The 71,984-nt window shown below is 41.0% G+C and overlaps 1 long non-coding RNA gene and 1 pseudogene across 1 annotated transcript; both read right to left on the bottom strand.

Moving 5' to 3' along the window:
- Positions 1-34,889: 34,889 nt before the first annotated feature.
- On the bottom strand, positions 34,890-62,464 carry LOC122560389 (uncharacterized). Its single transcript, XR_006314730.2, has 3 exons — positions 62,356-62,464; positions 35,933-36,045; positions 34,890-35,143 (listed from the first exon to the last, which is right to left on the bottom strand). It is a non-coding gene; the product is annotated as an uncharacterized LOC122560389 (long non-coding RNA).
- On the bottom strand, positions 38,057-38,610 carry LOC148146599 (high mobility group protein B3 pseudogene; annotated as a pseudogene).
- Positions 62,465-71,984: the final 9,520 nt, after the last annotated feature.

The following is a 71,984-nucleotide window of genomic DNA, read 5'->3' as shown; positions in this document are numbered from 1 at the left end:
TGGGAAACCATTTAATGTCTGGATTTTCTGATTAACATTGGTAAACCTTTTAATTCACTTATGACACACAAGTAGCAATTTGCATGTTGGTGGTCTGTACTTTATTTTAAACAAAATGAATGCTTTTGCCAAGAATTGCTTCTACAGTAGGTAAAATGGGCAATGCACTAGGGCCAAACAATGTGGGTACAAAAAATGGTGGAGAGAAATGGAGATGTCACTGGATTCATTGCAATATGCAACGATGAGCAGATATGGTAACTGGGCTGAGGTCCTGTCCTTTAAGAATAAGAGTTTGTTGTTTAGGAATCAATCCCAAACTTCATCTTCAGTATCCTCTCTTACTCCCAACTCTTGGTTATTCTTAGTTTATCAAAAATTTTCAAACCATATGCCAGTGGATCACTGATCCCAAAACCATCCCTGATGTTCTCGAACCTTCTAAGTCTGAAAGGACCCTCTCCCAATCATTCTAACACACCCTCCCTCAACACACTTAGCCTTGTACTCTTGCGATGGGTTTAAACTAGTTTTGCATGGAACTGGAAAACATACAGTCAAACAGTCACCGAATCATACAGCTAAAAAAAACAGACCCTTCAGTCCAACTGCCCATATGGAATGAGCTGCCAGAGGAGGTGGTGGAGATGGGTACAGCTACAACATTTAAAAGGCATCTGGGTGGGTACTTGAATGGGAAGGGTTTAAAGAGATATGGGCCAAATGTGATTAGATCAGTTTGGGATATTTGGTCACCACACACTGCATGAAAAAGTTGCCCCCAAGACCCCTCTTAAATCTTTAGTAGATTAACACAAGAGAAAAGGAAATGCAATGCAAAAACAAAACTTTATGGAATGCAGATGAACCAAAGATTAGACAAGAGTCTGGAAGTAATAAATGTACACACTTCAATACAAGAAGTGCAGGATACAAGGCTGTTGAGCTGAGGACATAGATTGATGTACAGAGGATGATATTCAGCTATTACTTAAACATGGCGGAAACGAGGAAAGGAATGACAGGTTAGCATTTCCTTTTACAGGATTTTCTCACAAGAAAGAGCTGCTAAAAAAAATTGCAATATTGATTTTAAAAAATCTATAGCTTAGAGGGGGGATACTATGATAGAAGGACCAAACAGGGCATATAGATTGGACTGAAAAGAACAAAAAAAGTATACTGTACACCTTTGAATAGTAAGAGGGAACTAAAGAGAAATATGTAGACAAAAATCTCTGAAGAATTCAAAAAAAAATCAGGCATTATTAATAGGGGATTGCAACGATCCCAATTTTTACTGAGATAGAATTAGTGTGCAAAACATAGAAGGAACAGGATTCTTAAAACATACTCAGGTGAACATTTTTAGTCAGTATGTAAAAAGCCCAAGAGACTGGGTAGCTCAGGACTTAGTTTTGGAAATTGAAGCTGTTAGGTGGCAGGAGTACCAACAGGGGAGTAGTTTAGCAGAAGGGTTTATAATTCAATTAAATTTGGCATTGTTGCAGAAGAGGACAAAGATAAACCAGGAACAAAAGTTTTCAATTGGGGAAAAAGACCAATTTTATGAAGTGAAGACGCGATTCAGCAAAAGTATTTGTTTCCAGTCAGCTTTAGCGTAAATCCGTGCCAGATCAATGGATGAGAAAGTGAGAGTTCAGAATAGGTTTGCAGAAGTCCAAATGAAATTAAGAGTGAGAGCCTGGGTATCTTTCAAAATGGATACATTACTGAGCAGTTAACAGAAGCAAGAACAAATTACTGAACCTTTGCATATAATTTTCCAAACCCAGCTACAAATTATGGTGCCCCAGGAGTGTTAAGATTTCTTAAAAGGACAGAAGGGGATTGACCAAATAAATATATAGGCCTTAGGGTGGAAAATTATTGGAAACATTTCTGAGAGTTAGGATACATTTTAATTCAGTAAGACATGAATTAATCCGACAGTCACACAAATTTAATATGTTTGAATTTTGAGGAATTAATAAGAAAGGCTGATGAGAATACTGCATATGACCTAATCTATGGGGATTTGGGGACAAGATCCCAGATGGCAAACTGTTTATAGGGATGAAAACCCAGAAGATCTGATGCAAAATGGAAATTTGGAACCAAAATCAGATCAGAGGCAGGAAATCAAGGGTTAATGGTCAATGGATGTTTTCATGGCTAGAAGGTTGTTTCCACCAGAGTTCTCCAGCCCTTAGTACTTGTTCCTTGTTTAAGGAACCTTGTTTCAAAGGTAGCACATGTTCACTTAAATGTAAGGATTTGATTAGGTTGTGTGCAGTTAACAAATTTTGTCTGTATGCTTGATAATGTGTAAGAATGCTGTCAACAGTGGAAAGCTTTCAATGAATTAGTCAATGATAAATGGGAGTTCAATTCAGAGAATTGGTCTGAACTCCACTGGTCAGAGGCCTCCAGTCTGAAAAACAACCCTCAACAAAGGTCTTCTACCTTTGAGCCAGTCCAGTATCCAAATGGCTAGTTCTCCCTTTATTCCATGAGATCTAACCTTGCTAATCAGCCTCCCATGGGGAGCCTTGTCGCACGCCTCACTGAAGTCCAAATAGATCACATCTACTGCTCTGCCCTCATCAAACCTCTTGTTACTTCTTCAAAACACTCAATCAAGTTTGTGAGACATGATTTCCCATGCACAAAGCCATGTTGACTATCCCTAATCAGCCCTTGCCTTTCCAAATACATGTACATCCTGTCCTTCAGGATTCCCTCCAACAACTTGCCCACCACCGAGATCAGGCTCACTGGTCTATAGTTCCCTGGCTTGTCTTTACCGCTTTTCTTATACAGTGCCACCACATTTGCCAACCTCCAGTCTTCCGGCACCTCACCTGTCACTATCGATGATACAAATATCTCAGCAAGAGGCCCAGCAGTCACTTCTCTAGCTTCCCACAGAGTTCTCGGATACACCTGATCAGGTCCTGGGGATTTATCTACCTTTACTCGTTTCAAGACATCTAGCACTTCCTCCTCTGTAATCTGGACATTTTGCAAGATGTCTATTTCCCTCCAGTCTCTATCTTCCATATCCTTTCCACAGTAAATATTGATGCAAAATATTCATTTAGTATCTCCCCCAGTTTCTGCGGCTCCACACAAAGGCCGCCTTGCTGATCTTTGAGGGGCCCTATTCTCCCCCTAGTTACCCTTTTGTCCTTAATATATTTGTAAAAACCCTTTGGATTCTCCTTAATTCTATTTGCCAAAGCTATCTCATGTCCCCCTTTTGCCCTCCTGATTTCCCTCTTAAGTATACTCCTATTTCCTTTATATTCTTCGAAGGATTCACTCGATCTATCCTGTCTATACCTGACATATGCTTCCTTCTTTTTCTTAACCAAACTCTCAATTTCTTTAGTCATCCAGCATTCCTTATACCTACCAGCCTTTCCTTTCACCCTAACAGGAATATACTTTCTCTGGATTCTTGTTACCTCATTTCTGAAGGCTTCCCATTTTCCAGCCATCCCTTTACCTGTGAACATCTGCCTCCAATCAGCTTTCGAAAGTTCTTGCCTAATACCGTCAAAATTGGCCTTTCTCCAATTTAGAACTTCAACTTTTAGATCTGGTCTATCCTTTTCCATCACTGTTTTAAAACTAATAGAATTATGGTCGCTGGCCCCAAAGCGCTCCCCCACTGACACCTCAGTCACCTGCCCTGGTTTATTTCCCAAGAGTAGGTCAAGTTTTGCACTTTCTCTAGTAGGTACATCCACATACTGAATCAGAAAGTTGTCTTGTACACACTTAAGAAATTCCTCTCCATCTAAACCTTTAACACTAAGGCAGTCCCAGTCGATGTTTGGAAAGTTAAAATCCCCTACCATAACTACCCTATTATTCTTACAGATAGCTGAGATCTCCTTACAAGTTTGTTTTTCAATTTCCCTCTGACTATTAGGGGTCTATAATACAATCCCAATAAGGTGATCATCCATTTCTTATTTCTCAGTTCCACCCAAATAACTTCCCTGGATGTATTTCTGGGAATATCCTCCCTCAGCACAGCTGTAATGCTATCCCTTATCAAAAATGCCACTCCCCCTCCTCTCTTGCCTCCCTTTCTATCCTTCCTGTAGCATTTGTATCCTGGAACATTAAGCTGCCAGTCCTGCCCATCCTTGAGCCAGGTTTCTGTAATCTATGATATCCCAGTCCCACGTTCCTAACCATGCCCTGAGTTCATCTGCCTTCCCTGTTAGGCCCCTTGCATTGAAATAAATGCAGTTTAATGTATTAGTCCTACCTTGTCCCTGCCTGCCCTGACTGTTGACTCACTTCTGTTCTCAACTGTACCAGTCTCAGACTGACCTCTTTCCTCACTATCTCCCTGGGTCCCTCCCCCCCACCTTACTGGTTTAAATCCTCCCGCGCAGTTCTCGCAAATTTCCCTGCCAGTATATTAGTCTCCTTCTAATTTAGGTGCAATCCATCCTTCTTGTACAGGTCACTTCTACCCCAAAAGAGATTCCAATGATCCAAAAATGTGAATCCTTCTCCCATACACCAGCTCCTCAGCCATGCATTCATCTGCTCTATCCTGCTATTCCTGCCCTTACTAGCTCGTAGCACTGGGAGTAAGCCAGATATTACTACCCTTGAGGACCTCCTTTTTAAATTTCTGCCTAACTCTCTGTAATCTCCCTTCAGAATCTCAATCTTTTCCCTTCCTATATTGTTGGTTCCAATGTGGACAATGACCTCTTGCTAGTCCCTCTCCCCCGTGAGAACATTCTGCACCCTCTCTGAGACATCCTTGATCCTGGCACCAGGGAAACAATACACCATTCTAGTTTTTCTCTGCTGGCCACAGAAATGTCTGTCTGTACCTCGAACTACAGAATCCCCTAACACAATTGATCTCTTGGAAACTGATGTACCCCTCGTTGCGTTAGAGCCAGTCTCAATACCAGAAACTTGTGAATATACAATATATTGTAAGACATTGAATAGCATAGAGCAACAGTATTTCAACACTTTTCATGCAGTTTTGGATTCCCTCATCACTTAGCGCCAAGTTGGCAGATACTGGGCCTTCCAGTAGTTGTGCAGTCTACAGATGCCCATCTCAATCAGCTGAATTTGAGGTCATTTTTGAGATAAATGGCAGAGATAACACTATACCCAGCTCACGTCTCGCTCAACTGCATCGGTGACATTCTGCTGAATCTTATCTAAATGCCACAAGGAAGGTAGGAGTAGAATCGTACCTTTGATTTAAGGGATGAATGCAGTGTCAACCACAGCCCTATTAAACCAGATAGGGGTGGGTTCCCTCCTATGGTTGGTCTTCTGTTTAATTTCATCAACATTTACATTACTTTTCCTTGGCCCATATTAGATCTGAAATTGCAACTTAACCAGTTCTTCATTACTCCAAGATTGGTGGGCATTTGCAACTAGCAGACTGGGTTGTCATCCATAAATACTTCAAATTCTTCACCAGTCAGCTCTGAACTTTTAGGACATAGCCACCTCAAAGCAAACAGTACAAATTTCATACTAGAATAAATCTTCATATTCCTTTCATCCAACTACAACTGGCATAAGCAAAAAACAATCTTTTCTAGTTCGAACCTGTGACAACATCACTGCTATACCAAAGAAGCTGGTATCTGTATCCAGTATGAAAGCGAAGTAGAAATCAAAGTAGCCAAGGGTAGTTGATGAGGCAAGCTTTGGCTTGAAGTTGTACAAGGTGTGATCACATTTTGTGGCCCAACTCTCTGTCATGCTAAATGCCATGTACTCCATTTCCATCCAACATTCTCCAATAATCCTCAGCAAATCTCAGCTGGGGGAAAAACAACCTGTCATTAAAAGAAATGGCCTATCCCATCAAATTTCTTCAGAAATCCAATGAAGCCACCCCTCAATCTTCTAAATTCCAAACAGTATAGTCCTAATTTTCTCTCATCATAAATTAATACTCTTGTCCAAGATTCCAATCTCACGAACCTTGGCTGCACTGCCTAGAATGCTAGTCCTTAAATTTGGAATCCAAAGCTGCACATGTCTCCAGAGATAAAGTCTCACCAAAGCCTTATTGTTGCCAGATCTCCTTATTTCTGTCTTCCAATCCCTTGCAATAAAGTCCGACAAGCCATTCCTAATTGCCTTGCTTCCATGCTTCCATGCTTCTTGTGCAGGTATATACAAATCCCTCTAAACAGCAACATTTACAAGTTTCATGCTTTTAAAAAATATTCTTCTTTTCTATTCTTCCAAACAAAATAAATCCTCTCACTTGATATTTAACCTGTCATCTTGTTACCAACTCTCTTAACTTCTCCTCACCTGGCTCTGTACTGTAAACAAAATTAGATTAATCTTGATATATTTGTATAAGTCATTATACAAATTGCTCAATTGTAAATTGCTGAATCTGGCAGCACTCCACTCGTCTAGCAACCAAAAATGGCCCATTTCCGGTTATCGATTACTGGATAGGAAGCAATCATCCAACCATGTTAATATTTTGCCCCCAACTCAGTGAGCTCTTAATTTGTACAAGAGCCTATTGTGTGGTACTATATTAATTTTTTTTCTTGGATATTCAAGTGTACGACATCCCTGGTTCCCCTTTATCTAACCTAGGAGTTACATCCTCAAAATATTCAGATAAATTTGTCAAATATGATTTATCTTTCACATAACCATTGTTTGATTGTGACATGATTTTCTAAATAAGTCAAGAATTGCTTATCAACAAATTCCTATGTTTTCCTGATGATTGAGGTCAATTTAATTGACCTTTGGGTACCTGTTTACTTTCTCCCTCCTTTTAGTAATAGCACTACTTCTTTTGCCAACTTCCAGTCCACTGGAACCATTCTAAAATCTACAGAATTTTGGCAAGATCATATCCGCCACACCCATTAATTCTACAGCTACCTCTTTTAGAATACTAGGATTCAGGCCATCAGGCTCTGTGGATTTGTCAGTTTTTCTATTTTTCCAACACCGCTTCCTCTGCTTATATTGAATTACTCAACATTTTTAACCCATTTGTTATTCTATATGTTTGATATGTAATAAGTGTCTTTCACTGTTAGGGTTAACAAAATATTTGTTCCAATCTCACTGTTATTTCTTTATTCTCTGTGATAACTTCTTCTGTGTCTGCCTCAAAGGATGTCCCTGCTGGTGTTAGACTGGGATGGACAAAGTTAAAACGTTACATGGATTGACTGCCTGCAGATTGTGTGCTTCCTGAGCAAGATAGAATGTATCATCAACTCATCGATTGCCAGTTGTGACATGCCACAACGAGAAACTGTAATGACCTCCTCAGGAAACAGACACAGGATGCAACCGATAGGGTACCCTTCGTTGTCCAGTACTTCCCGGGAGCAGAAAAACTATGCCATGTTCTTCGCAGCCTGAAACACATTATCGATGATGATGAGCACTTCGCCAAGATCTTCCTGACACTTCCACTTCTCACCCTTAAACAACAGCCCAACAACAACAGTCCATTGTTCGCAGCAAACTGCCCAGCCTTCAGAACAACATCGGCCACAACACCGTACAAGCATTGCAAGACATGTCAGAGTGTTGACATAGATACCACAATTACACATGGGGACACCACCCACCATGTATATGGCAGGGACTCATGTGACTCGGCCAACGTTGTCTATCGCATACACTGTAGGCAAGGATGCCCTGAGGTATGGTACATTGGCGAGATCAAACAGACACTATGACAACACATGAATGGACACCACGCAACAATTGCCCAGACAGGGATGTTTCCTCCCAGTCAGGGAACACTTTAGCGATCAGGAACATTTGATCTCGGATCTGCGGGTGATCATCCTCCAAGGCGAACTTCGGGAAATGCAACAACACAGAATGGCCAAGCAGAGGCTGATAGCCAAGTTCGTACTCATGAGGATGGCCTCAACCGGGATCTTGGGCTCATGTCACACTACAGGTGACCCCACTACACTATACACTCTCTCATACAAACCCATGCACACACCCTCTCACAGGCTTATACTCCATCACACTCACGTACACACTATCAAGCATGAACACACTCACTCGCTCACACACACTCTCTCTCATATACACACACACATACACACAAGTCTATGAGATGAATTTGCATTTGCAGATACATTTTGTTTTGCTCAAAAAGCACACAGTCTGCAGGCAGTCAATCCATCTAACAGTTTATAAATTCCTACTTTGGAAATAGAACGAGTCTGACTCAAGATCGGGATACAAACAGACTCTAACCTCAAACCTTTAATGCATTGTCTGAGCTGAGCTGAGCTGTCACTTTTTTTTAATAAAACCTTAAGTTATCTTGAGAATGTGACTTAAAAGACGTTCTGTAACTTACATATTAATGAACTGAAACCTGCAAACCATTCTAAAAGATAAATAACTTAATAGCATACTAGGTTTGTCCAATATATTGTTTCAGTTGCATGACACTCTAATCTTTTGCTATAAATTCTGTGTCTTAAGATCCTGCTCCACAGCTACCTGATGAAGGAGCAGCACTCCGAAAACTAGTGCTTCCAAATAAACCTGTTGGACTATAACCTAGTGTTGTGGGATTTTTACATTTGCCTCAAAGGAATCTATTGTTGTTTATATATTTTTTGTATAAAACAGCAAGAACTCTTACAATTTGCATTTATATCCCTGGCTAGTTTACTCTCATGTCCTATTTTTTCCTTTACATGAAAATTTCCATAACTAAAATTTAGTACTAGTCTTTAAATGCACCCTTTATGTGGCAATGTAGGTGATTGGTGTTTTGTCAGCCAAATGGACAGCAGCCAAGAACTCCATGGGAAGGTGTACATTAACAGCCAATCAGACATATAACTGTGTAACTATGGGTTTTCTCAGGAATCAAGGACCCAGGGTCAGGAGTCCTGCCTCTTGAGACTGCCAGCAGATAGATGCTGATAACTCTACATAACGCAGCAACACCCCCAAAACAGTTAAGGGACCCAAGCCATAAGTAAGTAATGACAAGGACAGGTGAAATGAGGGTCAAGGGGAAGGGTGCATCAAGGGCACAGGGATAGTTCTTTGTGGTTATCCAGTTTCCTGGTGCCTTTGAACAAGAGACACCTTTGGAAATTCACAATACACCCTGAAAGGGTTAGCTTTTCAAGTTTCTCCATAGTAAATTTCTTGTCAGTCACTGGTGAATACCAACAAGTATCCAAGCTCTTCACCACCAATGTTCAGTGGCAGCAATGTCCAGTTACAATCAACTGAATGCACAGCAGTAACTCACTCAGCTTCCTGAGACAGTACCTTCCAAATCTGCAACCTAGAAGGACAAAGACAGCAGATGCACGAGAACACCACCAACTCCAAGTTCTCCTCCAAGAAAATGTTAAAATAGGGCAGAAAGAGTAAACTATGAATTCAAATTGTAGGAGTTTTTGCTAGAGTGACCAGAGAGTTGGGTGACCATCCACAAGGCCTGGCACACTGGAATTACATCAGGGCACAGATAGAAATGAAATGGTACCCCACTTACTATCCTCCATCTGATTACATGTCTTTATCATCAAACTCAACACGGGCGGAGATTTAAATTCTGCCCAATAAGTCTCATCTTTTAATCTAAGATAATTATTTAAATTCCTCAGTAAGTCAAGGATTGACTTTTATCACTGAGTTCTTATTTTTGTTAATGGAATGAAGTTTCGTTCAAATTTCTGAATTGGGAACATAGGATTCAGGATCAGGAGTAAGCTATTTAGCCGTTAGAGCTTGCTCTCCTACTCAATATGATCATAGCTGATCTGGTTGTGGTCTCAGATCCACTCTCCTATCTGTCCCCTGTACCACTCAATATCCTTATTCTACCAAAACTGTATGTAACTTAGTTTTGAATAAAATGACAAGCCGAGCCTTCACTATCTTCTAAGAAACAGAATTTCACTCTAAATAAAAACAATCTTATGCTCTCAAAAACCTCTTACACTTAAGCAATGTTTTCTAATTTTAGTCTCCTCCACAAGAGGAAACATCCTTTGAGTATCCACCCTGATCAGATTCCTCAAGGTCTCTTGTGTTTCAAAATGATCACCTGATTCTTCTAAACTCCATTGGGTACAAGCACAATTTGATCAACTGTTCTTTATAATTTACACGCTGTATCTCAGAATGAGCTAAGTGAACCTTTCCTGAACTGCTTTCAAAGCAATGATGTCTTTTTAAGTAAGACTTTGAAACTGTGCATTGTTCTCCAGCTGTGATCTCACAAATGACCTGTAGAGCTGCAGTAATGCTTCTCTATTTTTATATTTGACTCTCTTGCAATAAATGACAATATTCCATTTGTCTTCCTAATAATTTATTGTACCTACATACTCATTATATATGATCCACGTATCAGCACAATTGGATCTCTCTGCACCACTGACTTTTGCAAACACTTCTGCTTCTTGCTTCTTTCTGTGGATCACACTGACCCATATTACATTACATCACAACTGCAAATTTTTTGCCTCCTCACTTAACCTTTGCAGACTCTCTACCTCCTCCTGTCAACTTATTTGCCTATCTATTGTGGAGTCATCAGCAAACTTAACAACCAAGATCATTCCAATGGATTTCTAGATCTCCCTTTAAATGAACATGCCACCCATCCCATTAATTTAAAGCCTTATCTGCAACTTTAGTTACACAACTTGTCAGGACACTCATCCCATTTTAAATGAAGGTCATCCCAATGGAATAGCTGAAAGAAAAACAAATGTGCTAAATACCGAGCGGGTCTGTGAAGAGAAGACAGAAAAAGAGATGCTACCTCTTTCTAGCATTATCTTGCTTTACCCAAGGAAAGAGCTTCCATTGTTTCTCAGTATTAAAACCATTCCTGAAAAATTCAAAAACCTCGAGATATCCTTAGAACTAGCACCCAACAAGCACAAAACATTAGGAACCACCAGTCATTGATTTACATTCTTTGCAACCATACTATATAGTGTCCTACTCCACTGGCACATTGATTTTCACTATCCCAATTTGAACGGCATCCTGGTCAGTTTGCTCAACCATCCTGAAGCCTTGGCTCATTCATACAAATCACAAATACTTTGTAACCTCACACAGGTAACAACTACCTTGTTAAGGGTTGTTGCTTATCCATTACTGTATGCTGGATGCCCATACTTACCATGCTCACAGTCACGCCCTCCTGTCCCTGGCCATTGAGAACTCAACTTCTACTCCACCTAGAGGGTGTGAAAGGGTCAGAGTATCCTGTTAACTCTTCCAATCTCTGATGCCTTGGAACATCTGCAGTTGAAAATTTCAACTCAGCAACTCTAAAGTTGCTTCAGTATGGACACCTATTGTAGATTTGACTATAAGGGATCTAGATGCTTTTATAAACTTCCATGTGTTGCAGTTGTGTAGACCATCTGCCTATTCCTATATTATGCAAGTACGTTAGTAACTAGTAAGCTAAAGTAACAGCAAGTTACAGTCGTTTAGCTTGGAGCAACTTTTATTTAAGCAAATCCTGGAGATAACACAAAAGAATAAAAAGCAGCACATCTTTCAACTTGTACTAAATTTCACACTTCGTTCGCCCAATTATTCTGTACTTTCCCATTCCGTGGGTCAGCATGTATATCTATATATAATAAACTTATGATTCACACCCAAGTTACAAGACAAGATACTCACACTTATTCAGACAACCATTTTCAGTTGACTGACAGTTAATTGCCAATGTCAGGCAGTTTATGTAATTAAGTATAGGAACTTAGGCAGCTCGCAGTTTCTTTTGCTTTTTTCAGTTTTAATGTTCTACTCAAATTCTGTTACTCTAAATTAAATATTGAGAAATACTTAACAAAAAGATTCCACTTGCACCAAAATCCTAACTTACCCTATAAGTATGCTTCCCCACTGTAAAAGCAAATATGTGCAGATAGGTAGACATCATCTTCAACGTTCACATTCTTCATTATCAATGTTTAACAGCAGCAATGTGCATTACGAACCAACTGCAAACATTACAGTGACTCACTCAGATTCCTTAGACATCAACTTCCAAATCCATCATCTCTACCATCTAAAAGGACAAAGATGACAGATATATGAGAACACCAACTCCATGTTCCCATCCAAACAACACATCATCCTCACTTGGAACAATAATCACCACTCAATGGTCAAAATCCCAGAAATTCTTTCCTAACAGCATGAAATGTCCCAACCCTCCACAGACTTCAACCATTCAAGAAGGCAGATCACTACCATGTTTTCAAGGGCAATAATGGATGTGTAGTAAGTGCTGACCTAGCCAGTAACGTTCAGATTCCATGAACAAGTTAAAAGTGGCTTGGAATCATCGTCAGAATCAAAACATTTCACCAATTTCAGTTGGATAGAAACTTCATATTGTAATAGGTCATGAATCTCTTGTAGTTTCTTCGAACCAAATTCTGCAATACTGACAACAGCAGCATTGAGGTTGTAACATTGGATTGGGTTTCTCTCACAGTGTGACTTAAACACTGAACACTGCAGCTTGAAAGAAAATGCTTTCACTGACATACTAGCAAATTTGCCATATGAGGAATAAAGGATAGGCTATCATGATACCATCTTTCCTTTAAAGAGTAACAAATGATGACTTTCCAATTGCAGAAACTGGAACTCAGATTGACTCAATCCAGAAGATGGATTGTCTTTAAGTCTCAAATGGTATTAAGCATTAATTGAGCAGTGACCAGTGGCAAGCCTTCCACAGAATTAAGGACCCTGGTGTGGAAATCCCACCCTCACCAAGAGCAGTTGGCTAATCAGAAGCTCGCAGCTATCTTTTGCTATCAGTGTATGAGCAGTGCTGGCTGCCAGTAAAGCACCCTGAATCTGTGAGGGACCCAAGCCACAAGTAAATGAGGGTAGGATGGAAGCACAGAATAGGGATTATAACTTAAGGGAGATGACTCAGCAGCAAGTACAGGAGAATGTTTGAGCAACTCCCACATTCCTGATGATGAGATTCTTGATCAGACACTCAATGCCTATGCTCACGGTGAGCCTCTGAGCATATATGGCTTCAGGCTTTTTTGGTTTTCCATGCAGCAACTGTCTTGCCTGCTAGCCATTGGTTAAATGACTGGTGGCAAAACAAGAAGGCTGTCCATGAGCCTTCCTACCTGAAAATTAGTGGGATTCATGTGGAACAGTGGTAGGGTCCCCAAATCTGAGCCAGAAAGCCTAAGCTCATGTCATACCTGTTCCAGCGGTATGTCATAACATCTAAATGGATTGATTAAAAATGATTACCGCCGACTTAATCAGAAGACAGGTGAGAAGACAGTGACAAATCCGCTCAGCACCTTCCACGCTATTAAATCATGCCCTCTCTTCCAAATCTGCTGGTTAAATTTTAACCTCAATATTAAAAAGAGTCCAAGTCTAACTGGAGAATGATTGAAAATATTGGTCTATTTTGCTGCTGAATCAAATAAGCAACAATGGTCCTTCATCATCAGAAACATTCTGCACCTTCTCCAATGAATTCACATCCTGCCTAAAGTTTGGTGAGCAGATTACACTTCAACAGAAATGTAGCCTTATTGGGTTCCTCCTAATCTCCCTCTCTTTCAGCTAATGCCAGCTGATGGCCTACCTTGTTGAATGACAAAGGTTCTGTGTTGGCAAATCCTTTGCTCCAATACTCAGGGTTATAAAATACTTGATGTATGATGCCCATTGCGAATTCACAAAGTGAACTGTGTATTGGAGGAAATCAAAGAAAGAACATTTGCTTCCTTAGCCTTCACCCTACAGCAGCTGGAGTTGACCTATGGGAATGCATGACCCTCACAGGCCATGCCTAGAACTCCACCTATCCCACAATGGCCTCCGCCCGCAAGAGCCTGATCTCCTGAGAGGTAAAAGGTTTCCTGATGCTACAGCACCTGATTTCCAGGGAAGAGAAGCCATGTTGATGGGCACTAACACTGTGACCTTGTGACTGGAACTCATCTATTTCCACCTGATATCATCCTCATTTCCTCCATCTCCCTTAATCTATTCATTATCACCCTGCCTCTTTTTCCAATTATCCTGCAGCCTCTGACCATCACTGTTGATCCAGTCATTAATCCTGCACTTTCCATCACACTCAATGCTCACTCTTGATCTTTCTACAATCATTTAACCATCCATCTCCCAGTCTTCTCTTGTTTTCACTTTCTCTCCTCCATTCCTTAAGGACCAATGATCTCAAACACCCCTTTCCTGTTGTAACTACTGTTTTGATGTCGCTTTTCCAAATAGTGGCTGTCACCTATTGGGCCACTGCCTGCCTTAGGCATACAGGATAAGATGCTGGAAAGATAGACTTCACTCTAATGACTGAAGTCTGATTTTCTTTAGACACTTCCTCTCCACTAATCGACAAACATATTACAGCCTTACTGTGCTACCGCTCAAGAACCCAAGCATAAACACTTCTGTCATCAGTCGAATTACTGCACTTTTTGAAGACCAGACCACCATACCTTTTCTCCACAGTCCTCGCCTGCTCTACTGTAATGGGATGGTCGAGATTCTACTCCCTGACTTGTGTCACTAAGCTCAATAAAGTCAAAAAAACTTAACATCATAGCGAAAGATTAAACAACCACGCTCAGCACACAAATTGAAGCAGTCAGGAAACAGGAGACATAAGTTTCCCCTTTGTCTCTGACTTAATCTTGAAGGTACAACTTAACTCAGTGTGCTATCCAATTAATGAATATTAATTGTATTTAAATGATCAGTAAATAGAATCCTGTCTCACTAATTGGTTATTCCACCAGGCTGCACTTCATAAATTCAACCGGACTTCAGGAAACCAGAATTTTGGTTCCCGTTGAATTAAATCCCTTTGCTCTGATGTTTCCTGTTTTTGCATGTCCCATTAAATATTGTCCTGCCATTACAGAGTTACTTTAAGCTGCAGATGGTGCCACTATTTAAGAAAGGTGGTAATGAAAAGCCAGGGAACAATAAACTTGTGAGTCTGACATCAGTGGTGGGCAAGTTGTTGGAGGGAATCCTGAGGGACAGGATTTACATGTATTTGGATAGACAAGGACTGATTATGGACAGTCAGCATGGCTTTATGAATGGGAAATCATGTCTCATGAACTTGATTGGGTTTTCTGAAGTAACAAAGAGGTGTGATGAGAGCAGAGAGGTAGATGTGATCTATATGGACTTCAGTAAGGAGATCGACAAGGTTTGTCGTGGGAAACTGGTTGGCAAAGTTAGATCTCATGGAACACAGGGAGAACTAGCCATTTGGATACAGAATTGGCTTGAAGGTAGAAGACAGAGGGTGGTGGTGGAGGGCTGCTTTTCAGACTGGAAGCCTGTGACCAGTGGTGTGCCAAAAGGATTGGTGCTGGGTCCACTGCTTTTCGTCATTTATAGAAATGATTTGGATGTGAACATAGGTTAGTAAGTTTGTAGATGACACCAAAATTGGAGGGTAGTGGACAACGAAGGTTACCTCAGATTACAACAGGATCTTGATCAGATGAGCCAATGCACTGAGAAGTGGCAGATGGAGTTTAATTAGGTAAATGTGAGGTGCTGTATTTTGGAAAAGCCAGTCAAAGCAGTACTTACAAACTTAATGGTAAGGTCCTGAAGAGTGCTGCTGAACAAGGAGACCTTGGAGTGCAGGTTCATAGTTCCTTGAAAGTAGAGTCACAGGAACATAGGACAGTGAAGAAAGCATTTGGTATGCTTTCCTTTCTTGGTCAGAGCCTTGAGTATAGGAGTTGGGAGGTCATGTTGCAGCTATACAGGACATTGATTAGGCCACTTTTGGAATATTGCATGCAATTCTGGTCTCCTTCCGATTGGAAATTGTAAAACTTGAAAGGGTTTAGAAAAGATTTACAAGGATGTTGCCAGGGTTGGAGGATCTGAGCTATAGGGAGAGGCTGAATAGGCTGGGACTGTTTTCCCTGGAGCATCAGAGGCTGAGGGGTGACCTTGTAGAGGTTTATAAAGTCATGAGGGGCATGAATAGGATAAGTAGACAAAGTCATTTACCTTTGGTTGGGGAGTCCCGAACTAGAAGGCATAGGTTTAGGTGAGAGAAGTAAGATATACAAAGGACCTAAGGGCAACTTTTTTCACACAGAGTGGTGACTGCTGGAATGTGCTGGCACAGGAAGTGGTGGAGGCTGGTACAATTACAGCATTTAAAAGGCATCTGAATGGGTACATGAATGGGGAGGGTTTAGAGGGATATGGGCCAAGTGCTGGCAAATGGGACTAGATTAGATTAGTATATCTGGTCGGCATGGACAAATTAGACCGAAGGGTCTGTTCCGTGCTGTACATCTCTACGACTCTATAAGTGAATTAGTATCATGTGCAGTAGTGACTTAGGCCTCAGTGTTAGTACAATGTTGTGTGAATAACTGAGATTCCTGGATGCTTTCAGAAGGATTTTGGGAATGTCCATTGCAGAGAAACATTATCCAATGTGATTTACTGTTGTCCTGAAATCTGCCTTTGTTTCTCGAGTAAATGGTAAATGAAACTATGTTTTTTCTAAAGTAATCCACAGACCTGCTGATGACCAATCTTCTAGATAATCACAATCTCTACTCTGTCAGACTGTACATGGATTTATTGCCAGTTCCTGATGTGGTTCCCAAGGAATTGATACTAAATATTGTCAGTGTTCAGTAAACAGCAGAGCAACAGTCCTAGGCCCATTAGACTCCATCTCCTCTGCAAGAAGGGCAATGATTGGATATTGAGGGAACTGGTTTAAATCTTGCTAACCCTTGGAGTTGGATGGCCCTCTTGTGGACAAAGGCTGTCCAATAGGGACAGTCAACCACCAACAGCAGCTGGTGTCAGCCAAATAAGTTGATTTGCAATAACTGGTACCTGGAAGGCTCAGAAGATTACCAGTGTTAGGAAAGAATTTGCAGATGGGCAGCGTGGTCAGTGACTGGAATAGTCTGTGCAGGTAGTACTACTTCTCAGTGCACCAAGTTAACAAAACATTAATGTTAGCATCCTAATAAATATGACCCCTTGATAAATCCCACAATGATCTTGTGCTGTCAAAACCAGCACCAAATAATAAGGCAGCATAAACATTAAAGCACATGTAAATTTACAGCCCTGAGCCAAGATCCCAGCATCAGTTGGACCACAACTGTCTTGTTTTCCTTTTCTGTTTCTGCACAGTCTTTGCTCCATTCACAAACAAGATGATTCTGGGATGAACCTGTGGAGTATATTTATTTGGGGGAAAAAAAATTCTGTTCTTATGCACCATGATGCACATGGAGATGAGGGAGAGAAAAATTAACCACAATACCATATTCTGGAGTGCACTGTGAACCTACAGAAGGCCCTGTGATCCCAATAGTGTTCAACAGAACCTGAACTGTACATGGATTTACTGCCTTATGAACTTCCATTAATACCCAAGGCATCACCCTCATGGGCTACAATCATTACATTACCATTTCACTATTTTCAGAGAGCAAGGTCTCATTGCATGACATCAGGAGGCCTCGTATCAAAGGGCATTACCAACAAAGTCATACCCTAATTCCGACATCACAAGCTGAACATTCATCCTTTGAAGTCTGTCTTTGGCTCAATGACAGGTAAGTATGTTTAAGTACCTTTAAGTCACTTTAGATATTCACTTTGTTCAATTTTTAAATCTAAATCTCCTCCCCAACACCCCAGCTCCTACCTCCCGGTCCACCAAAGAATTTTTGAAAATACGCAGCAATGCATCTATTTTAAGACCCAAGAATGATGTCTGTCAGAATCCATGGACCTGTAATTCAGAGCTCCATTAGTTTGCTCATTATTATTTCCCTAATAATTGTAAATTCACCTCATTCCTTTAAGCCTTCTACCTCCTGTTTTACAACTATTATTGATTTTTCTTATCCTCCAAAATAAAGGATGAAGCAAAATATTTTTTCTTATGACGTTTTATTAACATCGACTCTTAGCTCCTCATCCTCACTCTAAAGAACATTCACCTAACTTGCTTTTACTTTAAGTATCTAAAGAAAATCTTGCTATATATTTTTTACATTTCTAGCTAGCTTCCTCGAATTCTAGTTTCTTTCCTGATTAATCTTTTAGTCATTCTCTACCATTCTTTATATTTTCACTTATCACCTGACCTTATGTATAATTGTTCTTTCAAGTCTTATACCTTCTCTAGCTACTTTAGTTATCATTGATGGTGGGTTCTTCTCTTGCAGTTTTTCTTCAAGTAGGAATATACTTGGAATATCTTGGTATAATCCCTTAATGTCTGCCACTGTCCCTGTTGATCTATTCCCTAGACTAGTATTCCTGTTCACTTCATCTAGCTCAGCTATCGTGCCGCTCTCCATTCCCTCGCCTCCAACGGAGACGTCAATAAACTTTACAATACCTTCGGGCTGCACCTTAATGGACCCTGTTCTCCTCACCACTCAGAAGGCAGAATGCTTCCCGCTCTTCGCCAGCCAACCGTTAATCACCACGTGCCCTTGGACCCGGATGACCCAGAGAAGCGCGTGCTGTCGGCTAATTCACGCCACGGTAAAATCCACCACTTTCTGGAAGTTTTCGTCATGGACGAAGAATTTATGTGGAAGATATTAACGAACTTAAGACTGGAACTCACTTAAGTTAACGTAAACAAGTAACTAGTATCAGAAAAAAAGGCGCCAAAGATTAACAAATTCCGAAAGACTTGATGATTTGCAGCCAAAAATTTTAAAAATAGAAAAATAAATCTATAACTAAAGACAAGTTTAAAGACAATGCTTAGGAGGGTTTAGCAAACAAGAATGCAGCAGATAAGTAACAAGTACTTGGACAACGCCAGGCCACTAGAGGGGAGCCAGCACAGCCATCAGAGGTAAATTGTAATTGCTTTGAGGTTTTTGATTAAGTCTCAGAAGGTGGATGAGGAGGTACTGTTGATGCAAATGCATTTTCAAATGACATTTGACAAATACAGTCATACAGATCTATAGCACAGAAAAAAAATCATAGAGATGTACAGCACGGAAATGGACCCTTCGGTCCAACTCGTCCATGCCGACCCTACGTCCTAAATTAATCTAGTACAATTTGCTAGCTCTTGGCCCATATCCCTCTAAACCTTCCTATTCATATACTCATCCAGATGCCATTCAAGTGTTGTAATCATTCCAGCCTCTGGCAACTCATTCCATACACTGCATGAAAAAGTTGCCCTTAGGTCCCTTTCAAATATTTCCACTCTCGCCTTAAACCTATGCCCTCTAGTTCTGGATTCCCTCACCCCAGGGAAAAGACATTGTTTATTTACCCTATCCATGCCCCTTTTGATTTAATAACCCATCAGCCTCCTTCAGCCAACTGGGTTTGCACAAGTCAAAAACAATTTCCTACCTCTTCTAATCCCATCTTCCAAAAATTGGCCCAAAGCCTTGCATGTCTTAGCATTCCAAGTGTACATCTAAGTTACGCAAGGATTTTTGCATCTACCATCCTTACAGGTAACGAATTCCAGATGCCCACCACCCTCTAAGTGAAAACAAAAGTCCTCCCATCCTCTAATAACCTCTTGCCCCTTACCTTAAATCAATGCTTCTTGATGACTGATCCCTCCACAAGGGGAAAAGTTTCTTCCTGTCCATCCTACCTATGTCCCTTATAAGTTTATACATTCCAATCATGTCACCCTCAGTCTCCCTTGCCCCAAAGAGAATAGCCCCCGTCTGTTCAATCTCTGTTCATAACTTAAACTCTCTAGCCTAGGAAACATCCTGGTAAATCTCCTCTGCACCCAGTCCAATGCATTTACATCCCTCCTTAATGTAGATTCCAGAACTGCACAAAATACCCGAGCTATGGCCTACAGTTTCAGCATCACCTTCCTTCTCTTAAACTCTCAGCTTCGGTTAATAAAGTTAAGTATCCTATATCCCTCCTTAACCACTTTATATTGGTGGACATGCGCACTAAGGTCCCTCTGATTCTCGGTGCTTCATTATGTATTGCTTTTCCTTGTTTGTCTGCCCATGTGCATCACCTCACACTTATCCAGATTGATTTCCTTTTAGTACTGATCAGCCCATCATTATCCTCCTGCAATTTGAAGCTATCCTCTTCACTATTTACCACCTACTAATTTTCATATCATGCTCAGATGTACTGATCAACCTTCCTACGTTCAAGTCTAAATCATTCATATATACCACAAACAGTGAGAGCCCCAACATTGATCCCTGTGAAATCCACTGAACACAAGCTTCCAGTCACAAAACCCCATGAAAAATATCCTTTGTTTCCTGCCACTCAGCCAACATTGTATCCAATTTTCCATTGCTGTCATGGATTCTTTGTTATCAGTGTCCCTTGCAGGACCTGATCAAAAGTCTTGTTGAAATCACAAACTACGAAGATGCATTGCAGTCATCTCCACAGCTGGTTACCTCTACATAGGAACTATAGAAACTGCATATCATGCCTGGATACAAAAAGAAATTCACACAACCAGTCAGCTTATAAAAAGGACGGGAAATAAGCCCAGAACAGTAAATCTGAAAGTGATTGATAATGAAGTACAGAGGAACATCATCCCACTCAGACTATACTAGAAGATCTTTCCCAAACGTTTGGAAGAAAGTGGTTAAGGCAGGGTGTTCAAACAGCACACAGGGGAACTGAGATTCAACAGATTGGAACAACCCAAATCAGAGTCACAAAGGAAAAAATGCAAACTGTCTGCACTGCATCAGTGAAACAAACAATCCTGCTATCCTGGGGTTGAGCAGAAGTGAAAAGCTACAGATTATCTCTATTAATCATGAAGTGAAGAAGGTGATACTGAAGGTTGAGAATAATACATTCATGAAAAGCACCCTCTGGTCAGATACAAAGAAGATCTGGTGCAGATGTATCCAGAGTGTTACGATGAGACAGCTGAATCTGAAGATTCAGACCAGCAGTGACTCAGCAATGAAACCAATGATTCATCCTCTCCATGTAAACTACCAATAGAACTAAAAGGAGAGCTCCAAACAAAGCTGCAACAAATGGCAGTAAAGGTAATTCCTGAAGTCACAGAGCCAACAGTGTGACGAAATTGCATCTTGATGGGAAATATCATAAGAAATAGAAACAGGAGCTGATGGAAGAGGATATAGAATATCAGTGATCAGAGTGACAAGACAGGAATTTCAAAAATTCAAACAGCCAATATGCCAGAAGGCAAATCTCATTTAATGACTGAAATATACTAGCCACTATGCAAATAAATGTTTCTACAAAAGCACTGGGAGCAGCCCTGGTACAAAAAGGAAAGTCAATAGTATTCACACCCTAGGCTTTAACCTCAGCTGAGACCAAATATGTCAACTTAAAAAGAGAGCTTTTCATAGTCATGTATGGCTGTATGAAGTTTGCTAAATATCTATATGGGAGAAACTTCATAGTGGAAAATTATCATTGATCACTGGAGAAAATCAACAAGAAGAATCTATACAAAGCACCGGTATCACTATAGCGATTACCCCATTTCAGTTGTCACCATGGGAGAAACTCAAGGAAGAAGGCCTAGATTTAAAGATTTATGAAGGTAATGCCACTAAAAGTGAACTAATTAGAGATGAGACCTGCAAAGATAATAAATGTCAGATGCTTTCTCTGCAAGTCATCCATTGATACAGGAAAGATAGCCAGTAATATGGAAGCTCTGGTCAATTTGGGATGACAGAGTCATAGAGATGTACAGCATGGAAACAGACCCTTTGGTCCAACTCGTCCATGCTGACCAGATGTTCCAATTCAATCTAGTCCCACTTGCCAGCACCTGGCCCATATCCTTCCAAACCCTTCCTATTCATATACCCATCCAGATGCCTTTTGGGCGGCACGGTGGGACAGTGATTAGCACTGCTGCCTCACAGCGCCAGAGACCAGGGTTCATTTCCCGCCTCAGGCGGGTTCATTTCCTGTCTGTGTGGAGTTTGCATATTCTCCCCGTGTCTGTGTGGGTTTCCTCCGGTTTCCTCTCACAGTCCAAAAATGTGCAGGTTAGGTGAACTGGCCATGTTAAATTGCCCATAGTTTTTAGGTGAAGGGGTAAGTGTAGGGGAATGGGTCTGCGTGGGTTGCTCTTCGGAGGATCGGTGTGGACTTGTTGGGCCAAAGGGTCTGTTTCCACACTATAAGTAAGTAATCTAAATGTTGCATTTGTACTAGCCTCCACCAATTCCTCTGGCAGCTCATTCTATATACGTACCACCCTCTGCATGAAAAAGTTGCCCTTAGATCTCTTTTATATCTTTCCCCTCTCACCGTAAACCTGTGCTCTCTAGTTCTGGACTTCCCCACCCCAGGGAAAAGACTTTGTCTATTTATGATTTAATGATTTTATAAACCTCTATAAGGTCACCCCTCCCATACTCCAGGGAAAACAGCCACAGCCATTTTACTAGAAGATAATGTTCTGCTAGTCGAATCCAGAATAATCAGACATAAAACAATGCAGAAAAAATTTCTCCACAAGATAAATGAAGCCTACTTGTGAATGGAGAAAGGTAATCTTAGATCAGCTGTTTACTTAGAACCAATTGTATGTGATAGCATCAGCAAACCCATTGAAAGAATGGTTTCTACATGCAATGTATACTAGAAGTACAAAGGTACACTCTAGAAAGGTAATGTCAGTACTTAAGTACTTTCCTAACAATGGCAGTCTGTAGAAGTAGATTTATTCTCAACAATCAAGAATGGTATATCAAAATTGCAGACTATTACTCAAAGTGCCTTTTTGTTTGGACGATGAAAGGGATGAGAATTACAATAATCATCTTAGCAGTACATGTTCATTTTACTAAGCAAGAGTTTCTTGAAAGATTGATTGGTCATAGTGTTGCCCAGTTCACATTTGGAGAACTTAAGACATTTGCTAATAGTAGGGGTTCACAATCATCACTTTATCGTCACATTAACTTTGAATCATAGAATCCCTACAATGAGGAAAGAGGCCATTCAGCCCAGTGAGTCTGCATTAACCCTCTATAGAGCATCCGACACAGGCTACTACTCTTCTTTCCCCGTAACCCTGCATTTACCATGATTAATCCATTGAGTCTGCGTATTCCTGGATACAACAGGGCAAGTTAGCATTGCCAATCCACCTAACCCTCATATCTTTGGACTGTAGAGGAAAACAGAGCAACCTGTAGAAACTCAAGCAGACACAGGGAGCATGTGCAAACTCCACATAGACAGTCACCTAGGCTGTAATTGAACTTGGGTCCCTGGTGCTGTGAGGCAGCAGTGTTAACCACTGAGCCACTCTTTGAGGACATGGGTTTATAGAAAGGCATGTCTAGATGGTCAAAAGAATCCTCGAGTAGTGCTGAAAAACGAAGCAAGACCGCAACCTCACCGTATTTCTACTCCAAATCACACATCTCAAAGCTGACGTGAAAACACATCCAGAATTGTTGAAAAGACTTATTTTCCAAGCAAAATAATCTTCGAAGTGAACAGAAGGTCAGGAACACAGGAGCAAGGATGCCAGCGCTTTAATTAGCCAAAACCTATCTGTCCTGTTGAAAGCTCAAGCAGTTTGTATACAGAATCCAGTCACAAAAGCTTGGAGCCTGTACATAACTGACACTAAAATGAGAAAACAAAGTGAAGAAACAAAGTCTATATTTGACATACACCTGAACTGGAAAATCAAAAAAATTTCAGAAAAATCACTATCCAGGGAGACAATATTAATCCACAGAAAATATGCAACATCAGAAGCAATATGCTCAGCAGCACCAATTCAAAGTGCCAACTCACTGCTGTGAACAATGAATGCCAAATTTACAAGGTGGAAGAACAAAATCTTATTATTCATGTTATGGACCTAGGTAATATGTTTACAGAAAAATACATACTATAAAAAAAACTCCAAAAAGGGCATGTTTATTTCCCACAACTTAATAATCATGCGACAGTTTAGAAAAACAAATGACTAGAATAGTTATATTGTTGGGAGGCATTATGGTTTTTAACAAAGAAAGATGCTGTAAATTGTTGTATTGTCTGTAAAGATCTAGGAACTAATTAGCCAGGAACCAATTGCAGATGTAAGTATTCTAGTGGGCTACATTCACAGCTGTACCTGTCCAAGCAGTCTCAAAGCCAGCCAACATAGCAAGCTAGAATAAAACAGAAATTGCTGTAATCTTTACAAGCCTAAAGTGTGATTACTTTCAAACATCAGGAAGCCAAAAGACAAGCAGAAAACATAACAGAGACAATACAAGCTAAATTGCTGAATTTTAAAGGGGACACAGGAAAAGAGTGAATGAATGATGGGAGGGTGAGGTGCTAATGAACAACTTATTGAAGATGACAAGAAAGTTAAAAAGAAGCAAAGCCTACAGGATCCAGATCTTTACAAATAGATATAAGAATACAGAGAACAGAAACTTATGCTCAACCTGGTTAAAAATATTAGTTTGGCCATATCCAGAGTATTATACCCAATCTGGGCACCTTTTAGGAATGAGATAAAGAATTTGCAGAAAATGCAGAAGAGATAGAACATAGAATATTATAGCACAGTATTGACCCTTCGGCCATCCATGTTGCACCAACCATGTTGACCATGTCTCAAGACCACCTATCCTACACTATTCCATTTCATTCATATGCTTATCCAAAGACATTTAAATACCCTTAAATTTGGCAGGTCTACTGTTGTTGAAGGCAGTGTGTTCCACACCCTTACGACTCTGAGTAAAGAAACTACCTTTGACATCTGTCCTATATCTATCACCCCTCAATTTAAAGCTATGTCCTCTCATGCTAGCCATCAACATCTGAGAAAAAAGGCTCTCACTGTCTACCCTATCTAACCCTCCGATTATCTTGTATGCCTCAATCAAGTCACCTCTCAACCTTCTTCTCCTTCAAGTCCCTCAGCCTTTCCTCATAAGGCTTTCCCACGATACCAGGCAACATCCTAGTAAACCTCCTCTAAATGCTCTACAAAGCTTCCACATCCTTCCTACGATGTGACCAGAACTGTACGCAATACTCCAAGTGCGGTGACACCAGAGTTTTGGACAGATGCAGCATGACCTCGTGGCTTGGAAACTCAATTCCTCTACCAATAAAAGCGAACAGACCATATGCCTCAACAACCCTGTTCCCCTTTCCAAAGTGAATCACCTCACACGTTGCTGCATTAAACTCCATTTGCCACCTCTCAGCCCAGCTCTGCACCTTATCTATGTTCCTCTGTAACCTGCAACATCCTTCAGCACTATCCACAACTCCACCGACCTTAGTGTCATCCGCAAATTTTCTAACCCATCCTTCTACACCCTCATCCAGGTCATTTATAAAAATAATAAACAACAGTGGCCCCAAAACAGATCACTCGTGACTGGACTCCAAGATGAACATTTCCTGTCAAGATGTCCTTGAGTATTTCCAGGATGATGAATTAAACTGGAGAAGGAGGGATTGTTCTTCTCTTAAAGCAGAAAAAAAGGAAGAGATTTAACAGAGAAGTTTAAAATTATGAAGGGTTTAGATAGGTAATGAGAAATCTTTCACTGGTTAAGGGATTGAGAATCAGAAGGCAGATATTTATGATAATTGGCAAAAGAACTATTTTTATCCAATGAGTAGTTAGGAATTAAATTTCATTGTCTGATGGGTCATTGGAAGCAGATCAAGCAATTGCTTTTAAAATAGAAATTGGAAAATCTGCAGGAATCTGGAGAAAGAGCAGAGGATTGGAAGTCCTATCCTGCCTCATCTTGTCATTCTATAGTTCTGTGAAGGGAGTAAAGAAATTATAGACGCTTCTGTTATTATCTTCCAAAACACTGTCAATTCAGGAACCGCGCCTTCAAGTTGGAAAAATGCAAATGTTAATTCAATTATTTAAAGGTAAAAGAGCGAAACAAGGATTTATAGATCAGCTTCTAAAATCTGCTGTAGAAAAAGTTATTGAGGCTTATGGAATTGAAGGCAAATTATTGAACTGGTTTGAGAATTGGTAATGTAGTAGAAGACATCATAGATAATGGATGTGTCTTTGAATTAGAAGGTATTGATAAATGTCCCACAAGAATTTCTGCTGGGTCAACTGTTCACCATATTTTTGATACGATTAAATTGCAGAATAAAGAGCCTTTTTTCTGATGTCACAAAAGAATTTTGATATTGTTAGCAGTCTAGGTGTGAGCATGACATTACAAAGAGAAATTAATGTTTTGAGTGAGTGGGTAAACCCCTGTCAAATAGACTTCAACACGGGTAAGGGCAAAAATCATCCATTTCAGACCAAAAAACCCCCAAATTTTATTTCAAAAGAGACCAGGCAAGAATAGTAGACCACAGACCAAGCTGCCACAGAACTTCCAAACATTCAGCATATACACACTGCAATGACACACTATCGAATGGTTTACCTAGTTTCTTTAAAATTAATAAGTGCTGTTTAATGAGAGTGGAGCCAGGGTAACAGACAGGAAGCGGCTACTGCAACCACCACAAGCTGTTATGTTCAGAGTAAAGAAAATTCCCTTGAATTTTCAGTGTTTCATGCTGCGGACAGAAATATCAATTTAATAAGACTAGCACCCCTCCTCCCTTTATCAATTCATACTCCTCTTTTTCTATATAATACTTTTTTTCAATCTTTCCATCCCACACATGTCCTGTCTTTATTTCATTCCATTCTTCAAGCCTTCTTCTGCCCTTCCATAACACCTCATTCCTTCTCAGATTTTGCTTTCCCATTCCTCTTCTCTCCCCTCTTTTTTGCCTGTTTTTACAAAGAAGTTCAGTGCTTCAGGATGGGAGCTGCTAATATTTAATAGGGATTGAACAATCTTCATGCTACAAAAGAAAACAATACTACTTTGGAAGTTAACTGCGAAAGGAGAATTACTTTAACTGGATGCTTTGGGCATCCAGAGGTGTGATGGACTAGCTCCCTTTTTGAGCCTCTCCTGTGCAATTTTCTGATAATTTGCATTCATGCACCACCATGTACAACAAACACATAAATCACTAACACGCAGATGTAATGAAACATATTACATAAAATGGCTGGTGTTTATGGTTACATGAGCTTCTTCTCACCCTGCTTCACCACAACCTACTGTAAAGACTTTCTTATTTTCTGTATTTTTAGTTGTGGATTGAAATAAGAAAATAACTTTCAAAACCTAAAGATGACTGAAAGATTGCTGCATGCTTTGAAAGCAAGTAATCTGACATTCATAGTATGCATCATTTATACAGTTTTGCAGTAATTGGAAGTTTAGTTTGTAAATTAACTGAAGCCGAAGGGTTGTGTACAAATACAGCTTTGGTTAGGAAGTAGAAGATTGGTTTGTGGACATCACTGAAGGTCTTCCACCTGTCAACAATTGTATGTGATTAGTTAACAGGATACTTTTGTGGATGAATCTTAGGTGACGAAGGTTGCTCACAAAATACTTGGCTGCTCATTCTAATATGGAACATAGAACATTACAGCGCAGTACAGGCCTTTCGGCCCTCGATGTTGTGCCGACCTGTGAAACCAATCTGAAGCCCATCTAACCTACACTATTCAATTATCATCCATATGTTTAACCAATGACTCCTTAAATGCCCTTAAAGTTGGCGAGTCTACTACTGTTGCAGGCAGCGCGTTCCATACCTACTACTCTGAGTAAAGAAACTACCTCTGACATCTGTCCTATATCTATCACCACTCAATTTAAAGCTATGTTCCCTCATGCTAGCCATCACCACCCAAGGAAGAAGGCTCTCACTGTCCACCCAATCTAATGGAGTCCTATTGCACAAAGCATCTGACTGGAAATAAAAATTACTCAGTGCATCTCTATGTGCAACGAGTTGCTTTTACCCCAAAAGTTTCTTGGTGCTTGTTTGCTTTGCTCTCTCGATACCCGGATCAAATGTGGATATAGGCTGTTTTTTTAGTTCTGGTGTATGAAGTGCCAGCAGTGGATGACCTTTGGGTTGTGGAGCTAGGGGGGCCCAGCACTGTTTGAGACACATGCATATATGTAGCGACAGTCTCTGTCTATGAAGCTTGCAACAGTATTTTACCATTGATAAAGAGATGAAGATTCAATGTCTAAAATGCTTTGATCAGAATGTCGATAGTGTTCAGACACCAGCTCTTTGACCTTGTCGAGGCCAACCTCCACTTTCCAGCTTATCAGTAGTGGTTGAATGAAGGAAGCATCATTAAACCTTAGAATAACCCTTCCTTTAATTCTAGCCATTCATCTCCAGCCTCCTGTCTATTGTTGGCTTTCCTCTGGCATATATGACAATTGCATTCAGGCTTTTATACGTAACACTGTTCACCTCCCTGCCAGAACTAGCTCCCTGCTGTCACATGTTGGCCAACATCCCAAGCAAAGGACACTAATTGGTCACATAGTGGATGATCACCTTGGAAGTACCGCAGTCGTCTATGTGGTCATTGAAGTCACAAATAACCCCAGAGTCCGGACTTTGAGCCAGTTGTAGAATTCAGCTCGTTAACTTTTTCTATACTCGCATGATGGCTGTCTGATTTTTAAAAAATTGCACTTTTTTTCAAATTTCCAATGTCTTCAGCGCTCGGGATGAGGTCGGAGGAACGGTCACTCGATACGAAATTTAACCCTGATTTCTCTCCACAAATGCTGCCAGACCTGCCAAGCTTTTCCAGCAACTCGTTTCTATTTCTGATTTACAGCACCCGCAATTCTTTCGGTTTTATTTTGCATGTTTTTTTTCTCTTGGAATGGAGTTGATTTTCGCCCATCTCCCTAGCCTGTGTGCCTGGGCTGAGTCCGACCTTAAATATGTACACATCCCTATATGGTTTGCTGATGGGACTGGATGCAGGAAAAGCAGTGTTGTTGTTGTCTCAGAATAGATGTGATTTCCAGCCGAGGTGATGTTTAAAACTGAAAGGGAGCAGCTGGAAGTCTGGCGTGGACCCGTGCTGGCGTGGTCATAGCCTATCAGCCACTCTTCTTTCACGCCCCAAGCCAGCAGTAATCAACAACCTTGTTCCTGAAATCATTCCAACAAATATCCCGACTTTCCACACGGGGTAAGGAGATGACAGTTTAAAAAATTATTACGAGAGTTTGTCGGTCCAGAGTTTGCAGGTGGGTAACCCAGAGGAGTTGCTCCGTCTCTAACGAGCTATAAATTCCAGAAAAAAACTACTTGTCCACTATGTGCTTCCCTGTCTTAGAGGTGACACTTGTCCACTCCGCACTGTTCAGCCCCTGAGAAGCTGTATGTCCCCATCGAACCGGCCTGCCCCAGGGCAACCGTCCTGTGATTTCAGACGAGGAATTCAGATCTTAATCACAGGACATATGGAGTGCCATCTATCACTTTAAGTAGAATAACCCTCTCTAAATCACCTCCTAGCTCAAGCACAATGTCCTTGCCGATGAAAGATTACCTACCCTTCTATAAATGTGATTTCTGGTTATATTCGGAGGCAGACGCTCCTGTGTTAAGGAGCCTCAATTTCGGCCTGGCCAACGTTTGAACGCTATAGCAACAAGTTCTCGTTAATACCCAGCTGACAGCTATAAAACACGATTAGGAACCCTTCCTGTTTGATAGAAATGGTTGACTGGCGCCTGGCAGAATTAGGTTGTGACCAAAAATACTCTGAATGGTCTTAATGAGTATACGAATGCTTCGGGTGTGAGATGGCTCAGAGATTGTATGATGAAGGGTTTGAAGATTCCTGTCTTAGGTGATTCCGGATCGGCAGGCTGAAACCCCTGTGTCTGTGTCGAACACGCTGTGGCGTGGTCCGTTTCCCGGAGTCCCTGCTGATGCTTGAAGTATTTTGTGTTGTCATTCTCCATCTGCACATGGACCAAATGAGTCATCGATGAAACTATTTCAAAACCCGTCATTATTCCCAAGTTTTGTTTTTACCTAAGGTTTATTTCCTGCTTTCAAATAACCTCCGTTCAATGTGGAGTCCTTAACATGTCTAATGTGGGGGAACGACGCAAGATCACAAACACAAGCCACTAATTCTGTACAATAATTTCAACAACATATTTAAATAATACAACATTTAAAAGTATACTCTCAGGCGTTCTCCCGCTTGAAGATGCTGTTTGTCCTAAGTACAGATCAATGGTGAAGGACAACTGTCCAATACTGAGTCTATCTTTCATCAGATTATTCGGCAAAGTGACAATGTTTAACCAGATACGCCCTCAGCTGCTAGGGAGGGAATTCCAGGTTTTTAACACTGCAATAGTTCTGACTTGTTTCTTGGCGGTAGTGGACAGGCTTTGGACATTTAGGAGGTGAATTAGTCACCAGCCTCTGACCTAATACCCCAGCTCTATTAACCACAGTTTTTATGTGGCTGGTCCAGTTCAGTTTCTTGTCAATGGTAACCCCAAGATATTGACAGTGGGAGATTCAGAAAATGGTAAAGTGTTGAATGTCAAGGAGTAATGGTTAGATCCTTTCCTGATGGAAATGGCCCTTTCTTGAAGCCTATATGATGTGAAGTTACTTGCCAACCATCACTCCTAATCTGAAATTGCCCAGGTCTTATTCATGTAGACACAGATTACTTCAGTATCTGAGTAGTTGCAAATGGTGCTGAACATTGTGTAAACATTCCATTTCTGATCAAACGATAGGGTGAAAATCTTTGATAAAGCAATTGAAGCTGGATGGGTGAAGGATACTATCCTGAGGATTTCCTGCAAATGAGATGGTTAACTAACAACCACCAGTATCTTCCTTTGTGTTTGGTACAAATCCAACCAGTGAAGAGTTTTCTTTCGATTCCCAATGACTTTAGTTTTGCTAGGGATCCTTAGTCACTCTGACTTCACCTCTGGAGTTCAGTTCTTTTGTCCATTTTTGCACCAAGACTAAGGTTGTAATAAGGTCAAGAACTGGGTGACCCTGATCATTGATGCGCACATCATGCAAAAGAACAAAAATAAATGCAATTGTTCCTCACATTTGATGTAGGTGAGGGTGAAGGCTTCAGGAGGTATTTCATTGAACTTCTCACAAATAAAACTAATTTAATGGGAGAAGCAGTTAGTTAATGAGTAGCTGTGGGTTTTCTTTTTATGTATGTACACTGTAGTAGCTATTATAAAAGCATAGCAGGGCAACTTGGATGGTAGAGTACACATTCTATTCCATGTGTGCATTCTCGGGTGCAATAGCTTGAGCTCCAAGTTTCAGCAGCTGACCTCATTGTGGCACATTTAGGAGGTCATGAATTCGGAAGAAACCATCATGCCAATGCCAGCCATATTGTAGTGCAACTCAGCCATTCGTCTTCTCCTGCCTTTAACTGTAACAAATCCCCTCTCTCCACATAATTATCCAATTCCCTTTGAAATCCGTGATTGAATCTGGCTCCAATGCACACTCAGGCAGAGCATTCCAGATCTAACAACTTGAGCTTAGGTTTTACCTAAACATAACCAAAATTAGTTAAGTACAACATTTTTTTTTGGAAAATATGGTGATACATGTGGTTGCCCTGGAGCTTGATGGAATGCAAGCTGAGAAAATGGGAGACTGCTAGACTGTCAAGAAGGACCTGGTAGGAAGTGCACCTCAAGCTGTAACCAGTATTCAGTTCTGAATAGTGATGACGAATGAGAGTACTTGTTCCTCTGGGCAGTACAGCCTAGTTCATGACACCATAGCTATGCTAGCTGTATGGGATGAGGGATTGGGGTCTAAGAGGAAGATTACAAAGGCTATAGTGATAGAAGATTTGATATGGAAATAGACTAGCATTCCTACAGATGCAGAGGTGAGTCCGGGATGAAATGTTTCTTCCATGGTGTCAGTGTCCAGGATATCTTGGCATCAACAGACCATTCTGAGTACAAAACGAGGTCATACCCATATCACTGCCAACAATATGGAACGATAGAGGGATGAAGGGATGAAGGTCCTTAGGCAGAGTTTAGGGGGCTCAAAAAGAAACTAGAAGCGGGACTCCAAAGGTATTGATCACTGCATTATTCCCTCTAGGTTTCCTAGTGGTTGGTATTAGGTCAATTACTTTCCTTGATCTATACTAATAACTAAATAGAGTAGGGCAAAATTTCAAATTTGCAGGTATCATAAAACTCAAGCATTGTGAATTGTGAAAAGAATAGTGGTACACATCAAGAAGACACAGATAGCAGTAGATGCAACTTAGCGCACAAAACAATTATGATTTGACAACGGAATGAGGACATGCCACAACCCAAAGGACTAGCCACACTACCATACATCAAGAGCATTTCTGAACTGACAGCCAGACTATTGCGACCACTAGGACTCATAACAGCACACAAACCAACAGCCACTCTCAGACAACAGCTCACCAGAATGAAGGACCCGATACCCAGCATGAGCAAAACCAATGTAGTGTACAAAATCCCATGCAAGGACTGCACAAAACACTACATAGGACAAACAGGAAGACAGCTAACGATCCGCATCCATGAACACCAACTAGTCACGAAACGACACGACCAGCTATCCTTAGTAGCCACACACACAGATGACAAGCAACATGAATTCGACTGGGACAACACTACTATTATAGGACAAGCCAAACAGAGAACAGCCAGGGAATTCCTCAAGGCATGGCACTCATCCACAGATTCAATCAATAAGCACATCGACCTGGACCCAATATACCGGCCACTGCAGGGGACAGCTGGAACTGACAACCGGAAGCGGCAGATTTAAACCACTACAAATGCCGGAGGAAACATCACAGAAGCGCTTCACAGGAGGCTCCCAAGCACTGAGGATGTCACCTAGACAGGGTACGAAACGTCTGCAACACAAATTCCCAGCTTGGCGAACAGAACCACAACAACAAGCAGCCGAGCTACAAATCTTCTCACAGAATTTGCAAAAGAACCAAAAATTAAATGAGGCAAAATATTTTCACAAGAAGTATTGAGGATCTAGAATGCATTACCAGAAAGTACGGTGAAAGCAGATTGAGTTGGAGCTTTCAAAAGGACCTCTGGGTGAAAAAAAGGAGTTGGGTTTAGCTGAGTTGCCCTTGTAGCAGTGCAACAGACTGATTAGTCTCTGTATTATGAGCATTTCATGATTCTGAGATAAATAGGATGTTTAAAGCAGACAATAAAAACACAAAAGATACAATAGATACATTTGATCATATCACTGTTAAATTTCTATTTGTACATGAGATGTCAGCATTGCTGGTTAGGGAAGCATTTATTGTTCATCCCATAATACCCTTTTAATCTGCCTTCTTGACCACTGATGTCCGAGGGGCATAAATACATCCAGACTATTGTTACGCAAAGGGTTTCAATATTTTCACTCAATGACAGGAGAGGGACAGCAATATAGTTCTAAGTCAGGATGATGTGTGGCTTTGAGGGAATTTGCAAGAGTGATGTTCCCACGCATCTAATGCCCATGTCCTTCTAGGAGGTGTGTTCTTAAAATATTGTTGAAGCAGTCTTAATAAATTACTGAAGTGCATCATTGAAATAATACATATGGCTTCCACTGTCTATTAATGCTGAAGTGTGGTGGATAGGGTGCCAGTAAATTGAACTGGTTTGTTCTGGATGGTATTGAGTTTCTTGAATGTTGTTGGAACTGAAGACCCAGGAGTGTATCCTCAGGATGTCCAGTAGTGGTGTCCTGAGACTGAAGTGATTGGCCTCTAACAATCTCTACCATCTTCCTTTGTGTTAGGCATGACTCCAAATGGTGGAAAATTTTCCCTAATTCCCATTGATGCTAATTTTGCTTGGGCTCCTTGATGTCATACTCAGCCAATATTGCCTTGACATCTAATACAGTCACTCTCACCTCATTTCCTCATGATTGGACTGAGGTTGTGATAAGATGCCCGGAAGTGAATGATTCTTTTGGAACTCAAAATGATCATTAGTGATCATACTATTACCATAAAAGCAGTGCTTGAAAGCACTTTTGACAACTTTGCTGATGATCGAGACTGACAGGGCATAATTGGTTGGGTTGGATTTGTTATGCTTTTCATGGAATGAAATGCATCGGCAATTTTCTACATTATCGGGTAAATGCCATTATTGCATCTATATTGAAAGTTTGGCTAAGAGCATGGTTGGTTTGGGAGCACAAGTCTGCAGTACGTTTACTGCTCCGTTGTCAGTGCCCAATGTCTTTGCTGTATCTAATACTGTCAGGCAGTTCTTGAAATTACATGGGATTGAAGACTGACACCTGTGATACTGGTGACCTTGGGAGGAAACCAAGATGGAACAACAGTTTGGCACTTCTAGTTACTCAGCCTTGCCTTTTGTACTGAGCTCTCCCACTTTTGAGGATGGTGATATTTGTGGAACCTTCATTTATGTTTAGATGTTTGTCTCTCCAGCACCACTGAATTGGATGTGACAGGACTGCCGAGCTTAGGTCTGACCCATTGGTTGTGGCATTGCTGAGAGTTATCTATTGCATGCTGCTTTCGCTGTTTTGGCTTACAGTTGTCCTGTGTTGTGGCTTCATCAGATCGACACCTCACTTTTAGATATACACCGTTTTGGATTTTTTTCCAATAAAGTCTCGATTATGCATTATTTTTGAAAATTAGGAGTTAAATTCTTGATGAAAAGGCAGAGTTCGAGAAGTTTAGGAAGTATTTTTATCCTGCGAGCAGAGCAATGTGCAATACTGTGGGGGTGGGGGAGTTTACATAATGAAATATAGACAGCCATTTCTAACGGTAAAAAAGTAACGGCAATAGATTATTTTTAAAGTGTACCCAATAAACATTTTAATATGAACCAGGTACACGTGCACATACAGTTCACATTGTATCTTTCGTCGATAAAAACAGTAGGTTGAGACATTGACAATAAAACTCCCATAAAATGTCAAAATTGGGAAGGAAATTATAGAAGTACAGAAAATTTGGGATTTCAGTATCTGAACACCTGCAGGAGGGACTTCTCGGAGTCTTCACATTGAGACTAGCTGTTCGTACAAGACAAAATCCAGATGGATTGAGATCCTATTTGGGAAATAAATAAACATATATTTTGTTACAAGTACAAAATAGAATTTTATTCGTTTTCTGTATAGCAACATTGCTGCCGGCCACATTGCGTGTATGTGTTACGACTATTTTCGACACAGACAAGAATCTAAGAGATTGTGATCTTCTAATTCCCCGGCTCAAAATTGCCAGTTCAACTATTCAGGAAGCGTTAAGAAAGGATGCTTTCCTATTATTGAAATGAAACGTGTTTTAATAACACTCTTTCCGATTAGTGCTTGACTCAACCCAGTTTTTACTCTGTCCTAATGGAGCGAAAAACAAATCAGCCGATAAATCTCAACCCTCATCAGTTAAAAAGGGAACGGCAAGAGAAAAAAAAAGGCCTTGTCGAACAAGAGACTTAGTTGGCTCCGAGCCATTTGGGATTGTAGTAATTCTCCATGCTTACTTAACGCTGAATGGTGCACAAGACAAGCCCTCGTTAGCTGTATCCAGGGGCAGGCAGCGAACGCGCTTCCCTGTGGCTCTGATAGCCTCCAGCTCCTTACAAACTGCATCCCTCCAGCCTGTGACATTGTGGCCTGGGAGCAGGTAATTGATAGAATAATATAGGCCATCCGGAGCCTCTGGCGCCGGCAACACAGGGCAGACCAGCAAAGCGTCTAGATTAGAAAACCATAAAAAGCCCCTTTACACAACCGAATAACAAGCAGCCAGATGGACGTTGAGATCGCCCGCACACTCGGTGAATGAAAAGAAAAGGGGCTATTTGGTCCATCGCGTCTGTACGAAGCAACTCACCTGATATTTTCGGCTTGGCTTTATGTGGCAATTAGTGCTTGTTCAATTTCCTTTTGAATCTTCCTCCATTATGCTATTCAGCAGTCCATTCCATGTCCAAAACATGTCACGTTCTGTTTTACCAATCACATGAAATCAATGTTCTTTAATACTCTACCCTTCTGCCAATAGGAATATTTTCTTCCCATCTATTATGTCTAGATTCCTCGTGATTTCGAACAGTTCTGTCAATGTCCTGTTAATCTATTATTTTTAGGTACATCCCAGCTTCTTCAATCTATCCGTACAATTGAAGAGTTTCATTTTTGGAAACATTATTTTTTTCTGCAGCCTCTCTGAAGCTTTTACATCCTTCCTAAAGTATGATGCCCAGAATTGGACATAATATGCGGACTGAGACTAAATCCATGTTTTATAAAGATTCAGCATAAATTCCTTGCCTTTGTACACTATGCCTCTGTTTATAAGGCCAGGTTCCCAAATAACTTATTAAGTGTTTATAAGGCCAGGTTCCCAAATAACTTATTAAGTACTTCTTCAGCCTGCTTACTACCTTTAACAATTTTTGGATATATATTTGTACCCCTTCTAGAATGACACTCTTTAGTTGATATTGTCTATCCTCATTTCTCCTGCTAAACTAAACACTTCACATTCCTCTGCATTAAATTTAATCTTCTACCATTTTGGCTATGTACATTTGAAGTCTATGCAAATGTGGAAACTCTGATCTGTGGCAGATCAACTTCATTAATATAGATCAAGAGAAGCAAAGATCCAAGTATTGATCCCTAGGGAACCCGACTGTACACTTTTGCCCAGTCCAAAGAAACAATTATTCACCAGTACTTTGTTCACTCAATCAACTTCATACGCAACCAGTATCCTTATCATCATTTCATTGGTTGCAAGTTTGCTGGCAAGCCTATGATGTGGTTTTTATATTTCCCTTTGTATTTCCATATACACCCTTCAATGCATTACCCTCATTTAATCTCTCCCTCTGTTACCACATCACATAACTTAATCCAGTTAATTGAATGAAATTTGCTTTTAATTCCTTTTATTAATCTGCAGTTGTCCAAGTGACAGTCAATTTTGTCCTGAGTATTATTCCTAAAGGATTTCCCACCACTAAAAGTTAAATTCACTGGTCTGTGGTTGCTACATTTATTTTTTTGTCAATTTCTTTTAAATAAGAAAATTACAGATTTAATAATATAGTTCTAAGAAAGGGTAGGTTTGAAAATGGTGCTATACTGTCATAGAGTCATAGAGCTAGAAAATGGTACGAGGTAATGGCTTTAAAGTAAATGCTGAGATTGCAGTTTTTTTAGTAATAGTTTTTCTCTCAATCCCAAGTTCATGAGGTCACAACATAGCTAATTGTCCATAGTTTTCAATAAATATATTGTCTCAGTTACATAGCACTACCAGGCACAGACCTGATGTAGACATTTCTGACCTTAAAAGATGAATTATTGTGCCTATTAAATCTATGAGATGTTCTTTAAAAAGATGAGTAATAAGGTTTTTATGTTTCAACGAGGACTTGGGGGCCAAAACATTTAAAACAACAAGAGCTTTAAAATGCAGCATTCATTCTACAAGAAAGTGAGCTGGACTAAACTGTTTCACAACATCACTATATTACATAACTGGGCTCTTAAAATGACAGTCCAACATACATAAATACACAATATCCCTCTCCCTTTACATCATAGATTACTGCAATGAAAATATTTACAATCATATACACAATAGTTCACAGAAATGGAAAGAATCATTTACCATTTCACAGGCCTTTGGATTTGGCTTCTGCTTACCAATATTGCTTGGAGTGCGGTAACCATATCTTATTTATTTTAAATGAAGTCAAAATCATATTGCATGACCATTCTAATACATGGGACATACACCCAGTGATGTGTTTATAAGTGTGACAGACTTAAAATGCTTGCTGTAGTGAATATTACAAAGAAGCCTGTGCACTATAAATTCAAGTTACTTTTTGCCTTAGATAATAAACACACCAAGTTACAAAATTAAAAGGTTGCAACACTTTAACAGGGTTTGAATGCATTCAGTTATATAGCAAGTAATTAAGCTGAGGCAGTGTATAATTTAATCATCATCTTCACCATCAACATCATCATCACAATATGCCTCCTTCTTGGCAAGGGGCTTCTTTGTACTATCCAACTTGGCTTTGGAATGATAATCAGCAATATCTTCTCAGATTTCTCCTTCGGTTTATAAACTTTGATAATGAACAGCTTCTTCTCTTCTCCATTGGATTTTTCCATCATCAATTTTCGTTGCTACATCAGTAATAGAAATGCCAGGACTGTCAGCTTTGATTTTTGGATGATGCTCCTTAGAACAACAGAAGAAAGACTCTGAGGAGGGTTTTTTTGGTGCTTTGGGGTCTTTCTTCTTGCCACCTTTAACTGCTTTTTTATTTCTCAGTCATAGCATGCCTTATCTACTTCAGCCAGTCTTCAAATTTGTCTTTGGTAGACGTTGTCTTGCATCTTGCACGGTTTTTTAGAGAATTCTGAGAAGTTAACGTGAGTATTGGGTATTTCTTTATTGTGTCCTTCACAGCAAACCTGAACAAAGTAAGTATAAGAGGACATCTTGCCTCTTGGTTTCTTAAGGTGACACTTTGCCATTTTGATGTTTATCTGGTGGCTGGTTCCTGGTGCTGCTGCTGGTGCCTAGTATAGTTTTTATATTTGAAGGTGACTTGGGTAGTCCTTACCATAACTGACATTGCCTAAATATTCAATGGAAGATTTTTAAAAATTCCTTTTGTCTTTCTTCACTGTTAGGCCATTATCTTCATATCTGCAGAGTAGTATCTAAATTATGGAGTTGCTCTTTTTTGTTTCTCCCTGTGATTAAAATATTGTCTAGGTAACACTGAACTCCTTCTTAAAATCTGATCCATGGCACCTTGGAATAATGCGGTGAGATTCCAAATGGAAGTCTCTTGTCTTTGAATGGCCCTTCCTGTGTTACAATCATCAAGATTTCTGTGACTCAGGATTTACATTCATCTGGAGAGAGGCTTCACTAAGATCAATTTTACTGAAAGGTGACCTCCAGTTTGTCCAGCAGATAGGTCATCAATTAAAGGCAAAAGACAATGCATAGAGTGTCCGATTAATGGTGACCTTAAAATCTCCACTGATGTGTACGATCCATCTTTCTTTATCACTGATGTAATAGGTGTGGCCTAGTCACGCATATTTACAGATTCAAGGACTCTCGTCTTGACTAGACTCTCTAATTTTGCCTCAATCTTTCATTTGATTGCATAAGGCACTGATTTTGCCTTGCAACATTTTCCTTGATTCTCTACCTTGATTTTCAATTTGACAGTGATTTTTTCCATGCTTCCCAGATCCCCCTTGAAAACAGTGGCATGTTTAGGTAGAATTTGAGGTAGATAAATCAGCATCAGAATCTGACAAGCAATTTACTTCATCCAATTTCTCCAACCACATTTTTCCCAACATGTAAGAACAAATCTTCAGACTTGACTGTATAACTGAACCTTCACATTGATAGAACCCCTAAAAGGCACTACTTTGCCTTTGTACACACACTTAGTGCAATTTTTGAGAGTCGCAAAACCACGTGACTCAGCTGCTTCTGATACACACTTTCAGATATCAATGAAACTGTTGCTCCGATATCCACCTCCATTCTATAATTCAGTATCAGTTTCACCAGCAATGGTCAGTATGTTTGAAAACAGCTCCTCTTCAGACTGTAGTCAGAGCTTTTCTCAGGCATTTTTTGTACTGTGTAGATTTTCCTCCTACCCTTCGGTTCCTGTAACTTTGCTGTATGTAGTTTGTGCTTCTTCCTTAAATACACTCATTCAATGTGCCCTTTATTTTGCAGTTTCTGCATACAGCTTCTGTATATGAGCAATTTGCTGCTGTGTGATCTGTTTTCCAACAGCAATGGCTGCTTTGTGTCTGTGTTGGTGCTCATTGTTCAGCCACTGTTTTGTGAGCTCTCATATTTGAGCTTAGTTGTTGAGCTTCTGTGGCTACTAATTCCATTGAAACTGCTATTTCAAGTGCTTTCTTTAAGTCTAGACTCCTTCATCAATATTTTCTGGATTGCATCACAAAAACCAGTCTGTCTCTATTAACATAATTTTTAAACATAGTAACATAATTGGGGTTTTCTGCTAACACCTTTTAAATTTCTAAGAACTAGTAAATAGATTCACTATCATGCTGGTTGTGTTGATTTATCACTATGCTGGTTGTGTTCATGGAATTTGAACCTCTCAGCAATCATCAATGGTTTTGGTGAAAAATAATTCTATTAGGATTCCTAATTTTCTTCAATAGTTTTAGAACCAGACTTCTCTGGCTTAACCAGGTTAAAAGTTCTCCTCCACATAATACTCAGGAATGCAGGTATGACTATATCAGCTTTAATTTTGTTAGCTTGCACAAAATAATGAAGTTTCTCTGTATTGGGGTACCAGCTCTCTGTATTTTCATCAAATGGTCCTGCAGCACCAAAATTTCCTGCTATCTTTTAAATTATATTTTTGAAAAGGAAAGAGTCTGCACAAAGTACCATAGAAAGTTTACCACTACCTTCTTCCCATGTAAAACAAGATATTCTTGAGGCTTTTTCTTTGAGTTTACAACCCTAACTCAAAACTTTGTGTAGGGTACTCCTTAGTGACAGTGTTCCTTCAGGTGAGCTTCTTCTGCATTGTTCACTTCTTCCATGGGGTGAAATTCTACTTTTATCCATGCTGACAATACCTGTCTTTCCTTCTTTTCCAAATTCTCTCATGTCCCTCAGGGAAAGAAATCTACTATCCTCAGCTGATCTGGTATCTATGTGAAGCGAGACCCATAGCAATGTGATTGATTCTCAGTTGCTCTCTGAGATGGCCTAGCAAGTCATGTGTCAATCACTACAAAGTCTCAAAGAAATAAAACTGGACAGACCAGACAAGAAACAGGAGAAACAGCCCTGTCAAAAGAGGCTTACTTATTAACATCTGGGGGCTAATGCCAAAATTGGGAGAGAAACAAGCTGACACAATCATACTCACAAAATCATACCTGACAGACAATGTCCCAGACACCACTATTACCATCCTTGGATATGTCCTGTCACGTTTCAGGACAGACCCAGCAGAGGAGGTGGTAAGCTGTTGAGAGGGAGGGAGCTGCCCTGTGAGTCCTCTTCATTGACTCTGGACCCCATGAAGTCTCATGGCTTTAGTTAAACACGGGCAAGGAAACCTGCTGATTACCTCATACCATCTGTTGATGAATCAGTACTCCTCCATGTTGACCAACACTTGGAGGAAGTACTGAGCATGGCAGGGGCACAAACTGTACCCTGTGTGGGGGATTTCAGTGTCCCCCACCAGGAGTGGTTTGGCAGCAGTACTACAGATCAAGCTGGTTGGGTCCTAAAGCATGTAGCTGCTAGACTGAGTCAGCAGCAGTTGGTGAGGGGACAGAACAAACAAGAGGGAATAACATACTTGACCTCATCCTTAACATTCTGCTTGCTGCAGAAGCATCTGTCCATGACAGTTTTGGTAAATGTCACCACTGCACAGTCCTTGTCGAGAAAAGTCCTGCCTTTAAATTGAGAATAACTTCTATTGTGTTGTGTGACACTATAACCGTGCCTAAATGGGACAGACTTCAAATAGATTTAATTACTCAAGACTGGACATTAATGAGATGTTGTGGACCATCAACTCCAGCAGAATTGTACTCCAGCACAATCTGTAACCTCATGGTCTGGCAAATCCCCCACTCAACTATTACCTTCAATCCAGCCGATAAACCCTGAGATAAATCTTCAATGGAGAGTGCAAGAAGGCATGCCAGGAGCAGCAGGCATGCCAGAAAATGAGGTGTCAACCTGATGAAGCTACCAAACAAGACCATTTGCATGCTGAACAACATGTGTTGCAAGTGACAAACAGAGCTAAGTGATTTCACAGCTAGTGGATCAGATCTAATCTCTGCAGTCTTGTAATATCCAGTTATGAATGGTATCGGACAATTAAATAACTCACTGGAGGAGGAGGCTCTGCAAATTTCCCCATACTCAATGATGAATGAGCCCAGCACATCAGTGCAAAATATAGGGCTGAAGCATTTACAGCAATCTTCAGCCAGAAGCGTTGAGTTAATGATCCATCTCAACTTCCTCCAGTGGTCCCCAGCACTACAGATACCAGTCTTCAGTCAATTCGATTCACTCCATGTGATATCAAGATACAGTTGGAGACACTGGATTCTGCAAAGTCTATGGTGTCTGATAACATTCTGGCAATAGTACTGCAGACTTGACTGCAGAACTTGCCGCTCCCCTCATCCAGTATAACTGCAATACTGGCATCCATCTGACAATGTAGAAAATTGCCCAGGTACTCTTGTTCATAAAAAAAGCAAGACCAGCCAATTACCATTAATCAATCCACTTTCGAATGTCAGTAAAGTGATGGAAGGTGCCATCAACAGTGCTATCAAGCAGCACCTGCCCAGTAATAACCTGCTTAGTGATGCATAGTTTGGTTCAGCCAGGGCCACTCAGTTCCTGACCTCATTACAGTCTTAGTTCAAAAATGGACAAAAGAGCTGAATTTCCAAGGTGAGGTGAGAGTGACAGCCCTTGACATTAATGCTGCTATTAACCAATGTGGCATCAAGGAGCCCTAGCAAACCTGAATCAATGGGTATTGGGGGCAAACTGTCCACGGCTTGGAGTTGTTTCAGGCACATAGGAAAATGGTCATGATTTTTGGAGGTCAGTCATCTCAGCTCCAGAACAACACAACAGGAGAACCTCAGGGTAGTGTCTGAGGCCCAGCGATTTCGCGTGCTTCACCAATGACCTTCCTTCCATCATAAAGTCAGAATTGGGGATGTTCACTGATGATTGCACAATGTTCACCAATCGCAACTCCTCAGATACTGAAGCAGTCCATGTTCAAAAGATCTAGACAATGTCCAGGCATGGGCTGACAAGTGGCAAGAAACATTTGAGACTATGTAATCACCATCCCTTGACAATTAATGGTTTTACCATCACTGAATCTCCCACTGTCAACTCCTGAGCATGACTGTTGACTAGAAACTCAACTCGACTTGCCACATAAACACTGTGGCTACAATAACAGGTCAGAGGCTAGGAACACTCTGTTGAGTAACTCAACTCCTGACTCACCAAAGCCTGTCCATCATCTACAAGGCACAAGTCAGAAGTGTGTATCAATAGTCCCCACATACCTGAATGTGCAGCTACAATGACACTCAAGAAGCTTGACACCATACAGGACCAAGCAGCCTGCTTGATTGGCACCACATCCACATACATCCACTTTCTCCACCACCAATGCTCAATTACAGCAGTGTGTCCTATTTGCAACATGCATTTCAAAAATTCACCAAAGATCCTAAGACAGCACCTTCCAAACCCATGACCACTTCCGTCTAGAAGGTCATAGGCAGTAGATACATGAGAACATCATCACCTGCAAGTTCCCCTCCAAGCCACTCACTATTCTGACTTGGAAATATATCTCTGTTCCTTCACCATCCTCGGCCAAAATCCTCGAATTCCTTTCCTAATGGCATTGTGGACTGGAACAGTTCAAGAAGGCAGCTCATCACCACCTTCTCAAGGGCAAATAGGGATGGACAATAAATGCTGGCCATCCAGCGATGCCCACATATCATAAAATAAATTTATAAAAATTGTCTGTCTGTAGGGACATATTATTAAGCTGGAGAGGGTTCAGAAGGGATCCATCAAGATGTTTCTGGGAATGGAGGATTTGAGTAATAAGGAGAGGCGGGATAGGCTCGTACTTTTTCACTGGAGTGTTGGAGATTAAGAGTCAAGAGTGTGGTGCTGGAAAATCACAGCAAGTCAAGGAGCAGGAAAATTGATGTTTCGGAATGAGGCTGGGAGCCTCAGGGTGGAGAGATAAATGGGAGGGGTGGGGTTGGGGGAAAGGTCATTGAGAGTGCAATATGTGGATGGAGGTGGGGGTAAAGGTGATAGGTCGGAGTGGAGGGTGGTGCAGACAGGTGGGAAGGAAGATGGACAGATGGGACAGGTCATAAGAACGGTGCTGAGCTGGAAGGTTGGAACTGGGGTAAGGTGTGGGGAAGGGGAAATGAGGAAACTGGTGAAATCCACATTGATGCCATGAGGTTGGAGAGTCCCGAGGCAGAAAATGAAGCTTTTCTTCCCCCAGGCGTCGGGCGGTAAGGGAGTGGCAATGGAGGAGGCCCAGGACCTGTCAGCCCATGCCTGGACATTGTCCTCGGCACAGTGGGAGGGGGAGTTGAAGTGTTCAGCCATGGGGCATTGGGGTTGGTTGGTGCGTGTCTCTCAAAGATGTTCTCTGAAGCGCTCTGCGAGTAGGCATCCTGTCACCCCAATGTAGGAGGTTAAGAGGTGACCTTATAGAGGTTTATAAAATAGACGGGTATAGATAAGGTGGCAGGTGTGCCTAGGGTGGGGGATTTCAAAACTAGTGTGCATATTTTTCAAGGTGAGAGGAGAGAGATTTTTAAAAAAATTAGGGGTAGTTTTTGTGCACAGAGAGTGATTCATGTATGGAAATAACTTCCAGAGGAAGTGGTGGATGTGAGTACAGTTACAATGTTTAAAAGATATTTAGATAAGTATATACTGTAAATAAGAAATGTTTGGAGAGATATGGGCCAAGTGCAGGCAGGTGGGATTAGTTTAGTTTGGGATCATGGTCAAGATGGATTGGTTGAACGGAAGGTTCTGTTTCCATGGTGTATGACTTTATCTGGAGAAAGGACCACGATTTTTAATTTGCCTGATTAGTGGATTCCCCTAGTATATTTTAAAGCAGATTTTATCCTTGGTCCATGTTTTCTTCTTGTGATATGTTTCAAGAAGGACTAGGGGCCGCAGTACTTAAAACAACAAGAGCTTTTATTAAGGACACATTTACTGTACAATACAGCGAACTAAACTATTACCGTCCATGCGGGCTGATGATATCATCAGGCCACATGATGGACTCTTAAAGTAACAGGAGAAAGTGAGGACTGCAGATGCTGGAGATCAGAGCTGAAAATGTGTTTCAGCTCTAAAAGTGACAGTCCAACATACACACATACACAACAAGGTGATCCAAGAAGCTGACAAAATAAATATCTACCTTGGATATCTATCCCTTGACATTTGCATGGAAGGACATGATTGACATGTAATATTCGTCAACTCCCTAAAAGAAAATATGAAAATACGCAGTCAAAAGGGAAAGATCACTTAGGACACAAGAACTTCTTGAGTTGGATCCATGCTTGCTTCAACCTAACACTCTGATTTGTTCAAGAAGACTGAAAAGAAACCAGACTGTACTTTTGAGATAACATTCTTCACAGTGCACTACACCACCAATGTTGGTGTCAAGTGCAAACGCAATAACCATTTCACCTATATTCACATCCAAATCATATGAATATATGACAAAATACGGTGGACCAGCACCAATTCTTGCGGCACACTGCTGGTTACAGGCATCTAATCCAAAAAGCAACCCTCCACCACCACGTTCTGTTTCCTACATAAGCCAATTTTGTATCCAAATGGATAACATACTTCTTTCAGTGATGTATCATATTTAAGCTGCCACTTGCTAACAAACTGTCTTAAACCACCAATTGTGACATCAACCTCCTGCTGGGTAATCTGTGGCTTCCAGATCAAAATTTTGCACAATGGTGTAATATTTGCATGCCATTCTTGTCTTCAAGGAGGATTGGAACATTATGGCCAGTGTCTTTGTAATTTCCACTTTTAATTCCCTCAGAAACCTGTGATGTGTTTGATCTGGTGCTGATGATTTGATAACTTCAAATACAGAGTCGAAAAGGGTGGTGCTGGAAAAGCACAGCAGATCAGGCAGCATCTGAGGAGGGAGTCAATGTTTCGGGCATAAGCCCCTAATCAGGGATTTGGAGAGGGAAGAGGGATGAAAGATAAATATGGGGCTTGGGGTGGGGGTGGGGGGAAGGTATGTGGGAAGGCGGTATGTGCATTCAGGTGCAGGGAAATAGTGATAGGTCGGTGGGGAGCGTGGAGTGGATAGGTGGGAAGGAGGTGGACAGGTAGGACAGGTCAAAAGGGCGGTGCCGAGTTGGATCTTGGATGGGGGAGGGGGGGCGGAGGGAAACTAGTGAAGTCAATGTTGATGCTGTGTGGTTCAAGGGTCCCAAGGCTGAAGATAGGGCATTCTTCCTCCAGTTTGCAGGTGACTTTGGTTTGACGGTGGAGGAGGCCCAGGACCTAAATGTCCTTGGGGGAGTTGGAGGGCCATTTGAAGAAATAAGCCACAGGATGGTGGGGTTGTTTGGTGCGTGTGTCCCAGAGATGTTCCCTGAAGCATTCTGCAAGTTGGCATCCTGTCTCCCCGTTGTAGAGGAGACCACCTGTAAAGTAACGGACACAGGAGAAGAAGTGTGTGGATGTGCAGGTAAATCTCTGCTGGATATGAAAAGATCCTTTTGGGGCCCTGAACAGAGGTAAGAGAAGAGGTGTGGGTGCAGGGTTTACACCTCGTGCAGCGGCAAGGGAAGTTGCTGGGAGTGAAGGGTGCTGTTTATCAACTCTAACCAAATAGATCTTGTCCTTCACTCTTCTGTCCAAAAAATATTTCAGGTGTACTTGTCCTTTTTTTTGAATGAGATCACTGTCATTACTATGGTATAATGTTCTAATGTGGATGTCTGCGCCTGAAACTCAGCAACCTAATAACACATTTTGTGTACTGACAGACATGCACAATAAACCTAATGAAGACCTAATTTCCATCATCTCTTACTATGACCTCATTTCATACCTTATTATTTTTCAGGGAGAAAGTGAGGACTACAGATGCTGGAGATCAGAGCTGAAAATGTGTTGCTGGAAAAGTGCAGCAGGTCAGGCAGCATCCAAGGAGCAGGAGAATCGACGTTTTGGGCATGAGCCATTCCTGAAGAAGGGCTCATGACCGAAACGTCGATTCTCCTGCTCCTTGGATGCTGCCTGCCCTGCTGCGCTTTTCCAGCAACACATTTTCAGCTCTTATTATTTTTCAGTCTATTTGTCTCTCCCAATCCATTATTTGCGTTTTTAAATCCTTAATAATGCTATATCGTCATTCCATCCCCTGATAAATCAGTTTAAATCTTCCTTGTTAACAGCAGTGGATCTCTCTGTAAAGATATTGCTCCTGGCTCTGTTGAGGTGGAACCTATCAGGTCTGTATGAGTTCTATTTCCCCAGAATCAGTTCCCATATCCCAGAAGTCTAAAGCCCTGTCTCCTGTACCAAATCTCTATCACAGATTCATCTCTTCTATCTTAATATTTCTGTACTCACTATTGGGTCACACAGAGAGTAATCCATAAGTGACTAAGTTAAAAATGACACAACACCAGGTTATAGTCCAACAGGTTTAATTGGAAGCACTAGCTTTCAGAATGCCGCTCCTTCATCAGGTGGTTGCGGAGGACAGAATTGTAAGACACAGAATTTATTGCTATAAATTCTGTGTCTTATAATTGTGTCCTCCACAACCACTTGATGAAGGAGCGGCGCTCTGAAAGCTAGTGCTTCCAATTAAACCTGTTGGACCATAACCTGGTGTTGTGTGATTTTTAACTTTGTACACCGCAGTCCAACACCGGCATCTCCAAATCATAAATGACTAAGTTTGAGATCTTGCTTGCTTGTCTCCTTCCTAAGCTTGTAAAACATGCTTTCAGGATCTCATCACTTTTTATCCCAATATTGTAGGTGTGAATGGAGGTCACAACCTTTAACTGTCATTCTGCCCCTCAGAGTGCATTCAGGGACTTTCTTGACCTTACCACCAGAAAGTCAATACACCATTCAAGTGAGGTCTATGACTGCATAAATACCTGTCTCTTCCCCTGACTATTGAGTCTTTCCTGTCACTATTTATTTTCCACAATTCTTCCTGCCCTCTCTACAGCTGAGCCAACTGTGAGGCCATGGACTTTTCTCTGGCACTACTCCTTAGAAGTACAATTGCTGTCACTCGTATTCAGAGTAAAATAATAATTGGAGAGCAAGATACATTCAGAAACTTCTACATTCCTTCATGCTCTTGTAGCCACTCATTCCCTCCCTTTTTGCAAACCCTTAATCTGCAAGATAACTTAACTCTTATTGGTCCTCACCACATAGGTCTCAAACTAATGATTCACTGTTCTGATAATAACAGCGATTCAAGGTTCAGTGACATTTTCTGCACATTTGGTTGTCCAGAGTTCAAAAAGTGTCCTGCAGTTCCTACGTGGAATAGAATGTCAGTCAATGGGACTGAGATGCTTTGCCATCTCTCTCTCTTTGAAAGTCTAACAAAATGATGTCAGTATATGTAAAACATATGAAGGACATATGTATATCTATATAAAAACCTTAGTAGTTATTCACTGATCAGAACATCCTTTCAGCTAATGTCACTTTCAATTTGTTTTTATCTGGTCCCTGACACACTTGTTCACACTGTTCCTCAAAGCTCTCCAAACAACCATTCACCTGCCTGCTGTCCTTGCTGCTACCTTACTCACCTTTTGGCAAGGCCCTGATGTTACAATTAACACAGCTCCAGCTTGACCAATTCACCCCCTATACTATTGTGACATCTAACTACATTCCCAAAACCAATCTCTCTTCCCCACTCTCAGCACCTGCCATCCTCTCCAGCTCCACTCCACTCCCAGCCCCCAACACACCTATACATTCATTCCTGATTAAGGGTTTTTGCCTGAAACATCGATTTTCCAACTCCTCGGATGCTCCCTGACCTGCTGTGCTTTTCCAGCACCACACTCTCGACTCTAATCTCCTGCATCTGCAGTTCTCACTTTCGTCACACCTATACGAAAGAACTCTAATCTCACTTCCTTGACTCCTTTCTCTCCTCCATTCCTTCTCATCTCATGTACCTTCACTCATTCCTCTCCACCCGATCCTTCCCCACCTTTTCATTCACTCCACTCTTCCTACCTCCCTTCACCACAATCCCCCTTTGCTGCTATTCCCCCTTTCCTACTACCTCTGTTTTCCTTCCCATCTTACTCCCCTCCCTTTCTCCATCTGCCCCCTTCCATCACTCCCTCCCTCCCCACACTTACTCCCCAAAACCTTTCCCTCAGCCACTCACTCTCCCTCAATTCCTCCTTTCCCTCTCCCCTTCTCCACCCTTTTCTTACCTAGCTTCCCCTTCCAATTCTCTCCCTTATATTTACGTTTCCCTCCTTCACTTATCTTAACCCTCGTCTCTTCCCATTGCCCCGATTCTCCCACTCCCCATTTAATCTCCATTTCTTATTCACTCACTACTTTTTACTCCACCACCGCTCACTCCCCTTTCTTAACCCTCCCCGTATTCACCCCTTCTCTATCTCTTCCCTTTTAAGCATTTCTCTCCCCTTCCCGTTCCCTCACACTGTTTCGGCCTCTATTTTTCTCTGCCTCCCCGGCCCTCCTTCCCTTTCCTTCTCTCATCAAATCTATCCCTTTTCCTCCCTCCCCCTCCGTCCTACATCGTCTCTTGGCTTTTCTCCCCTCTCCCGCACCTTCCATCCCCCTCCCTTTCCTCCCACCCCGTATCCTTTCTTCCTTCGGTAGTCCTAGAGTAGTGTTGATGTGTTTTTTTCCTGGTATTTATTCTGCGGTTCTCTGGTGTGTGTGTGAGAGAGAAAGAGAGAGCTGCTGTATCCATATCCTCATTGATTCTGTGTTTTGTGTGTAGATCCCCGGGTAATTAGCCAGTGCCAGTTGCTGTGGGATCGTGTTAGTGCCGAGCTCTAGAGGCGGAGAGATTGTCGTGCGATGGTTGGACAGTGGGGAGCTGAATGATTGATGCTGGTAAATGGCCTGTGACAGCCCTGGCGTCTTCACTGAGCCGACAGGCTTTTTGAATGGAAAGCGATGGCGGGGAGCCCATTGTTCCCTGCCGGGTGATTTCCAAACCGCCGACGGGCTATTTTTCTGGTACAGTTCGGCAAGATAATAGCTAATTCAGATCTCAAAGGGCGAAAAATTATTCCAGGCCACGGAAATAAGCGAGGGCCAGGCTAGGCAATGACATCATGGTCCGGGAGACACAATCGGATTTAAAACGGATATACCACATGATCAAATCAGCTAATATTTGTTCCGAACTTCAAGAGATTGACATCTCATCTCAATGCCTGGCACTAGAATGACACAGTTTGTCTCCAGTAAATAGTCACAAATAGATGTCAGGCCACACTTTAAATCCGAGCACCAACGTGACCGCCTGACTTGGAATGAGAAACATCAAAGTGAATGGGGCGGGTGAAGCTGGAGTGAGACGCGTGTTCAGAGGCATTCGGCGGACATACTGACATTGGAGCCCAGTTGGTTCTAACATATTGGGGCCATTACATAAACTTTTCTGCAATGTCTTATTCCTCCCCAAGCAAAGCCATTACACAAACTATAGTATAAGTAAGGACACAAAAAATGGAAAAATGCAATTTACATTATCAGGTGATAATTACAAAGTGGGAACATGCATGAGCCTAATAATGAATATAAAACATTAAGGATAGAATTTTATGTCACGTGGCATTGAAATAGAACGAGGGAAGACTGTTTAAAAATAAAAAGTGCCACTTCTAAGGTGGAAGCAGACTTCCCCAACTACCCGGCGTTTCCTGAGTCTCTGGAATGATTTTCCCCGGAGAACAGTGGAGTCAGGGCCATTAAGAATTTTTAAGTCACAGTTAGAATCCTGACTAACAATGGATTCAAAGGGTATCTGGAGTATGCAGAAAAAAGTTGAGGCCACAATCAGATCAACCATGATTTTTGTTGGAAGGTTGAAGTATGCACAAAGCTGAATAGCCTAATACTACTCTTAATTTGTATGTTCAGATGTAATGATTTTGCTGAATTAACTGTATTTGGGTAAAAATTGAACAGATGGATTTAATAAACAGTGAAATAATAGCTGGGAAAATACAATGAAATAAACTGATTTATAGTATGCTGTTCTGTGAGAGAGCTGGCCAGACTGTTGGACCTTCAACTGACTGAATTGAATCCAATGGCAGCAATATAGATTCAGCAAACTATTCTAGTGGTGTTCAGTTTCTCAATTACCCACCAGCTGGATATCTGAAGTAGAATAAAATGATATGGGATAATTTTCATAAACAAATGTATTAATAGTAATGGCCCAATAAATTGAGAAAAAGGTGAACCAAACTGTTAAAATTTCAGTGAGGAACAAAATAAGGTATTAATCATTATATCATAACATTTAGGTGGGTAAGGAAAAGGTCAAGGAGAATCCAGAGTAATAATTATTAATAGCATGGGAAAAGACAAACTCGAGTGGGGTAAGAGCAGTCTAGTTAAATTGGCATCACAGATTCATAAACAATACTGAAACAGAACAAAACAGAACTGAACAAAGGAGATAGTTGGATTTAAATCAGGTTACATCCCCTTGAGAGGGAAAGATAGGGTAAACAATTCCAGAGCATCCCAGATGATGAAAGAGATAGAGAATTAAACAATGCATAAAGTGGATGATACAGTTGAGAATCACTTAATATAAAGGCTCAGAGGAAAATTATTTGAAACATAAGAAAGCAAGGAGAGAATATAGCAATAGACTGGCAGCTACAATAAAAGGAAAAAAAAATCCAAAGGTCTTCTTTAGACATACAAATAGTAAAAGGAGGATTGGGACTAATTCAGGGTGTAACAGGGAATGTTATACATGGAAGCAGAGAGTATAGCTGAGGTACTGAATGAATATATTGCTTCTGTCTTTACAAAGTAAGATAATGCTGCCCAAATGAGTATGAAAGAGAGCGAAGTTTAGACACTTGATGGTGAAAAGCTGAATGAGGAGGTAACAGATATGTTTGCTTTACTTAGGGTTGATTAGTCATTAGCACTGAAGAAGATGCATCTGAGGATGCTAAAGGAAGTGAGAGGAAATTACCAAGGAATTGATGATAATCTTCTGGTTCTCTGTGAGATACAAGAATTGTACGAGAGGACTGAAAAAATTGGACAAGAAACAGTATGAGGGTAGGCTCAACAGGACTATCATAAATTCATAGAGATGTACAGCATGAAAAAGACTCTTAGGTCCAACTCATCCATGCCAACCAGATATCCCAACACAATCTAGTCCCGCCTGCCGGCATCTGGCCCATATCTCTCCAAACCCTTCCTATTCATATACCCATCCAGACGTCTTTTAAATGTTGCAATTGTACTAGCCTCCACTACTTCCCTTGGCAGCTCATTCCATACACATACCCACCCTCTGCATGAAAAAGTTTCCCCTTAGGTCTCTTTATATCTTTCCCCTCTCACCCTAAACCTATGCCCTCTAGTTCTAGACTCCCCTCCTCTCCATGCCCCTCATGATTTTATAAACATCCATAAGGTCACCTCTCAGTCTCCGATGCTCCAGGGTAAACAGCCCTAGCCTATTCAATATCTCCCTATAGCTCAAATCCTCCAACCCTGGCAGCGTCCTTGTAAATCTTATCTGAACCCTTTCAAGTTTCACAACAGTTTTCCGATAGGAAGGAGACCAGAATTGCATGAAATATTCCAACAGTGGCCCAACCAATGTCCTGTACAGCTGCAACATGACCTCCCAACTCCTGTACTCAATACTCTGACCAATAAAAGAAAGCATGCCAAACGCCTTCTTCACTATCATATCTACCTGCGAATCCACTTTCAAGGAGCTATGAACCTGCACTCCAAGGTCTCTTTGTTCAGCAACACTCCCTAGGACCTTACCATTAAGTGTATAAATCCTGCTAAGATTTGGTTTCCCAAAATGCAGCATCAGTTTATATTTGGTTGAGGATACTTTTAGAAATAAAAGCTTTTGACAAAATTAACCATCACTGGTAAAAATGCAGGTCAATTAAGGAAAGCCAACACAGATTTGTTAAAAGCAAATTGTATTCAACTAACTAACTTGAACATAGAACATAGAACAATACAGCGCAGTACAGGCCCTTCGGCCCTCGATGTTGCGCCGATCCAAGCCCACCTAACCTACGCTAGCCCACTATCCTCCATATGCCTATCCAATGCCCGCTTAAATGCCCATAATGAGGGAGAGTCCACCACTGCTACTGGCAAGGCATTCCATGAACTCACGACTCGCTGACCCCTAACATCTGACCTATACCTACGCCCCCTTAATTTAAAGCTATGCCCCCTTGAAGTTTTAGTGAAGAAACAGAGAGGGTGAAGGAGAGTTACACGGTTGATGGATAGAATAAATAGACAAAGTCTTTTCCCTTGGGTGGGGGAGTCCAAAACTAGAGGATGTAGGTTTAGGGTGAGAGGGGAAAGATATAAAAGAGACCTAAGGAGCAACTTTTTCATGCAGAAGGTGGTACGTGTATGGAATGAGCTGCCAGGGGAAGTGATGGAGGCTAGTACGATTGCAACATTTGAAAGGATCTGGATGGGTATATGAATAGGAAGAGTTTGGAGGGATACAGGCCAAATGCTGGCAGGTGGGACTAGTTTGGATTAGGACATCTGGTCGGCATGGACTGAAGGGTCTGTTTCTGTGCTGTACATCACTATGACTTTATGTAGGATCCTGTAAATGGCCTTTCAACAGACCTTTGACTAAAGGTCGAGCTCATAAAACAAAAGGGAGAATTGCTACATTAATTAACAATTGACTAACCTCCAGAAAAACATGTAACTGAACAGTGTTTTTTTCAGATTTGTAGCTGTATAAATGGTGTTTTATCAGTTTTAGCAACTCTTGCTGATATATAATATAATATATAGACATATATACTAAAGACCTAGAATTTGGTGTCCAAACAAAATTTTAAAATTGCAGATGACACAAAATCTGGAAGTACGGTAAATTGCAAGGAAAAGTAGTGTTAAACTTCGATAGGAGATAGACAGGGTGGTGAAAAGCTTGGACAAGTGACAGATTAAATTTAAAACAAGGAAATTTTAAGTGACCCATTTTAGTGAGAAGAATGGAAAGGTAACAAAAATAAATGTTAGAATCCTAAAGTGCGTGCAGAAGCAGAGGGACCAAGGAAAACCTCTTTTGAGTAACCTGAAACCAATGGAATACCCCATTTGATTGAGGCACTACTGCCTTACTGTAACAAAAATAAAATCTCCCATTCTAGGGCCACCCAGGAGCACACATAGGTACAGAAAAGAGTAGGCAATCCAGACAAACAACTCCCTTGATTACCCGGTACCTGGACCTGTTAACAACCACTTTGACCAGGCCAAGATCAGTCCAAAAGTGAACTTTTGATCTGCCTCCCCTTCAGGATAGGTGGCGAAAGATCAGCAGTATAGGGCTGAAATGGAACCAGAAATTCAAAAGTAATCTCTTCAAATAATGAAAGAAGGGCTGCAACTTCACACTGTACATAAAGCATGAGTTCCTCCAGACTGTAAAAGCTGTGAATCAGCTTAACCAACTATTTCACAGGATAGCCACATGCATCATCCTTCATGTCAAATCTCCAATAGACAAAGGAAGGATTACCAGTTAGCCCAGCACCTGGGTTTTCCTCAATATCGTGGGATAAAACACCCAAGCATGGTTGGACAATTTTTGAAAATGGCTAGTCAGATCAAGAGATTAATTAATAAAGCATAAGTGATCCTGGTCTTTACATAGGGACATAGAATATAAAAGTAAGGAATTCACAATAAACCTGAGTAAAATACTGATTTGGCCTCAGTGGGAGTATTGCATCCAGTTCTAGAGTATTGCATCCATTTGGTTCTATATTACTAACTACAATCAATTAAAATAAATATAAGAGGAATTAATCAAGAATATCAAAGTAAAATGATGGGGAGGAAACAACTGTGTCAAGTTTTAAGTTGGTAATTGGATTAAACTCAAACATCGAGATAAACGAACACAATTTCTGTCACATCTTCACAAAACACTTTAATACATATTTACAATATTAAGTGGATCACCTAATGTCATACATCAGTCAGTATCTTTTTGAGAATTACATTACTTGCACTGCAGAGGCTCAGGGATTTGACTTATTCCACCAGTTTGACTGATTTAGGCCAGAACTGTACCCTGTTGTTTAAACATTGCTGTTCTCAATGATCTCTCTGCTCTTCACTGCTCTTCTAGAATTAAAATTAACATGTTTAAGTAAACATGTTAAATGATATCTTACTAGAACTGTTTCACTGGATCCATGTCTGTCTTCTCTCTTTTCCTGATTATTTTCTTCCTTCCACCTCTCCCACTCAGATTGTTATCATAATGATACTAGAATTTAGTGATCAAATTGAATCACCTTTCACCTCATTCCCACCCTCTTTTCCTACACCGTTCCTTTCCTCCCACAGCTTCTACGTTCCAACATTGTTGTGACATCCTAAGTTTCCCTGTATCAAACTCAGCTGCGACACTTTGTCCTCTTATACATGGGGCTTTGAATGACATCGTTTTCCAACATTACATTCCCCTCATCTGCTACCCTCTTTGCATGCCCCCTCCCCAATCCTTTATCCTCTCTATATTTCCACTCTTCCACCCTGTCTCGCTGCAATTCCTATCCCCAAATTGTCGAACTCTAGCCTTGGTTCCAATCTCATTCATTTTCTGCTCACCTTAACTTTTACCTGTTCTGTCTCTCCATGTTGGTCTACAATTGGCCTTTACTTTCTCCCACATCCTAACCTCTCTGTGTTTATCTGCCTTGCTGCTTTACAATCCTTTCATCATCATCTATTTCCCCCTCTGTACCTTTGACCTTTTCTGACCTCCTTTGTGAAAATCTTCCACCAGCTCTGGTCCAATTGTTCCCAGACTTCTAACCCAGTTTGACCCGAATTGTACTCCATCCTGACTCCCAATGTACCAAACCACAAGAGAATAACTAGTTCACTATTGAAATCTTTCATGGGTATGAATTCCATTATAATCCTGTCCCCACATTTATACTGGAAATGAGTCTCAGAATAATTTACTGCCTCCTGTTCTTTTGGGATGTCTGCTTATAATCATCTGGCTACTCAGCCTGAGAATCTCCTAGTCTCCAAAAAAACCTTAAAGCTTCTCACATTACTGCACAGTTTGCTAATTAGCTCTAAATGAAAATCAATATATTACAAAAGAATGAGGTGAAAGGTGATTCACTTTGATCACTAAATTCTAGTCTCATTATTATAACAATCTGAGTAAAATCACCATTTTTGTGGATCAGTAGCAATCTCATTTCTTAGTTAGAAGGTGGGTTCAAGTCCACAGGACAAATCAGGATTGACACTCAGAACTGGAGAGTGAGGTGGAATTACACTTTTGGATGTGCCTTTTTTCAGATGACATTAAACTGAAATTCTGTCTCATGCAAACGTGAGATACTACAGCACTATTTTAAAGAATGCAGGAGCTTTCCTTGGGTCCTGATGATTATTTATCCCAGAATTGACATCACAAAAAACAAATTGTCTGATCATCTGAACAAATTATCTGAACCAGAGGGGTACCAATACCCTTGATGGGGGGATTTGCTAATGCTCTTTGGGAGGGTTTAAACTAATTCAGCAGGGGGATGGGAACCTGAATTGTAGTTCCAGCTGGAGCTACAGGAGATTGAGAATAGTGAGGTCATAAATAAGGTTTCAAGGTTACAAAAGTGTACCGGCAGGCAGGAAGGTGGTTTGAAATATGTCTACTTTAACATCAGGAGCATCCAGAATAAGGTGGGTGAACTTACAGCATGGGTTGGTACCTGGAATTCAATGTTATGGCCATTTCGGAGACATGGATAGAGCAGGGACAGGAATGGTTGTTGCAGGTTCCGGGGTTTAGATGTTTCAGTAAGAACAGGGAAGATGGTAAAAGAGAGGTAGGAGTGGCATTGTTAGTCAAGGTGGCAGAAAGGACGTTTGATGATGACTCATCTACTGAGGTAGTATGGGCTGAGGCTAGAAACAGGAAAGGAGAGATCACCCTGTTGGGAGTTCTCTATAGGCCCCTGAAAAGTTCCAGAGATGTAGAGGAAAGAATTGCAAAGATGATTATGGATAGGAGTGAAAGTAACAGGGCAGTTGTTACGGGGGACTTTAACTTTCCAAATATTGACTGAAAACGCAATAGTTGGAGTACTTTAGATGGGTCAGTTTTTGTCCAATCTGTGTAGGAAGGTTTCTTGAAACAGTATGGAGATAGATGGGCCAACAAGAGGCGAGGCCACATCGGATTTGGTATTTGGAGGTAGGTGAGCACTTTGGTGATAGTGACCACGATTTGGTTATGTTTATTTTAGCTTCTCCATGTTGGTCTACAATTGGCCTTTACTTTCTCCCACATCCTAACCTCTCTGTGTTTTTCTGCCTTGCAGAAGGTGATAGGACCACAGGACAAGAGTTATAGCTGGGGAAAAGGCAATTATGATGCAACTAGGCAAGATTTAGGATGCATAGGATGGGGAAGGAAACAGCAGGGGATGGGTACAATTGAAATATGGAGCTTGTTCAAAGAACAGCTACTGAGTGTCCTTGATAAGTATATACCTGTCAGGCAGGAAGGAAGTGGTTGAGTGAGAGAACTGTGGTTTACTAAAGAAGTTGAATCTTTTGTCAAGAAGAAGAAGGAGGCTAATGTAAAAATTAAACGTGAAGGCCTAGTTAGGGTGCTTGAGAGTTACAAGTTAGCCGGGAAGGACTTAAAGAGACAGCTAAGAAGAGCCAGGAGGGGACAGGTGGGATCAAGGAAAATCCTAAAGCTTTCTGTATCACGTATAAAAGAATGACTAGAATAAGTTTAGGGCCTGTCAAGGACAATAGTGGGAAGTTGTGCATGGAGTACGAGGAGACAGGAGAAATACTAAAAGAATATTTTTCATCAATATTCACACAGGAAAAAGACAATGTTGTCAAGGAGAATACTGAGACACAGACTATTATACTAGACTAGATTGAGAGGTTCATAAGGAGGAGGTGTTAGCACTTTTGGAAAATGTGAAAATAGATAAGTCTCCTGGGCCAGATGGGATTTATTCTAGAATTCTCTGGGAAGCCAGGGAAGAGATTGCAGAACCTTTGATTTTGATCTTTATGCTGTCATTGTCTACAGGAATAGTGCCAGAAGACTGGAGGATAGCAAATGTTGTTGCCTTGTCCAAGAAGAGGAGTAGAGACAACCCTGGTAATTATAGACCAGTGAGCCTTACTTTGGTTGTGGGTAAAGTGCTGGAAAGGATTGTAAGAGATAGGATTTATAATTATCTAGAAAGGAATAATTTGATTAGGGGTAATCAACATGATTTTGTGATGGGCACCTCACAAACTTTATTCAGTTCTTTGGGAAGATGACAAAACAGGTGGATGAGGGTGATGGGATTGATGGGGCAGATATAGATTTCAGTAAAGCGGTTGATAAGGTTTCCCATGGTAGGCTATTGCAGAAAATACAGAGGCATGGGATTGAGGGTGATTTAGCAGTTTGGATCAGAAATTGGCTTATTGTAAGAAGACAGAGGGTGGTGTTTGATGGGAAATGTTCATCCTGGAGTTCATCCTGGGAAATGTTCATTCTGGAGTACTAGTGGTGCACCTCAAGGATCTGTTTTGAGGCCACTGCTGTTTGTCATTTTTATAAATGACCTGGATGAGGGCGTAGAAGGATGAGTTAGTAAATGTGTGGATGGCACTAAGGTTGGTGGAGTTGTGGACAGTGTGGAAAGATGTTGCAGATTACAGAGGGACATAGATAAGCTGCAGAGCTGAGGTGAGAGGTGGCAAATGGAGTTTAATGTGGAAACGTGTGAGGTGATTCACTTTGGAAGCAGTAATAAGAATACAGAGTACAAGATACTGGGGGCTAATGGTAAGATTCTTGGTAGAGCAGAGAGATCTCGGTGTCCATGTGTATAGTTCCCTGTAAGTTGCCACCCAGGTTGGTAGGGTTGTTAAGAAGGCATACAGCTTTTATTGGTAGAGTGATTGAGTTTCAGAGCCTGAGGTCATATTGCAGCTGTGTAAAACGCTGGTGTGGCCACACTTGGAGTATTGCATAGGATTCTGGTCACCGCGTTATAGGAAGTTTGTGGAAGCATTGGAAAGGGTGCAGAGGAGATTTACCTGGATGTTGCCTGGTATGGAGGAAAGGTCTTATGAGGAAAGGCTGAGGGACTTGAGGCTGTTTTCATTAGAGAGAAGAAGGTTGAGAGATAACTTAATAGAGACATTCAAAACCATCAAAGGATTACCGTTTAAGAAGGACAGTAAAGACAAGCCAGGGAACCATAGACCGGTGAGCCTGACGTCAGTGGCGGGCAAGTTGTTGGAGGGAATCCTGAGGGTTAGGATGTACATGTATTTGGAAAGGCAAGGACTGATTAGTGATAGTCAACATGCTTTGTGCATGGGAAATCATGTCTCACAAACTTGATTGAGTTTTTTGAAGAAGTAAGAAAGAAGATTGATGAGGGCAGAGTGGTAGACGTGATCTATATGGACTTCAGTAAGGCGTTCGACAAGCTTCCCCATGGAGACTGATTAGCGAGGTTAGATCTCATGGAATACAGGGAGAACTAGCCATTTGGATACAGAACTGGCTCAAAGGTAGAAGACAGAGGGTGGTGGTGGAGGGTTGTTTTTCAGACTGGAAGCCTATGACCAGTGGAATACCACAAGAACCGGTGATGGGTCCTCTACATTTTGTCATTTACATAAATGATTTGGATGTGACCATAAGAGGTATAGTTAGTAAGTTTGCAGATGACACCAAAATTGGAGGTATAGTGGACAGCGAAGAGGGTTTCCTCAGATTACAACAGGATCTGGACCAGATGGGCCAATGGGCTGAGAAGTGGCAGATGGAGTTTAATTCAGATAAATGCGAGGTGCTGCATTTTGGGATAGCAAATCTTAGCAGGACTTATACACTTAATGGTAAGGTCCTAGGGAGTGTTGCTGAACAAAGAGACCTTGGAGTGCAGGTTCATAGCTCCTTGAAAGTGGAGTCGCAGGTAGATAGGATAGTGAAGAAGGCGTTTGGTATGCTTTCCTTTATTGGTCAGAGTATTGAGTACAGGAGTTGGGAGGTCATGTTGCAGCTGTACAGGACATTGGTTGGGCCACTATTGGAATATTGCATGCAATTCTGGTCTCCTTCCTATCGGAAAGATATGAAACTTGAAAGGGTTCAGAAAAGATTTGCAAGGATGTTGCCAGGGTTGGAGGATTTCAGCTACGGGGAGAGGCTGAACAGGCTGGGGCTGTTTTCCCTGAGCGTCGGAGGCTGAGGGGTGACCTTATAGAGGTTTACAAAATTATGAGGGGCATGGATAGGATAAATAGACAAAGTCTTTTCCCTGGGGTTGGGGAGTCCAGAACTAGAGGGCATAGGTTTAGGGTCAGAGGGGAACGATATAAAAGAGACCTAAGGGGCAACTTTTTCACGCAGAGGGTGGTACGTGTATGGAATGAGCTGCCAGAGGATGTGGTGGAGGCTGGTACAATTGCAACATTTAAGAGGCATTTGGAAGGTTATATGAATAGGGAGGGTTTTGAGGGATATTGGCCGGGTGCTGGCAGATGGTACTAGATTGGATTGGGATATCTGGTCAGCATGGATAGGTTGGACTGAAGGGTCTGTTTCCATGCTGTACATCTCTATGACTCTATGACTCTATGATTAGATAGGATGGACAGTGAGAACCTTTTTTCTCAGATGGTGATGGCTAGCCGGAGGTGACATAGCTCTAAATTGATGGGTGATAGATGTAGGACAGATGTCAGAGTAGTTTCTTTACTCAGAGAGTAGTAAGGGAGTGGAAAACCCTGCCTGCAACAGTAGTAGACTCACCAACTTAAAGGGCATTTAAATGGCCAATGGATGATAATGGAATAGTGTAGGTTAGATGGGCTTCAGATTGGTTTCCCAGGTTGGCGCAACATTGAGGGCCCAAGGACGTGTACTGCGCTGTAATATTCTATGTTCTATATCACTCCTGTGAGATCTTGTTATAAGCAAATTAGCTGCTGCCTTTTCTACATTATACTAGTAAATACACTTTTTTTAAAAAGCTGTTCAGCCATGAAAGGTGCTACTGAAATTCGCGTTTTAAAAGAATGTGGTTCAGTCTGTAATATATGAAACTTTCATTGTGTCAACGTAGACGCTTAGTACAGACAACTGAATCACCTCTGTTTTAGAAAAAAATGGTTTGCTGAAGTATTATGACTAGATTTAAAAAGACAGACACAAAATAAATGACACAAAATTTCTTTTTTGTCCTACTACTCATTTTTTAAGATTCAGTGTCTGTGCGTTGAGACAAGGAGGATTAGTGCCGCAGTTATTACCGATGTGTGTATCGGCTAACACAACTAGTCCATTAAATTTAAATTAATTCAGATGCAAAAATACTATACCACGTAAGTGGATGAGGGACAATTAATTGAACATGGGAAGTAACTGGATTAAAACAACAGATGAAGTTATGGGGTTAAACAAAGTTGTGGAGAAACAGTATTGAAAAAGAATGCAGAATAAATTGCATTGTTTTAAACACCGAGTAATTACAGGCAAATTAATTCATTAAGTAGATTAAAAGTGCTAAAATGTTGGTCGGAGTATTGAACTAATACATGAAATTTAATTGAAAGAAAGTTTATTGGTACCTTCTATCCTGTGTACAAATTAGCTATTCAGGACACAATAAGGCACTATTTAAATATTTGCTTTTTCTGTAAGTTTGTTCGGAATTTTATTGTAACATGATTACTCACTCAGCCACTCGGGTAAATAGTGATGGGGGAGGGTTGTTGGCCAAGACACAGGCTGGATCCCTGATCTTCGAACAACTTCATGTAACAAAACCTAGGGGTGTTGTTTTAACAGAACCTCCAAAAATACAGTTCCAATGTAGGGCTTGCGGAGCCCCGGATTCCCTGGACTGAGCCTACAGACACCTGCTTAGAAATAAAATATGTTTTAAAAACTCTGAACTATTACTGTAATAAAAATAAGCCACTGGGGGTAATTGAGCCATCATAAACCCGCCTGTGAGGGGGGTAATTGGGAGAACAGGTTCAATTTACAAGGGGTAATCATCTAAACGGTAAAAACTAAGTCGACAGTGAAGCAGAATGAATTACACTACGCTAATAATTCGACTGAAAGGAGAAGCTTGCGGGTGGAACCAGGGGACTTCACAGCACCGCGTCTCCAGGATCAGAGCTGCTGACCGCCACATATTCTCCCGGACTCCCATTTCCCAGCTCAGTCATTCGTGGGCTCCAATCCAGAATGTACTTAATATCGGAAATAATAAAACTCTTACGAGCTTTGATGAGATCATCTGCATTTCAGGCGCCCAAGACCATCCCCGTCCTTTGTAGGCGGATGCCAAACGTTTCATAGCCTCGTCCTGCGGATGTCCAACATTATTGATTTCCCTTGTCACAACTCCAATGGAATATTGCTGCCCTGCCCTCTCTCCGCCCCCTCTGTAGCACTCCTCCTGCCCCCCGCTGCACATTCAGAGTTAGTGCAGAAGTTATCAGCCGCACATGTAGTAAAAAGCAGTTTAACCGCGCACAGAACCAGCGTGAGAAACGTCTAAGACACAGGAAATCAGCAGTGCTCTAGTCTTCATAGAAAATTCCAGGAGTTAAAGCATGACTTTTGAAAATATAGTTTGAAATTTATAGCTGGTCAGCTCCTTATAATTGTACAAACCGTTAGTGTACATAATGTATTAAACTATTGAGGTGCCCAGAGCTGCTTTTCAGGAAGACAGACCGCTCCCACACTCCGGGATCCCTTAGCTGGCAGGAGAGGACCATTTTACACCCCCAGATTTTAGCAGATTACCACATTGCACCGCAGAGTGAAAGTTTATAGCACCGAGACTGGGACGGCTGCCATTGACCAATGGTTTTTATAAACAGTTCGGAATGGCAGTTCTGCCGAACACTTCCTTTGCCCTTTATTTGAAGGGTTACAGTATCTGTCACTTTCTCACTGCTTGACACACACATATCACTATCTCCTCGACATTGGACTGAGGAAAGGCGACGAATGGAGTTCCGCAAGAGGCGGACCTGCACACGTCACATGTGTCCTCAGGGTCTTAAAGGTCCTGTAAGCCAGATCATTATAGAGTTCAAATACCTTAACTGTTCCTGAATTACTTCTAAGACAAAAAAAAATAAAACTCTGCTCCTGCTAATGGTGTTTATCATCAAGAGTGACTCCGTGCACCCTGTTGATCGAACTGGCCGTGTCCTGGAGGACAGATCTACCAGCCTGTGCCAGCGAAATAGAGTGAGATAATCAACAAGAGGGAAAAGGGACTTGATCTGACCTCATCAATTGATAGATGCTATGCAGCCCTTGTGAAGACAAAATCCTTAACGCACATTGAGGTTACCCTCCATCAGGTTGTGTGGCAGTACTACTCTACTCAATGGGCAGTATTAAGAATAGTTCTACCAATTCAAACTGAACATCCAAGCGGCATTTTAGATAATCAGCACATCAAAATTGTACTCCAGCACAATTTAATACCTCAGTGGCCCAGTACATACCACATCGAACTATTAATACCAAGCCAGGGAAACAACTTTTGTTCAATGAAGGCATATCAGGAACAATAGCAGGAATAACTAATCGAAGAGCCAGCTTGGTGAAGCTAAAACACAAGACAACATGCATGATAAATCATCGAAGAAGCTTGTTAAACATTCCCATAACCAATGGTTCAGATAAAGCTTCTAATGTCCTGAGCCATGCTGCCTAATTTGTGATTGAGGTGTGTAAGAGGGATCTAATTAGAAAGGACAGGACATTTAGAAAGGCCATTTTTCTCTTAGCGTTTAGGTCAACTGGCAGTAGATTTAAACTAATTTGTAGAAGAATTAGAGGGGCATTGACGAGATTTCATTTTACTCAGATATTGGAAAGACCAAGAATTCATCCATTAACTATTTGGATATTTGTTTGAAATGCCACAACCTGTGGAGCTACAGCGTAGGTGGACTTAGGCTGGCCTTCTGTTTTCTAGCTGGTACAGGCATGATGGATTGAATACCCTCCTTCTGTAAATGTTTTCTGTATTTTAAATTATAAGATGCACTGCAACAAATTTCCTAGGTTCCTATAACAGTCTGGTATGAAGGGTTGAGTTGGAGGGTTGAATTGAATTGAATTGAATTGAATTTATTGTCATGTGTACCAAGGCAGAGTGAAAAGCTTTGTCTTGCGAGCAATACAGGCAGATCACGTAGGTAAATAGCATGGATAAGTAAATAATAGGTAAACAGCAGCAAAAACCAAAACACAGGTACAGGCAAATGCTAACACTTTGTGAGTCCATTCACTATTCTAACAACAGTAGGGTAGAGACTGTGTCAAAACCGGCTGGTGCATGTATTCAGGCTTCTGTACCTTCTCCCTGATGGTAGAGGTTGTAGAAAAGCATTGCCAGTTGGGATGGATCGTGGAGAATGCTGGCGGCCTTCCTTGACAGCGGGCCTGGTAGATGGATTCTACAGATGGGAGGTTGGCCTTTGTGATTGTCTGGGCCAAGTTCACCACTCTCTGTAACCGTCTCCGATCTTGAATGGTACAGTTGCCATACGAGGTTGTGATACATCCAGACAGAATGCTCTCGATGGCATACCTATAAAAGTTGGCAAGGGTATTTGCCGTCATGCCAAATTTCCTCAGCTGCCTGAGGAAGAAGAGACATTGTTGGGCCTTTGTAACCAGTGCATCCACATGAAGAGTCCAAGAAAGTTTGTTGCTGATGACCACTCCCAGGAACTTGACACTCTCCACTTGTTCCACCTCTGTGCTGTTAATGTGTAGGAGGGCATGAGTAACATGCCTTCATAAGTCAATGATGAGTTCCTTGGTTTTGCCGGCATTGAGAGCTAGGTTGTTCTCAAGTGCACCATTTTTCCAGGTCTGCTGTCTGTTTCGTTGCCATTTGAGATTTGACCGACTATGGTGGTGTCATCAGCGAACTTGTAAACAGAATTAGTCATGGGTATACAGTGAATACAGTAGGAGTCTAAGTATGCACCTCTAGGGGCTCCAGTGTTGAATGTTAGTGAGGATGAAATACTGTCCCCAATCTTCACTAATTGTGGCTTGTGGTGAGGAAACTGAGAGTCCAGTTTCAGAGAGTGTGGCTTAGTCTGAGATCACTGAGTTTAGTAATCAGTCTCCAGGAGGTAATAGTGTTGAAGGCTGAACTGTAGTTAATGAATAGGATTCTTATGTAGCTGTTCTTGGTGTCAAGATGTTCTAGGAAGGAGTTGCACTATATTAATTAAGAGGCTGCTGGAGTCTAAGATCTTTTCAACGTAACTGTGTATGCAACATTCTAAGAAAAAATGTACACTTAGACTTACAAATTGACACTGTTTTATATCTCTTCACAGTATCTCCATCATCATGTGATCTCTCACATCACTACTGACATAGTTTACAATTTACATATTTAAAAATTAACCTTTTCTTCTACATTCCCCCTTCCCCAATCCCAAGTTCATACAATACTTACATGCTCCTACCAACAGCACTTTCCAAAGCCATGACCTCAACCTCATGGGAGAACAAGAGCGGCAGGCTTATGGGAACTCCACCTTCAAATTCCACTTCAAGTCACACACCATGTAACCTATAAATAAATTGCCATTATTTCATCTGGGTAAAAAACCTGGACTCCCTCCCTAACAGTATTGTGGTGTACCTACACAATGTGGACTGCTGTGGTTTAAATAGCAGTTCATCATTGTGTTCTCAAGGGCAATTAAGGATGGGGAAATTAATGCCATATTTACTTGGAATATCCACATTGCAGGAACAAAAAGAAAATAGTACACAGTGGAGAGCCTCAGCAAACAGAAACAGCTTTAGGCAGATGTAACAACTAATCCCAGTTCTTTCCTCGTAGCCTGTAGCTCTGCAAGTTTTCACTATCTTAGTTTCTCAGCCAGTTCCCTTTTCAAAGTTATTATTGAATTTGCTTCCACTGCCCTCTCAGACAGTAAGTTCCAGATCATAATAATTTACTGAGTAACTTTTTTTACTCAGGTCATCTCTGGTTCTTCTGCCAATGATCTTAAATCTGTATCTTTTGGTTTCAAAATGTCACTTGGGAACGTGTGCTAATTGTAATTATCTTATATTGCATTAACCAAGTCGGCATTTGGTACTGTAGAGCTCCTATTACTAGTCTAGTAATCCGGATGTCTAGACTAATGATCTGGAGACACACACTTAAAACCCAGCATGGCAACTGAAATTTAAAAATTAATATTTGTAATGGTGACTTTGAAATACTGAATTGTTGTGAAAATTCATCATCGATGAAAGTCCTCTCGAGTCGGAAATCTGTCACCGTTACCCAATGTGGCCTACGTCCAAATCCAGATGAACAGCAACATGGTTGGCTCTTAACTTTCCTCTGAAGTAATCTAGCAAACCACTCCATAGTATTCAAGAAATTGATTCACCAGTACTTTCTGAAATACAATGAGGGATTGTCAATAAACTGTGAGCAAACCAGCAGCACCCACATTTTGATATTTCAACATTGTAAGCCTGTTTTGCTTGTCACGCAAATTATTGTCCATCTTTAATTTACCTTAAATCCATTTATTGTCTTTGATCAATATAATTTGAGAGACTCAATAAAAAAAAGTTGATTCCATAATCAACCATTTAAAATTGACAATTCCAGGTTTTTATCATCCTTTAAACAAAACAACAGGGTTGTTGTTGTGGTGATTTTAACTTCCCCAGTATTGGCTTGGACTCCTTTACTGCCAAGGTTTACATGGGACAGACTTTGTTAGGTGCAACCTGAAGGATTTCTTGAAACAATCTGTGGACAGTCCAACTAGGGAAGGGGCCATACTAGACCTTGTACTGGGGATGAGCCTGGCCAGATGATCAATGGCCCCATGGGAAAGTTTTAAGATAGTTATCAATAAGAATAATATTGTTCCTTAAGTGAAAGTGCTACACTGGGGGCAGGCTAATTACAACAGTATTAGGCAGAAACTGAAGAAGTTAGATTGGGGCAACTGTTTTGTGGGTAAATCCACATCTGACATGTGGGAGTTGATCAGAGTTCAGAACCAGCATTTTCCTGTCAGGATGAAAGATAAGGATGGCAAGATTCAGGAACCGTATTGAAAGTTTTGGTCAAAAAGAAAAAGGAAGCATTTGTAAGGTTTAGGAAACTGAAATCAAACAAGCTGGCATGGTAGCTCAGTGGTCAGCACTGCTGCCTCACAGCTCTAGGGACCTGGATCTATTCCACCCACGGACAGACCATTCTCTCCATGTCTGTGTAAGTTTCATTCCACAGTCCAAAGATGTACAGGTTAGGTGGATTGGCCATGCTAAATTGCCCATAGTGTCCAGGGATGTATAGGTTAGGTGGATTAGCTACAGAAATTACAGGGATAGGGTGTGTCTGGGGGATCGTCTTCAGAGGGTTGGTGTGGACTCGATGAGCCAAATGGCCTGCTTCCACACTGTAGGGACTCTATGATGACCTCAGGGCTTTGAAAAATATAAAGGAACAGGAAAGAAATTAAACAAGGAATTAGGAGGGTTAAAAGGGGAAATGAAATGTCCTTGACTTGTAGGATTAAGAAGACTCCGGAGGTGCTGTCCACATACATTAGGAGCAAGAGGGTAGCTAGGGAAACTAAGTCTACTCAAGGACAAAGGAAGACAATTATACGTGGAGCCAGAGGAAGTGGGTGAGTTCCTAAATGAAAATTCCACATTGGTATTCACCAAGGAGAGGAAATGGATGATGGTAAGATTAGGGAGGGGTATGTTGGTTTGGGGCATATTGATATTAAGAAGGAACGGGTGTTGAGTGTCTTGAAAGGTAGATAAGTCTCCAAGGCCTGATTTAATGTATCCCAGGATATTGAGGGAGGCAGGTAGGAGATTGCTGATGTTTTGACGGAAATCTTTGTATCCTCTTTAGGCACAGGCAAGGTCCCAAAAGACTGGAGAATAGACAAAGTTGACCCTTTGTTAAAGAAGGGCAACAAGGATAACTCAGGACATTATAGACCTTACACCAGTGGTTGGGAAATTATTGGAGAACATTTTTAGTGACAAGATTTACTCACATTTGGAAAATAATACTTATTAGGGATAATCAGCGTGACTTTATGTAGGGAAAATCTTGTCTCACAAATTTGATTGAGTTTTTGAGGAAGTGACAAAGATGATTGATGAGGGCAATGGATGTTGCCAATATGAACTTTATCAGAGCATTTGACAAGGTCCTGCATGGTAGGCTTGTCCAGAAGATTAAGTCACATTGGAGCCATGGTGAGTTGGTAAGCTGGATACAAAATTGGCTAGAAGACATAGGGTAGTTGTGGAGGGATGTTTTTCTCAGCGGAGGTCTGTGACCAGTGGTGTTCTGCAATGATCAGTACTGTGACCTCTGTTATTTGTAATATTTATAAAGGATTTGGTTGAAAATGTTGGTGGTCTGATTAGTAAGTTTGCACATGACACAAAAATTGGTGGAGTTGTGAAAAGCGAGCAAAGTTATCAAAGGATACAGCAGGATATACATTAGTTAGAAAGTTGGGCAGAGAAATGGCAGATGGGGTTTAATCCAGATGAGTGTGAGGTGATTCATTTTATGAAGTCAAATGCAAGGGGCAAGTATACAATAAATGCAGCATTAATATGCAGAGGGATCTTTAATTACAAGCCCATATCTCCTTGAAAGTGACAACATAAGTTGGTAAGGTAGTAAAGAAGGCATTTGGCATGCTTGGAGATAGTGATATCTTTGCCTTCATTGGTTGGGTCATTAAGCATAAAAGTTAGCAAGCCAGTGTTGGAGGCCAAGTGCGATGAAAAAAGTATATAAAAATATGAGAGGCATGAATAGGATTGATAGTTGGAATCTTTTTCCTTGGGTGGAAGTATCAAACACTAGGGACATAAGTTTAGGGAGAAAGTTTGAAGGAGATTCATAATGCAAGGGTTTTACACAGAGGCTGGTAAGGGCCTGGAGTGCTTTGCTAGGGGAGGTGGTAGAAGCAGACACAATAGCAATGTTTAAGAGACACTTAGATAGATAGGGAATAGGCAGGGAATAGATGGATATGGACCATGTGCAGGCAGATGGGAATAGTTTAGAATGGCATCATTACAGGTGCACAGACATGGTAGACCGAGGGCCTGCTCTTGTGCTGCACTGTTCTTTAGATTAGATTAGATTAGATTACTTACAGTGTGGAAACAGGCCCTTCGGCCCAACAAGTCCACACCGACCCGCCGAAGCGCAACCCACCCATACCCCTACATTTACCACTTTAACCTAACACTATGGGCAATTTAGCATGGCCAATTCACCTGACCCGCATATCTTTGGGCTGTGGGAGGAAACCGGAGCACCCGGAGGAAACCCACGCAGACACGGGGAGAATGTGCAAACTCCACACAGTCAGTCGCCTGAGTCGGGAATTGAACCCGGGTCTCTGGCGCTGTGAGGCAGCAGTGCTATGTTCTATATTTATGTGACAAAGTGATTCCTGATTTCTTAATCTCTTGATCTGGATTTTCCAGAAGAAGAAACAGTATCTCTCTAATTGAATTCTTTCATCACTCCAAATACCTCAATTATAGAGTCGTAGATAATGTATCAACCTGTTAAACTCAAAGCAGCTTAAGCCAGTTTTATTCAACTTGACTTTAAGTTCTATTTTTCATCTGCTGAATTTGCATTGTACCTATTTCAAGGCCAATACATCCTTCTGGAGGTGTGTGCCCAAAATGGAACACAATTATTCCATCTGGGCTTTAACTGGAACTTTTTTTTAAAACTGGAACATAAAATTCCCATTTTCATTCTGATATCCTTCAGATTAAAGGCAAGATTCATGAGCAGTTTGATTGGTTTTGCATCCATTCTTTGAAGTGATATTTAAACTAAATAAATTATTGTTTTTCCTGACCAGTCTGCATATAAAGACAGTGTAATAAAGTTGTAATGAAAGATGAGGAGATGGCTTCTTAGAAAGACACCTTTCAAACGTATGACCACTACAAACCAACAGGATAATTGCATCGAAATACCACCACCTGCAAGTTCCAATCCAAGTCACTCACCATCCTGATCTGGAAATACATTTCCATTCCTTTAATGTCAAAAGGAACATCAAAATCCTGGAACTCCTTCCCTAATGAATAGTGGATCTACCTATACCAAATGGATTGCAGTGGTTCAAGAAGGTTAGCCACCACCCCTTCTCAGAGACTACTAGGGTTCACACACAAATGCTGTTCAGACAGCGACATCCATTTTCCATGAATGAATTCAAAGAAAGAAAGGGCTAAAAATAATTGAAAATGCAATATTAGAATAGTCGGATGTATTTAAAGTTGATAGATCAGATGGGATGCACTTAACAATACTGAGGGAAATAAGGGTGGAAACTGCAAATGCATTCGCCGTCATTTTCCAATCCTCTTTAGATTCAGAGGTGATGGCAGATGACTGAAGAATTGCAAATGTTAACACCCTTGTTCAGAAAAGGATATAAGGATAAACTCAGCAACTACAGATCAGGCAATTTAACTTTGGTAGTGGGAAAGATATTAGCAACTATAATCTGAAGCAAGGTTAACAATCATCTGGGCAAATGTGGAATAATTAAGGAAAATGAGCACAGATTTGTTAAAGGCAGGCCATGTTTTAACTAACTTGATAAGGTATGATACTGTAAATAGACTCCCAAAAATATTTTATAAAGTACCACATATTTTGCTTGTTAGCAATGTTGTATCCCAGACAATATAAGGAACTTAGATATGAAGTTGGCTGACTGGAGGTTGTTTTTCAGAGTAGAGCATGGTATATAGTTGGGATCCCTTTAAGTCAGTATTAGATCCACAGCCCAATAATTTCTTAATAAATATTAATAATCTGCACTTGAGTTTATTGGTATTATTTCAAAAGATGATGTAGGAATCAGAACTGTGAGGAGAATAATATCATGTATCAAGAGGACATAGACATATAACATTTAATGCAGATAAATATGAAATGATGCAATTTTGTTCAGAAGAATGAGCAGAGACAAAATAAAGAGCATAATTGTTAAAGGAGTGCCAAAACAAGGGCACCTGAGAGTGCATAAAGGTGACAGGAGAAATTGGGAAAGCAAGACTATAGGATTCTGGGCAATATAATTTAGTGATATAATGTACAAAACTAAGGATGTCATAGTGAATCTTTATAAAGACTGGTTCAGCCTCAGCTGCTCTGTACATCACAATTTAGGAAGAATATGAAAGCTATTGAGAGATTGCTGAAAAGATTTATGATAATGCTTCTAAGGATGACGGACTTCAATTATATGGATAGTTGGAGAATTTGGGCTTGCTCTTCTGAAATATGAAAATGTTGAGAGAAATTTGATAGTGATTGTTGAAAATGATGACATTGAATAGATAGAGAGAAATTGCTCCTTTTGGCAGAAATTAAAATATCAGAGGATATGGATTTACATTGGTTGACAAAAGAAGTTGAAGTAACATGAAGCAATTTTTCTTTTAACACTGAATGGTTAAGATCTGGGATGCTTTGCCTGAGGTTGGTGGAGGTAGACTTAGTTGTAGTTTTCAAAAGGGAATTTGAGATGTGCCCAAAGGAAAACAAATATCAGGGCTACAAGAAATGGGCAGACTAGCTGAATTTACTCTAGCATGATGGGTAAAATGGCCTCCTCTAAGCTGTAGCCATTCTATGATTCTATGAGGATCATTGGAATTTGAGACAACCTATTGATTTTGAAAAATAATTGGACACAGCTTGGACAAAAAGAGCCAAGGGAGTGGTTAATCACGCCAATGAGAGGTGGACAAGATGGACATGCTGACGTACCAAGTTAGGTAGCAAAA

This window comes from Chiloscyllium plagiosum, unplaced genomic scaffold (assembly GCF_037043375.1).
Source record: "Chiloscyllium plagiosum isolate Xiang-an unplaced genomic scaffold, Cpla_swu_hap1 HiC_scaffold_20, whole genome shotgun sequence".
Lineage (NCBI taxonomy): Eukaryota > Metazoa > Chordata > Chondrichthyes > Orectolobiformes > Hemiscylliidae > Chiloscyllium > Chiloscyllium plagiosum.
This window is presented reverse-complemented; position numbering and strand designations above follow the sequence as displayed.